Below are 71457 nucleotides of genomic sequence, written 5' to 3' on the forward strand. Positions count from 1 at the left end.
CAGATGACAGTTCCACTCCGTTTCACATTACTCCGGAGAAAAAAGCCGAGATTATCCTGCGTATGTTCCAAGATGACCTGAAGGCAGCTGATTTAAAATGGAGTTTTTTTATTTCGGCTTTGGATAATTATCGCCGAGAAACATGCCTAAAGCCATTTCCACCTAAATATTTCACCAAAGATGACAAAGATTTCGAATCACTGGTAGCTATGCTTTAGGTTCCATTACAAAACTGTTATTTATCCCCGTAAAAAGTTTATGCTAAAATATAATTTTAATATTATTTCATGTTCACATTCATTTGGTTACTTACCATAATTATATTAATTTTAATGATTAGCTGTTAAATTTTTTCAGAAGTAGTTATACATAGTTCATAATTTTTTTGATGAAAAGCTCTTCATGTTAAAAATGCATCTACCCTGTATGCATATATCACCCACACAGTGCGGTCATATATTGTGAAGATGACAGCTTTCAAAGGTTGTAAAAATTGCACAATAATGAATCTGTATTTACCGCAGAATGTATCCCAATCCGAGAAGCGGTTAAGTACACCCCAAGCTCACAATATAGCAAGTTTCTTATCCTGTCTGATTCTCTGAGTGCCCTACAGAAGATCAAATCCCCTCCATCCTCTTATCCTGAGTACGAGCTATGCGTTGAAACCCCTTCCTCCTCTCTATGATTACCAAATGGAGCTTCTCGCTATTATCCGTGGCCCTGTTACAGGTCCTGTTGGATATACAGATTTGGTGGCTTCCAAAAAGAATTTCAAGGCTTTCAAGGTGAAGAATTCACTTCCCTCTTTTCTTAATCCAATAAAGTGCATATGATGTACTCCTGGATTACTTTCTTTCAGCACAAAGATGCTAAGGCTACCAGATTATAGAGAGCTCCTTCGGGAAGCTTTTCTCATTCGGCAACGAGCAAATTTTCGGTGTATGTGGGCACCGCCAAGGAGACTTATGTCCTCGGATGCGGTGTGCGGTATGTGATGGGCAAGCTGTATTTAGAAGAAAACAAAACTTGTATAATTCTAAAAATACCAATAACGGCAAGGGCCCATCGGGTGTGAGACGTCCCGCCGGCACCTCTTACCACGCACGTTACTACTGGGCGTAGAGGGGTATGCGGAGGAAGCGCTAGATGCATGTAATTAATAAAAAACATGTGGTCATTTTTTTATGTAAATATTTCTGTTTTTTAACATTATTTTTTAGTTTTTCTAATCAAATAAACAAATAGATATGTAAAATTAGGTTGCTGAGGGTTGTGGAGCTCCTACCCCAGTTAGAGATAGAGGACACGAGATTGCTATTTAAATTTGTATTTATTACATGGCGAATAAATTATTTCGAGCGAGTGTTACAGCGATGAGGAGTTGAACTGGCCGCACCTGAACTACATGCTGGAACTAAGTGACTGCGTTGGGCTGAGTCTTCGGGCTGGCTGGGCTGACTGGGCGTAACCATGCCCTATGGTCTCTTTATTTATTTAAATCTTAAAGTAGGGCACACATATACATATTGTTATGTGTGTTCTAATAATAACATTGCAAATATATTTAATTTATAAATTGTTTATCACAAATGTCTTGACCATTATTTTAAATTTTGATATGTTTTTTTAATTGCTATAAATAAAATTGAATTTTGTGACTTTGCCTTTTTCCTAAATGGAAGTCTAATTTTGTTTTTTTCTCTAGTATTGTTTATAGGCCATGTTCCTATGTTCTTCATACCTCCATGGGGGAAAGGTGTTGGTGTACTGCAGGATGATGCTCTCGTCGTTATGTGCAATACTGTTAGTCATGCATAATATGTTGTATTGCATTCAATTTGAAATGATGACTTGCTTCATAGGTCGTCGCACTGTATTTCGTGTGAAAGGATTTAGCATGTGTGTGTGTTTCATCGATCAATTGACTATTTCAAGTGATGAAAGAACGATGTTGTACAATTGTCTGATAGTGATTAATCTTCAACAATGTTTGAGTATGTCCAAATGCTTGCAGACTGGCTGGATTTCCTCCCTAGGGAGTTATTCATATTTAAATTTATTTCAACAGAGAGGGAAAACATTTTTGAGAAGGGAATATGAAAGTCTAGGCATTTACAGGGCTTATGACCTGTCATTGGCTGGTTTAAGTGGCCACTTTACACACTGTAACATTCACCATTCTGCCCATGTTTGAACATCCACATTTCCTCAACTCTTCCATCTATTGACTTTTGTGAAGTAAAAGAGCTGAAACCTTTATCACGTGGGTGAGATTCATCCGGCTGAACCAAATCACCTACTAGGCAACGCCTGAAAACAATTTTCCAATTTTTATACTTCTTCTTTTACCAGGTAGTTAATTCAACAATGTTTGAGTATGTCCAAATGCTTGCAGACTGGCTGGATTTAATCCCTAGGGAGTTATTCATATTTAAATTTGTTTTAACAGAGAGGAAAAACATTTTTGAGAAGGGAATATGGAAGTCTAGGTATTTACAGGGCTTATGACCTGTCATTGGCTGGTAGAATGGTGAATGTTACACAGTGTGTAAAGTGGCCACTTAAACCAGCCAATGACAGGTCATAAGCTCTATAAATGCCTAAACTTCCATATTCCCTTTCCATAAATGTTTTCCCTCTGTTGAAATAAATTTAAATATGATTAATCTTTTTTACGGTTTTATTTAAAGCAATTAAGAAATAGTATACCAATAATAAAATTTTATATTTTGACGTCTTGAATAGACTTTTATTTTATTTGCTTTTATTTTATTTTATTTTATTTGAGAAATAAACAGTTCTACATACATATTTATAGTAAACAAACAGATATAGTGTATAAACTCAGAACTAATAACAGATTTCCACAAAGTATACAAAATTAGTAAAGAAAATACATTACACATTAAATAATTACATATAAGTTTGTACATATAAAAATGTTATTTTCATGTACTCGTAAATATTTTTCAATAATCAAAGAATTTTTATATTTTTTTAAGAACAGTAAGTTATTGTAAATTGGGCGGGATTAGGACAAGAATGCTGAAGACAGGAAACCTATCATATTGCGTGGAATGTATCCCCCGTGTGAAACGGGAGTTTGGTGTACTTCAAATTTTGTACATGAACTGTATATTCCTTTGAATACCTCCCTAGCACTTGTATACTGAATTGACCGTAATGTTGGTTGTTACTTATTACAGGTAAAAGTTTTCATTAGAACTCCCGCTTTTAGAATATTAATGGTCCGAATGAAAGATCCATCTTATATAAGCACTCACGCCGATGTCATCGACTTATTCTATTTTGTTCTTGTGGAGCTTAAGGAACCATTCCTTCGAAGTGTTAATCCGGAAGATGTAAGTTGACCTTATTTCTATTGTAAAATAATAAGAAAATTCATAATTTTTTCTTTATCCACACATGATGGGGCGGCACATTGGTGCATCAAATTAATGCAGCATACCTCCATTTGCTTCACTCGCCAGGCTGGGAATTTTTTTATTTTTTAGTTGATGAAATATTTGCGTTCTTATGATTTACCGAAATATTTCATTTTGCTAGCCATTTTCAACGAGTAAATAACTCACTATTAGAAAATGGGAATCAAGTTGGTGTAGAGTGGGATTCGAACCACGGACCTTTGAGCCGTGAGTCCGTGACACTAGCCACCGAGCCATAACGACATAAGGTGGTCACAAATAAAATAATAATTCACCGTAATATTTACGATCTGATTTATTTTTTGCACCACAACATGCCAGAGGCCTTATTACAATGGTGAATTACAGCACTGAACACTCGGGCTTGAGAAAAATCATGTTTATATCGGATGAAAACAAAATGTTGTTTTTCAAAGGTTTTAAACACCTAACCTTCGTCGCATCGACGAATACGCAATAGCAAATACTCTGTATCTTTTTGCCACGCACACCGATGATTGCGTTGTCGCTTGTTAATTCAGTGCTTGCCACGGTCTCTCGAGAGACAGTTATGTTCAGAAACATTTATTCAATATATATGTTTAGTATACAATAAACATATGTTTTTTTATTAGATATATCCCCCACAAAAATCTTTTGTCAAGTCTACGAATGGTTCGGTTTAATGGGGTTTGTATGAACGTTAGGTGTCCAGGGTTTAACTCACTATGTGAAATTTTCCTAAAACCTAATGTTTTTTCTAAAATTTTGTTATTCTATTCGAAGAAATAATTACTCGTGTAATTATTACAGAAATTATAAAAAAATCAGATGAAAACAGTTTTTTTTCAAATGTAAAATTACTTTATATTTATAAAATTGTAGAATTTAGAACAACAGGTATTTTTGTATCTAGTGAAGCTGCTAGAACTATTTCCTTGCAATTCAATTCAATGCCTTTACTTATTTTGTTTTATTTTGTATTACGTGAATATATTCTTTTATTTTTTTGCCAATAAAAGAATATGCCGCTGTATTTCGGCACTGAACCTGAAAATAGTAATATGGTAATTTTCTAATTCTTATTCACAGCTGGTTAAAATGGCCCCCAAAATGAATTGAAATATTTGTGTAAATTATCATCATCATTATTTCCCTTTACACACCTAGTGGTGCATATGGCACCGCATCATTTGTAAACCAAATGCAGCATATTTCGATTGTCTGTTACATGAATATTAGGTGACCACTCCTACGCTTCAGATGCCAGCCCGGGAACTATTAAAGATTTCAGTTTAAACAACCTTTAAAATCAATATTTCACATTCTCCTTGCCAGAAATCGAAGCCAGGACCTCAAGAATAGTAGGCGGCTGTTAATGCGCCAACCACTGCACAACGCTGTGGACTTATCTCCACTTTATTTCTTTATTCGGGACTTTACCCTGAGAGCAGCTATTTCACACACATAAACATATTATTCCTCAGCCTGGACATACAAAATATAAGAACCAAAATATTTATTTTTGATGTGCAATAAAAAAACAATCTGATGATATTTCTTGGTCAAAGATAAATATGTTCCCGAAATCCAATTTTAATAGTGGTTAAGGTCCATGACTTTTGCGATAATATTTTATTCTTATTGAAATACAAATGTTGTTTAGTAAGTTTTAAACTGGCAATAAACCGCAGTTTGTCATATTATACACTGCGTATTGTATGATAATAATTGGGAAATATGCCCTCAAAAAATAAAATAGTTTGTAAATGAATCCGAATGAAATGAGATATAGAAAAACGGAAAATGATCATAAAATATTTTATTCCATTCACCCCTAATATATTCACAAGATACGATGTCTACAATTTTTTTCTGGCCTCTCTAACTCCTGTGCGTCCTCCCTACGTCCGCATCCCATAGTTTAGTCGTGCTGCTGATAAACTGCCAGCTATTCTTAATTCTATGTCGATAACCATATTTGCCGCAGCAAAGCAGTTTCTTAGAACAGGCATTTGCCCATATAGGAACCCATTTCTGGCTTGCCGACCCTTCATATACTGAGCCTACTCCTAGTACAAGCAGAATTTGTCAGAGTTTTTATTGTGCCATTTTGTAAAATATGAAATGTATGTATAAATTAGTAAATAAAAATAATTATATTGATGTTAAGGATGACGAAACTCTTATAAAGTAGATAAGCTTGATTAAGGCTCTAGGGAGGCCTCTGCTGATAGTAGTTACTGCGTTCATTTATCATTTCTACATTACTTACAAAGCCAAATCACCGCACACCCGGAGTACTTCTGGGGCACCTATTTTTATGTCCCAGTGAGGTGCCACGATTCACAAGAGGATAGATGTTGCGTAGGCTGCATTTGGTGTTTACCGAGTAAATTATTCCATACAGGCAATAATTAGACGAGTATATGTAAAGTGATATCGGTAATAATTCATATGATTTTAGTATGATGCAGTGATGAAAAAAGTTGTCTCTAAGACTACGGCTATCTCACCCCAATATATATTTGAAGTTGTGAGCACTCCGCAATCCCAAGCAGAGAAAAAGTGGAGAGGACTTGCTAAAACTACCACCACATTATTTGCATATCACGGAACTAAGCTAGAGAACTTTCACTCTATCATTCATCACGGACTTCATCAGCATTTAAATAAAGTAGGTATATCTATTGTTCTTCAAATATTATTTGTAGATAAATACCGGCTTTTAACTTTAATTCATTTTATATTACAGATAGGACAATAATTGGCTAATTTATAAAGCCCCGTTATTGTGAAAACTCGCTTCTATCCTGTATTTGTGTACTTACTTAGTAACATACTAAACTGACTTATCAGTATCTGGCACTGTTTATTAAAAAATGAGGTTATGATTAACCAATAAAGTGTGATTTGATTTGGGATTATGATAGCAATTGATTCCAGCTCTCAATAAAGCCATATTTTTCTAATAAATAAAAATGAATGTAAGTCTTGCCATTTACAGAGTTCAAGTCCTGTCAGTTCTTGGTTTAAGTGATCACTTTATGTACTGTGCAATGTTCACTACTCTGTCTATGTTTAATTCTCAATATTTCTGAAATTTTTGGAACCTGTATACGCATTGTAAATATTATTATTGATCTGGAAAAATTCATACGTGAGTTTTTGAAAGTCACTACAGCCACTAAAAAGGTTAAAGCTCAAAGGTCAAACAAATATATTGGTGAAGCGTCAGCTGGTTCATGACAGCAGGTATATTAAATTTTGTAAATGTCACAGCACAAATGGATAATAAGGAAATGGAGTGAATGGACTGACCTTTTTGAAGATTTTTCTTATTCCTCTGGAAACTGCGGCAAAACTCCACACTCTAATATCTTAATTTTGTTTAATACAGTAAATTTATTTTTGTTTATTATTAATTATATTTAGCGATGAAATATAAGTATAAATAAAATAAAAATAAAATAAAAAATAAAATAAGTATAAAAAAAATAAAACAAAATATAAGTATAAATAAATTGCAGAATCATCTGCAGGCGATTACTAGTACTTAATTTAACTCGGAAGAGTCTTAAATACATAAAATAAAGTAATATGCTAATTAAAAATACTTAACTTCAATATCAATACATAGATGGTGCTCCAACACGCTAGTGAAAGCTTTCTCATTTAATAAGATATATACAAGAATCAAAATGATACCATTGTCGATATTCGCTAATAAGCGGAATGGGGAATGTTGTACGTAAAGTGGCCACTCAACCCAGCCAATGACAGGTCATAAGCCCTGTAAACGCTCGAATATCGATAATCCTGAATTTGAAAAAAATTCTACCTCATCTCTGTAGGAATATTGATAAAAAAAAAAGAATTTTGTATTGAAAATAAATAAGCGATTAACATGTACTTCTATCGAGTTCAAAGCGGACACTGACACCGGGTGACAAATAATAACTATTAATTAATTTTCAAAATCTTCACATAGGAGCAAAAATGACAGGATTTCATTTGACAAGAGAAAAGGAGGCAGATAAAGGAATTAATTTATGCTGTGACACATTATCAAAAACGGCTATTTCAATTCGAAATACGAATTAAATTATTCAGAAAGTAGACAGTTAGTTATATTTTAAGTATGCGTTTTACAATTTTAAAATACATTTAACAACACTGACCGCATTTTCTAATAGTGAGTTATTTACAACTCGTTGAAAATGGCCTTCAAAATGAAATATTTAGGTAAATCATAAGAACGCAAATATTTATCTTTTTAATAAAAAAATATTTGTACATATAAATATGTGCGTGCATTTTTTATTTCTTTATTTTTGGTTTTATTCTTTTAGATATTAAATGACACTTAAAAAGTACACGTAAAAAGCAAATTGCGTACTTTTAAATAGCTTCTATTTTATATTTTTAAACATGTTTTTATTACCTTACTTTTTAAACCTTTGTATAACTGCTACCTATTATTGTTTATAAACTTAATTATGTATTATATAAGAAAATTTGTATTATTTTATTTTATTTTATAAATTTATTGCATAAAATTAGTATACATATTTAAAGACAGGGAATCTATATAAAACTACTTAATATAAAATGAAAACGGAGTGTTCTCTGTTTATGATAGTCTCCATCTAACATGGCTCAGTCTGTTCTAAGATGGAGATTTTTTATCTTTTAGAGCATAAAATAAAATAAGTAGTCCTATACTAATAAAACAAAAAAAAACTAAAACTACTTAATTATAAATGCCTAGCTAATCAAATGTAAGAAATTAAAAATCGTTATTATACAAATATAAAGTTTGTAAAACATGTGCCAAGAATACATGTTACTTAAACATTAATAATATAGCATAAGATATAATGAAAAACAAATATAAAGCTATGAAATACATTATAAAAGCCCTATGGGCGTTTAGTGTATAAAATTAAAAATAAAATATGATAAATATAGCTTTTGAAATTTTATTGTTTTTATTTGATGTCAATATGTTTATTGCAGAATCAAGCGTTCGGTAGCGGTCTTTATTTCTCATCAGAGTTGTCAGTCAGTCATCATTATAGTCCCATGGGAGCAGGGTGGGGCTTCAGTGGGTTTGGTCCTGAATTGTCATGTATAGCGATGTGTGAAATCATTGACAACGTTGAGGGAATCCTCTACAAAAAAACTGGTGGTAATGCTGTCATTGTTTATCTTGAATTTTAGTTTTAAATTCTAAACTCATAACCAATTAAAAAATGTATTCAATTTTTAAAAAAAGAAACTTCAGTTGTTATAAACATTATGATATTCATAAATGACATTAGCAATGAAATAAAATTTTCCAAATTTTTGTTATTCGATGACGACTTGAAAATTTTCTGTGAACTACTAACTCCTTTGGACTGTTTGAAGCTTCAGTATGACATTCGAAATATTATACAATGGAGTAAATGAAACAAATTGTTCTTCAATGTCTCTAAATGTTTTGTCATGTCGTACACAAGAGCGTCCAAAACAATTTATTTCCGTTATATCATAGATGGAGTAAAGCTTGAATGAGTGTCGACGTCCAGGGATCTTAGGGTGCTATTTGACACTTTTTTTCTATTTCCTATTTAATTAATCTGTTATGTATATTTTGTTCTGTATTGAGAATGAATAGGATACTCTGTAATGCAGGGTCGAACTGTGTATAGAAGCGATTATGCGCAGCTTACCATAATATTTGACTATCCATAATAATGTTTTACAGTAACCTTATTTACAGAAAAACAAACAAATAATTACGATTTCTTATAAATCTTGCATTTTTCTCCAAATATAAATAAAAAAATTAATAAAGCGCGCCCAGCGCCAGCAGTGAGCCAAGGAACTAGCCAATTACTCCAGCTTATTTTTTCATACAAATGAGTGTACCATATTTTGAACATGTAAAACCCAGTAGCGGGATTTTTCTCCTAGAGTAAACTTTCAGATTACACAAATTCTTTGAAGATTCTTGATTTGGAAAACAATATTTCTATCATTATTTCTTAAGGACTATTTTTCTTTGAGATGATACTTTTGACATATGTCTCGCAACACATGTGGCGCTCGACGCGGCCTTTTTTGGCATTATTCATTTCTAAAACAAATCGGCCAGTCGACATTTCAATCGTAATGAGAATACCTAATACCGACTGCTTTGACTGTTACGTGTTAAATTAACAGATAATATAGGTACACAATATATATATCACCAAGTTATGTCGTTTGAGCTGATTTCATAGATGAGAGTTGTTGTATCACACAGAACCACAGAAAAAATAGCAATTTATAGTATACTCGTATATCGCTTACATTATATTATGTACCTACTATGTAGGTACAAATAAATGTTTTTTTTTATAGTTTACCTTTGAATAAAATCACCGTTCGCCACTGCTGTAATGTTCTCAATGTAAATGAAAAACTAAAAGTCCACGCTGGTATGAGTATTCTTGGACACCAGAAATTTTTTTAACTGACTGTTTACTCTAACCACACACTTAGAGCCTACATGTAATAATATAAAATAACTCCTGTAAATGCCTAGACTTCCATATTCACTAATCTAAAATGTTCTCCATTTCACACAATGAGTTTTTTTTTTCCAGCGTTTCGGATCGCATTGCAGCGTCTAAATGTAGGATATATATGTAACTTGTGTAGATATATGTTATGTCATGAATAACAGACATCATAATAGCCCAGGAAAATTAATTGTGCACCTGAACAGCCGTGAAAATCTAAGAAATTTATCTGCATCTCTTTTGTTTTGTTAAACTTGAATTGCAACCATAAAAAAAATGTAAATTTGAACTAGTTTCTAAAATAGTTTAAGATATTACGGTACATATTTACAGTTGATTTATTTTTCAGCTGATTCTGAAACACGAGTTCGATCCAAGGCACCCGACAGTATGGCCGGAGATGTCCCGATTTCATATTTTGTCGTTTCTAACAATGATCTCATCAGACTGAGATACTTGCTTGTATATGCCAAAGAAAGATCCTCATTCAATAATACTGTGAACAACAACAGACGCACAGATGGTAATATATATTATTATTAATTTGTCAGTATCCACTACGCAATAATTTTTTAAATGTGGAAACACTCCCAACAAGTACCACCCCTATTAGTATTACACATTAAATCTTCACTAATCTTATCCATTTTTATCCAATACAAGCATTTTTTTCTAAATATTAGATGTTTCTGGTTTCCTGAGACTTTCTAGCAACTCACTGAATTCTTTTAAGCCTTTATAAAAGAGGTTGTTTTGAGTTCCAGTCAGTCTCATCTTAGAAATCCTAAAATGGTCTCCACTTGTCGTTGAATTTTCCAGAACGTGGCTCGGGTTTATTGATATAGAAAAAGCTTTGTGTCCGAGTCACTCTTGCTCGAAATTGTTAAGTGATTAATTTGTTTAGGTAGCATATTAAGTAATTTAATGATTATTGTTACTTTTACAGGTCCCTTGAGATGGCTTTCTGAGCACAAACTCTTGACTTTGATATTTGGTTACAGTTTTATGTTGGCGACAATTGGGCTTTCCAACAATAACCACATGCAATATTACTACAGATTTCTTATGAACAAAATCGGCAATGCTCTCAAAGGATTAAAAATTTAAATCCAATCAAATTTTAAATCGAATCAAATGGATTATTTATTATTACCAAATTTATTAATTTTTTATTATCATTTATTGTTATTTATTTTATAAATTTATTGTTATTCTTTATTTTTACACATATCATATACATTCCAAAATATTTACCGTAACTAATATTTTGTCCTTGTGAAAAATAAACTAGTTTTCATCAAATCTGCCATGACAATTTGTAACATAAGAAAATATTTTATAAAACTGATTTTATACTACTCTTGGGAATAATGTTTTTTTATTATCCCGCATTTCTCTTTGCCCCTGGATTTCGAAACTGAGACCCAAATGTTTTTCTGCGAATAAATATTAAAATTAAACCCGGAGGCTAAAGGTGAATGTGTTTTGAATATGTTTTAATATTTGTAGACAAGTACATTTATTGATGCATGTGAAATTTGGCCTACGTACTAGAAAATACCTAAAAACTCATTTTAAGTTTTATATTTAGACCAGTTGGCTGTATCAGGACATAATTGAAATATTAGTACACAACGTCTCATGCGAATTTTTACACAGAACATTGTGATATCACCAGGAACCGACATATGTGATGAAAATGTCTTGAACATTCGCTGCTTTCATATTTCTTTTAATAAGTAAGGTGACAGACCCAATACCTGGCAGCTTAAGGAAAAATAATAACCTCATCCGTTGTTGAGCTTTCCATTGTTACTAAAATTAATATTAATTTTGTCCAACACATAAACAATACATTTCTGATGGCCGGGGAAATAAAAAAAATCAAACAAATCATTACATTAATATTTTATTTTTATTAAACAAAAAATATAGTTAACAGTACCAATAGCTGGCATACCCGAATCCACCTTCCTCCAATAACTGGCACATATGAGTATAGGACCAATAACTGACAGTCAGACAATATTTATTACATAAACGAAAAAAAAAGTGAATTGATATTAAATCTGAATGTTTTGCATTCTTATATGAATACTTACATAATAAAGTATATAAATCAATACAACAAATAAAATAATTAATGTACCCTTTCACTAAAATAAAAGTGAAAAAAGACATCAACATTAACTTTGTATCGATTGTTCTCCACAATTACTGGTGGCTTAATTTTACAAATGAATTTTATTATATAAACAAAATAAAATGTAAAGTGATGCTAAATCTGAATATTTTGAGTTCTTACAGAAATATCAACACAAAGTATATAAATCAACACGATAAACAAAAAATACTAAATGTACATTTTCACTCAAATTAAAATTGAAATAAAATACCAAAATCAACTTTGTATCGATCAGCGTCTACGATTTTTTTTTGTTGTTTTTTTTAATATATATTTGGACCCCTGTATTTTAAGCCTTACATGTCATGTACTCGGAAAAAAAATGTTTTTCTTTGTCTTGGAAATGGGATGTTCGATCACTGATTTTGGTTTATTACCTTTATGAGTCCAATCACCATTGTTGCAAAGTTCAAGAACAATGGCGCGTGACAACGACTTTTAACTACAGTGTGGATATCTGTTAAGGATATTCCATCTTTCCTGCATTCTGCTTCAAGATTATGGCGTTGTAAACTGAAAAATGGGCACTGAAATAACAGATGTTCGATACTTTGTGAAGAAATATCATCGCATGGACAATAGTCATCATTCTTTAATTTAAACCTATATAGATAACTTCTCATAGCTCCGTGTCCGGTAAAAATTTGGGTCGTTTCGAAAGTACTTTGGTAATGATGACGGAAGTTTGCTGCATCAGCCAGCGTTGGGAAAAACATTTTAGTGATTTTACCTGAAGAAGAAACGCAGTAATGATTCTCCCAATGCTGCTGCGTATTTTGTTTTATACAGCGTTTAGCAAAGCTAAGAGGAAATTCTGAGAAGAAAGGTGCCATTCTTTTACAAGTTGCGGCTCTTGCTCTACGGCGTTTACGATTACTGGTGGCTTAATTTTACAGATGGTATATTTGTTATAATTATACCAAGATACATCAGGAATCCTGAGCCAATCCCACGAGCCAATACCAATCATGGCCATAGACGACACATGCGCTGCATTAGAATTTACCTCCAAAACTCATCCAGGGAATAATTCTCCTTCATATTTGATGGAGACAAAATCGCCAACTTGGACGGAAGATAGATCATCTATCAGAGAATCATCACCACTTTCAAGTCAGATTCTAAAGTTATCTACACAGAAGAGTTACTAAAAGAGCGTTCTATAAGCACCCTTTTTGTTTTTTTATCCGACTTTATTTGTTTTGCTTTCTTATTTTGTTCACGAATCAGCTTATTTTTTTATACTTTTCTTTATTTTTTCTCTTTCGGATTTGCCTTTATCCTCTTTTTTCTTTAAATGATATTTTTTCCAAGCTTCAGAGCTGATTATTGACGGGACCTTTTCTTTTTTATGCTCACTAACTTGTTTTGGTGGATTAGGCCAGAATAAGCTAATTTTGAAAGGAGAGGATATTTAAAAAGAAAATGTTTTTTCTGCTGATGTGGAAGATAGTGGTGTTAAGAGTGTTCCTTCCTAAATTTTCGACCATCCAGTCAATTAAGCTATTTTTTACCAGGTTGATTATTTTGAAAATTGTTAGGTCTTTTTGTTATTATTATAATGAATTAAACAGAATCAAGAAGTTGACATTTACTAGCAGGAAACCCAGAATCCCCTAAATGAAATAGCCACTGTACAAGTTTATTTTCTTCTTCTGTAGTTAGGTTCGTAGAAGGTCTTTTCTTACATACTTCATTGTATTTGCCTAAAAACGTTTTGAATTGTATAACATGGAATATTAAATATTTTGCTTGCTTTAGATTGGAACATTCCTCTTTTAATAGTTTTTAATGACTTCCTCATGTCTTCTGGATCATATTTCATAGTTTTTTCCTCTAGAGAAGCTATGCTGCAAATAAATTAAAAATAAATGTAAAATGAAATGAATTTCATCATAAGCAATATTGCAAAATCCAATACCCAATAAGGTGACCCAATAAGTGACACCCTATGCCAGTTACTGGTAAATGTGTGTTTGAACTGAACCATGAAATGAAGCAAAAGTAAATCACAATAACTATTTATCGACAAATAACTTGCTACAAAAGTAAAACACCAATACCTGGCGCCCTGCCAAGTATTTGTCTTTTTTTTTCGAGAACCAGTAACTGGCATCTCTAAAACCTCCAAATTAACATGTATATAAAGGTTTTGACATCGAAAAAGTTTCATACGACAAGGGAATAATTCAACAACAAAACATCAATTCATAAACACAGCTAATTAAAAAAAAAAAAAAAAATAATTACATGAAATCCTTAACCTGATTTGTTAAGGTTTGAAAAATATTTGACGCACACACAACCACTTTTTGATAATACTGTCGCCATATTAAATTTACTGCCTGAACTCCGTTAGTAAGGGGACAGATGGCGTTAGTATGTCCATTTTACACACTAGGACAACATATTGTAATAAAGAGGCTTATTAAACGGTTTTGAAATGTACCCTGCTAGTTATTGGAGGCCTGCCAGGAATTGGGTCCTTCACCTTAGGTACTACATAATATTATGTCATCATCATTTTGAGGTTTCTATTGATAAAATTTTAATTGATAAATTGTGACAATTTGAGAGCATCTGAAAATTATTATTTTTAACAGTTTTCTGGTAAAAAATATTAATTAAACATTTTTAGGTAAGATATCAATACATACTAACTCTATTAATGTCAAATCAAATGGATTAAAAATTCAAAGTTATGACATACAACGGAAATGGATAAAATTTTCGAGAAGGGAACATAGAAGTCTGTGCATATACAGAGCTTATGACCTATTGTTGATTAAACCAACTCATCCAAGAGGTTTAAAAATTTAAAAGTATTTTCAGGAGTTACTCAGTGAAATAATCCAGATCAATCTCACTCATATCAATATCAGTAAAGGTAAAGGTTTTCTTGCTTCACAAAAATCAGCAGATGGAATAATTGGAAAAATGTGGATGTTAAAATATGACCAGGATGGTGAACGCCACACAGTGTATAAAGTGATCAGTTAATCTAGTCAATGACCCTGGCTTAATTTCGCATTTCCTTTTCATTAAAATGTTCCCCTTCTCTGTTATAATATATCAATCTCGACAAGTCCCTAAGAGGTAAAATCCAGTCCTTATCTTCGAGCATTTTAACATTAGTACTCAAAATATTAAATGATAATTTATTGAACAATGTTTGAGTATGTCCGAATGCTTGCGACTGGCTGGATTTCCTCCCTCAAACATGGGCAGAATGGTGAATGTTACACAGTGTGTAAAGTGGCCGCTTAAACCAGCCAATGACAGGTCATAAGCCCTGTAAATGCCTAGACTTCCATATTCCCTTCTCAAAAATGTTTTCCCTCTCTGTTGAAATAAATTTAAAAAGATAATTATTGAGTTCGATAAAAGCATAATATAATATTTTATAATATTATGATACTTACAAGCATAGAATAAGGCTTTCATATTATTTTTAAAATATAGAACCTAAAATTGTTTGATGTACAAAGGAATAAAAATGTATGAAGACTTGTCTGGAAGTATGAAGAATGTGAAAGAATTTTAGAAGTGTAATTTTTAGATTAAAAATTGAGATATTTAATTTAGACACATCTCTGCACAGATTGCACGGTAATGTTGATATAAGATTGTATTAATACTAGCAAGTAATATACCTAAACTAGCTTAAGAAACATTATTACATTAATTACAATAACTATAGATAAGAGATAGGTAAGAGAGGTGGGAGAGTCTATAGGTAAGAGAGGCTTAGCGGTATTCCTAGATTTAGGAAAGGCATTTGATACCATCTCATTTAAAATACAAATTAAAAGGTTACAAAATATGGGCATTCTGGGAATGATCCTTGATTGGTTTAGAAGTTATATATCCAATAGATCACAAAAAGTAAAAATTGGCGATGAACTAAGTGATGCTGCTGAATTGGACTATGGTGTTTGCCAAGGAAGTACATTGGGACCGCTGCTGTTCTTAGTATGTATTGATGGACTTTGTAGGAGTTAATCTCTTGGACAAATAATATTTTTCGCTGATGATACAGTATTTATAAATAGTGCCCCAAATTGGACAGAAGTTCATGACAAAGCTAACAAAGATGTGATGAGGGTAAACGATCGATTGAACGACAATTTGCTTATTCTCAATGCAGACAAAATGAAGTTTATCTGTTTCAGCCCATCTTCAGTGGGACAACCAAACTCCGAATATGAATTAAATTCGCATCATTGCGTAAATAATATAAATTGTAAATGTACAATATTGGAAAACGTCACTAGTGTAAAATATTTGGGTTTAAAAATAGATAAATTCATGAGATGGAACCTACAAACTGAAGGAATTTCTAAAAAAATAAAACGTTTGATTAATTTTTTCATACCTTTAAGAAATATATTAAGGATAAAAGAACTAAAACGATTGTATTATGGATTGGGAAATTCAATACTGACGTATGGTCTGATTGGCTGGGGAAACTGCACTAAAACAACTGTGGCTTCAGCAGCTATAGCTCAAAAATCAGTGATTAGAGTTATATTTAAAAAAACCATACCGATACCGGAGTGATTCGCTCTTCAAATAATTTCAAGTGCTGGATATTTGTCAACAGAATATATTGAGGTCAATAGCGGTCACGCATCTCAATAGGGAAAAATACACAACGGTTTGCCATGCTCATAATGCTAGACACTCCAATAAGGATCTGATTCTACAAGGAGGAGTTAATACTTTTTTGGCTCAAAGGCAGCAATACTTTATAGGCCCGAGGATATATAACCTTATCCCAGATTCATGGAAGTGTGGTGGGATTGCCAGGCTGAGGAAGGTGTTGACTGCATTTTCAATCTATATTAGTCGGAGGGAGTCAGAGAAATTGTTGTCCAATGTTGAAAGGCGTAAGCTGATTTCAAGTTTTACTGGTAATGATTTAAGATTTAGAGATTTAGGTATTATTTAAGTGTTCATGGTATGTTTATTATTTAGTTTTAAATCTGGAAGCAAGGCACACATAATAATAAAATTGTAATATTATATTGTAAAATACATTATTTACTGCCTTAGAACGGGGAAGCTATCCTTAGTTAGGCGATTTAGATGAACCACCAGCAAAAATAAAAAAATATGTATGTATACTTTTACCACTCAATTAATCTATTGTATAAATAATTCAATGTAGATTGCTGTAATAAATATGCAAAAAATAAATAGTAAAAAACCTAAATAAATAAATAAAAATATTCAGTATTCCCACTCCACTTATATCCTACGTCACAATATTACTGTAGCATTCATTGACGGCTGTGCGTATGGGATAGGTATATAAATCGATGTTATTGTATTCATGAAAATTGTAGGTACCTATATATTGTTCAGATGTTTTTCACCTCCATCCTACATTAATTTGAAAGGCCTTCGCGCAGATCGATTCCCGCCGAGCTCACTCAACTGACGTCATTCGCTAGTGTTGCCAAGCGCTTGCAAAATCTCGCTAGATTACATATTACGTTTTAACACGTTAACGCCTTTTAAATATTCAAATATTAAAAAAATCAAACATATTTTATTTTCATATAAGGTTTGAGATCAAAAAATGTGAAGTGAAACAAAAACAAATTTATATTTTGGTGGAAAAACGTAAAAATTAAAAAAGATTGAATCATTCTTTCCAACTTCAACTTCGCCAATTTGTGGAGCCAGTAGTGAAACTGTTAAGAGATAATAATAATAATATGTAGCTACCAAAATATTATATTATATCGTCTATGTAAGTTCAATACTGTGTGTGAGCCAAAGAAATCAAAACATGTTTTTTTTCGTTTTTGGTTGAATGGGACAAACCGCATTGATTGGTGTTTTTAAATTTTGAAATTGATCAATAGACTGCTTGCATTCGTTTAAATTCAATACTGAAAATGAATCATCCCCACTAAAGACAATATCGTGTAATATCACGCAATACCGCGTATATCACTAAATCCAAACAGCGGATGAGACGTATTTGATTTGCGTAAAGGCAATACAGCGAATACATCATGCGTCACTGCTAATTTAACTACCATAATTAACTTCATATAAATGCATATGATAGTAAAAGTAGATTTTTTAATATAAATTAACAACAAAATAAACTGAACCTAATTTTTCCAATACCAGAAAAATTCCGATACAGTTAAAACATATCACCCAATCCCCATGCGTTTAAAATCAAAATTAAGGCATTTAAAAAAAAAAAAACTATTAAACCATGATTGAATTTAAAAAATAACCAATAATTAATTATCCGTTTGCCTTAAATGTAATCTTTGTATATAACAGGTAAACTAATTCAACTTCAGCATATAAAACAATTATGGCTAAATATGATATGTTGTTTGAGTTGTTTTTGTTTTCAAAGATTATTGAATAGTTATACTTTAAAGACAAAATGTAACGTGAGTGCATAATAATAAGAATACATTTTAAAACAGGTGTTTCTACTGCGTGATATATAATAAAACATGCCAAAACAAATGAATGTAGATTTTTTTAGTAAAATGTTGCTAATCCCTAACTTACTTTTGCGAGTGTGGCAACACTCTAATGTCACAGGTAAAAATAGTATTCTCGCTACAAACATAAATCGCATGGATCCGTTTCCCCGCCCGCCCCGCATTCCGTTATTCAAGTCAAAAGTGAACGGTAGTTTCTATCAGTGTTTGTGGGCTTTACGCATTTTGTGGTTAATGTTGACGTCTATTTGATTAGAATAGAGCCAATTCAGTCGTTTGTTATAATTTTATAATATTTACTCCACAATTTGTTTGTTTATCATTAACATTTTATGTATGCAATGATGGAGTTTTACCATCTGTTGCTATTATTTTCTGTTCTAACCCTTGTCTGGGCCGCCGAAACTGACAAATTTTCTTTTTTGATGCCGAATGTGACTCCAAATAGGGTAAGAATTAGAAAAACAATTGTTTATAGACATATTTTCTCTCCAGCTTGAAAAAATGCGGGATCCATATGTTAACCGAAGTGGATCCATCAATTCAGAATCTTGTTTGTTTTGTTATTATAACTTAATTCACCCGCCAATAGCTTAGTTTTTACGCTTATTTTATACTTTATTTGAACCACACGAAAAAAATATTTTAAAACTAGAAGTATGGATACAATATGGTAATAGATATTTTAAATAAGGTTCATAAAATTACATTGTTTTCTAATTAATTTGCTGGAATAATCGTTGTAAAATCTTCTCAATTTGATTAATATATTTTCGTATTGGATTCCATTAAGACAATAATGTGCTTAGTATACTTATATATTTTTTCAGTCACATTACGAACCTTTATTAAATGTATTTATTTTGTAAATTTGGATAACTTGTACCTATTTAATAATTCATAAAAAACCGATAGTATTTTCACAGTTTAAAAGGTGATTCTAGATCAGTGATTATTATGATACATATTATGCACGAAAGTATCCATATGGTTGCATTTTTATAATAGCGAGAATCAATAATTCTGTGGCCTGGGTCTAAAAAAGCCTATGTCGTAAATTACATCATGGCAGAGTAATTTTTTTAGCTATTTTGTGACGTTATAATAAGCTGTTTGAGATGTTTGAAACTATTCAATAAAAAAACACTACCACATATGTGTGCGTATATATATAATTTTTATACCTATATTTTTTCATTGGCATCAAGCCTCTACAAAATGTTGGCAAGAAAAAAAACTGACATTGGCCTTTTTAGACTCGAGACTCAGAACTATCGATCAATCAATTGATTGAAAGCTTTTCTTCAGAACACCATACAGTGCCAAGCACCGTCTTCCGTCTTCGTCTCAAAAACCGTACTTATTTCGTTCAAAGAAGTTCATTTTTATTATTTTTTTCTTACATTTTTGAGAGACTGCGCCGTACAATTAAATGCCGAATTTTTACCGCGCCTAAGATTTTTTTTAAAATCCGACCGTAGCACTGAACTTCCTCATTCCTTTTTTTCTAACTCATATACATATATTGTTCATGCGGTTCGCCAGTGTAATCATCTCCCACCCACTGTCAAAGATGTTTCTACAGTATCTCTGTTTAAATCACGCCCGAAGAAACATCTCCTTTCTCTTCCTTTATTTTTCATCTTTTCTTCTCTCTTTATTCCCTTTTCCCCATTGAAAACTATTGCTTCTTCTATTTTTTTTCTCGCAAACGTTTTGAAGCTAAAATAATTTCAATAACGAACGAAAATTATTAAATTCGTTGTTTGGAAGAAATTGTTTATTGACAATAAGCCTGCTAATGTAAAAATGAACAAAAAATTCAATAACCAAATAAAATGTACTGTGTCAGTATTATTTCTTAATTTATTGTACACGTATTTATAAAAAAATAAAAACTTTTAAAATGTATTCCTCGGCACGCGATTTCCCAGTGAGGAATACATTACTACATTAGGATGTTATACAAGCGTAATTGTGACGAGGATATTTCTCAACATTTCCTGCGCCGCGCTTATGAACGTTATCTTCATCGATACATATCTAGACGGTATAAACTAACATCTTTATCTGTAGATAAATTGTAAATTAAAGATAAATTTTATCTACAAAATAAAATTAAGTTTTCTGTATGAAAAATTGAATATGTTTACTTTTTTTTGTTAACATTTTCAATTACAGGTTACCGACGAAGATGTTTTGAATTTTCATACAAATATACACATTTTCGTACATAAATATCGATGTTACTTTATACCGTCTCGATATGTACCGATGAAGAAAGCGTTTGTAATCGGGGTTCTGGCCTTTACTTAAAATATACGGTATTATGCTCAGAGTAATAATGCGCCAAGCTATTGAGGAGCCCAAACGTAGGAAAACCATTCTATGACTATTGGGTATTAAGTTAGCTACAGTTCGCAGCAAAACAATGGGCCGTACTCAGGTTGAGAATATCCAAATGGATATTAATTTGCATTGTAAATACTTTTAAATATGTACCTATGTATTTATTACTGCAGGGTTAATCCAATTTATTTTTATATAATTCGCCTATATTTATTTTATAAAACTGAAAATACATGTGTGTGTTTTTTTTAAATTAATTTTATTCACAATATACTTATGTTACAAATTATTATGAAAATAAAACTTTGTTATCAGTGTTACACAATTTTATTCTTTTACAAGAACACAACTATAGTTTCGGGAGAGCACTCCTCCCATCGACGGGTGATATAAAACTTACATTTCTGAATGATATTTTTATCAGAATTCAAACAAAAGGTTCATAAATATGTGTTAAATAACTTATAAATAAAATATATGTACATTGTTATTATTAGAGCACACATAAGAACATGTTTATGTGCGCCCTATTTCAAGATTCAAAATAAAAAATAAAGCAATGATTATGAAATGTTTTAATGGACTGTACAATTTGATTGGAATTAATCTGAACCAAACCGAATAAATCAGAATAAAGCAAAACAAATGTCTGATAAGCAAAACGTACTGTGATTAAATTTATAATTGACATTTTACATTTATAATTAAGGCATTTTTGCGATTTAAAATATTTCGCCTTCTCGCTTTATTTTATTTTATTTATTTATTAACGGACATTTTCCACGTATACAATTTATAAGGTTTAAATATTACAATAAAAGAATAGTTTAAAACATTTAAAAAAAAAGAAAGAAGCATTGACAAACATAAGGGACATCGAGACAAGATCTGGACTATTTATTTAGTGCTCGTTTAAATCGTTGTAAACTTAAACCAAAAAAGTCCAGATCTTGTCTTGAGTTAACAATACGACAAAGACGGGTCATTGGAGAATTTAGGCCATAGTTTGTTCTATGCTGATCGATGAACAGTACTTCATTGTTTCTCAATCTACGAGTCGGAATATTGAATTTTACTTGTCCCAGTAATGATGGAACATCGATTATACCATTTAGTATGCCGAACATATATATGGAGTCAATATTAGTTCTACGTTTTTGTAGACTAGAAATATTTAACATTGACTCTATTTCAGCATAAGAATAATTATCTCTCTCTAGTCTGAGCATCCACGCTATTTTTCGAAGCAAGCTTTAAAACTGTATAATCTCAAAACTTGCTGATTTTACAGGAGAGCGTTTTAAAGGTTTAACGTGTAATATTTTTAATAATAATGACCTTTTCAACATTTAAAAGAAATGCTAGTTACATTATCTGTCTTTCGAAGTAAGATAAAATTATATATTAATTTTGTTATACAGTAGCCGAAACGTAGGTCAGAAAAATAATCGTTTTTTTTAATTTTTTTATTTATTTACAATTTTAAAAAACCCGTTAGGGTTACATTAGAAATTTAATATTGTCTAGTCATTTTATGTCTCGTCTAGTCTAGTTAGTTCAGTCATCATGTGCTTTTTCAGATTGATTTTAAATTTGTCTCCATTAAAAGTTTTCAAGTAGTAAGGTAGGTCGTTGTAGTGTTTAAGTCCATTATGTAGTATTTTTGACTGTCCTGTGTTTGTCTTTGCTTTTTCAATATGATAGTGTTTTTGTTGTCTGGTGTTATATTTATGTATGTCAGCATTTTTGACTAATATTATGTCATCGTCTTGTATGTTTCCCAGTGTTATTTTGTGCACAATTTTTAAGGTCTCAATTTTAGTCAAGTAGTTTATGTCAAACTGGTGTGTTTTTTTGTACAGTTCAGTCGTAGAGGTCAGGTAGGGTAGGTTGTATGTTAGTTTAAGAATTTTATTTTGTTGTCTTTGTATTCTTGTTATGTCTGTCTTGTTACCAGTTCCCCAGAAGGCGATCATGTAACTCAATTTACTTTTGACATAGGCTTCGTACATTTGAGTTTTGATACTTTTCTAGATAAAATGTTGCTTAATTTTTACGATTTAATTTGAACATGAATATTTAATTTATTAAATACGATTAAGTTTAAGGAAAAAATCATCTTTTTTGCAGTAAAACAATAATATTTTATAAAATATTTATTTCTTTCAGTACAGTTATGAAATTATTACACTAAATATGGATTAAATTTTACTATTAAATTAACTAAAACAAAATTGCTCAAAAAATTAGATAATTATAAAATCAAATTAAGTGGTTGATTAAATCACGTTGATCACTAAGTAACATGGCACTAAATTAGGAACTTGTTAACCAAGGTATTTCAGTCTTACTGATTATGTAATCTAAGTTGAAGATCTAGGTATAAAAGTACTATTTTTCAAACTATTTCTGACGTCAGATTTATGATAGAAATGTGACAATTTCAAATTAAAACATAAGTTTTCATAAAAAAATATCTAAAACCGTATACAATTTAGAAAAAACGTAGTTTTAATGATAAAGATCAGGACAGTAGTATTCATATTTTATCACAAAAACTGTACAATTACTTAATTATACAATTTTGAAGGGAGAATTGATTCAAACTTTGCTACACATTTGCCACATAATTTTGAGATTGTATAATACTAATGAAATAGAATGCATACCTTAGTGTCAAATTTTCGTTTTCGTATACTTTTGAAGAGGCACAATGCGTGCACTGCTCGGTCGCTTGAACGTAACTTAAAATTATATAGTAATCGCGCGATACAAGTTCTCACTTCGGCCAATTTAAAACTTAAAACTAACCAATGCGCTTTCTAGCGAGCGTTTGTTAAACTACGCTCTTTTTAAAAATTAAAGTGAAAGATACTGGTGATATCAATCGTTTCCGCATGTTAACTCAATTTCGAATATTTTTGGAAATTGTACACTTTTAATGCGAAAAGGCGATTTAAGCTTATCTTTCGCCTACTTTGGATACTTTATTTGTGATTTTATTCATAGGAAATAATACAATACAGTATGATGTACATATTTACAGGTATTAATTTAAGATTTTTTCTTAAATATAGGTTATTACGAAAAAATATATTGTGAATTATTATTCTTTATTTTTGTTTACAAGTTTAGTATTGATTGGCAGATTCTATTGATAAAGATGTTGATGTCGTAATCAGTTCTAAACTGTACCTATACCTACACCTGTCGTGTCCTTTGTGCCCCGGAAATCCTGGGCCGCAATTACATCCGCTATCTTTATCGATACATATCGAGACGGTATGCTTAACTTTTCTACTCTATCTACCTCGGTATGGTGAATTTCGATCTATCAGCATGTTGAAACGTGCTTTCATTACGTTATCTCAGACGTCATATGATTAAATTCAACTTATAGGTGGCGCTGAAACTTTACTCCGCGTTCAATGCTTAATAAAACATTAAGTATTTCTCTTTCGTATTTTAAATATTTAAAATTATTTTTTCGTATTGTGAATGATAGAGGAGCAGTGATACACGTTTAGTTTTTTATATGATTAATTTTCTGATGATTGTTGTTTCTCCGTTGGATTATAAAATTAAATCTTTAATAACCCGCGTGATCTCTTAGTTTTTCACTCGACCGTTCGTGTGTTTGTTTGACATACAATTTTCTTCTTCAAAATGTCAATGCGGATGATTATACTATGCAGTTTTGTCGGTATCCGGGCGGATGAAGAATACAGTTCTGTGTATGAAATAGAACCAGAATCCTGGACGAGTGTTTTCGGCTCGATGGCTGCTCTCAGGTAAAATTCTGAAAAAGGAAATCGAGCGAAGAAAAGTCTGCCTTGTAGTGTAGTTGTTGGCGTGTTCGCCTAACCATGCATGAGGTCCTGGTTTCGATTTCTGCGAGGGTCAATGTGAAGTATTTGTTTATATGGTGTTTTTTTTTATTTTCATTTTATGATTACATATTTATTACAGCAATTTACATTTAGTTATGAAATAAACAATAGGTTTAACGAGTAGTAAAAGTATACTTATGTATTTTTTGTTTTTTGCTCGTTAGACACGTGAACTGTCTAACTAGGGACAGCTTCCCCGTTGTAAGACAGTAATACATATTTTTAAAATTCAGTTATTTTTATCACAGATATTATGCACTTCAAAAAACATTTTTATAGTTTTCACATTTTTATAACTATTAATACTTTATATTTTACATCGCAATATTTCACTGTGCCTGGATTGGAACCTGAAACGTAAGACTGATCATCTCACCTTCCTGTAACACATGATCGAAATACACGTAATTTTCCGATGCGTTGCCCTATACACCACTAGGTGCGGATTTGGGATTTGACGATGATGCTGATGATACCATCATATTGATTAAACTGACTGGTATAAGAAGAAGTATAAAAATTTAAAAAATGTTTTCAGGCGTTGCCTAGTAGGTGATTTGGTTCAGCCGGATGAATATCGAGCATATGATAAAGGTTTAAAATCTTTAACTTCACAAAAAAAAAAACAGATGGAAGAGTTGAAGAAATGTGGATGTTTAAACATGGGCGAAATGGTGAATGTTACACAGTGTGTAAAGCGGCCACTTAAGCCAGCCAATGACAGCATATTCCCTTCTCAAAAACGTTTTCCCTCTCTGTTGCAACAATCAATTTCGATCTGATGATACAATGTCAAAATCTTAATCCTTTAATATCCGGATTTACATAAATACTATCATTCAAAATGAATGGGCCACGTCCCTACTGGCTGTTTCTTTAAAACGTGTTGGAATATAAGTTTTATAAACACACGAGATTGAAGTTCTTACTTGGTAATTCTTTATTTTATTAAACTGTTGTGATTTATCACCATTAGATTTATGTAGGAGTAAATCTCCTTTAGAATGTCTTCATTCCTCTTCTGGGACAAGTAAGCGAGGCACAGGGCGCGGTGTAGGGAAGAATACAGAGTGGAACATTAATACGAAGATGGAACAATAGATAGCGGAGAAGAACAGAGCAAACAGCGACGAAAAATAAATAAACTTTCCTAGAATTTATCTCAACGGCACTGTCACGTCCTTTTTAAATACCCGTATATATATGAGGATGTTAAATTTTCTATCCAACTTTCGTTATTCCCGTTTATCCGATATAAATTAAATTTTGTAGAATAGATAGTACAGAACTAACAAAAACTTTTCGATTTTGCGTTGAAATGAATTCGTAATGTAGTATTATTATTCTTTAGTGGGGGGTCAGTGCTACATAAGCTCCTGACATCATCGCGACCTGTGTATATCTGTTGTGACGGGTCCCCGTAAGTTGATTCTCTAGATCTTTAAAGAGCCAGGCTAATTATTGGAGAGCGAGTGCCATCTATTGCTAAATCTTCTCCAAGCCCAAGGCCCCGATTATTCCGTTTATGACCCTCTACCTAATACCCCGGCACTTTAAGAACCTCGGCCCCGATTACAATGGGAGTCGAGAGAGTTATCTTCAATGAGGAAGTTCAGTGTTTTTTTATTCGCCAATAAACCATTAAACCAAGCCAAAAACTAAAAATAAAATATTTATGTATCGCATTATCAGCGCTATGATTTTTTAAAGATTCGTATTTCTGGAATTACTCCGCGTGTGACATCTCAGGTTCTCTTCAGCTTCTTCTCGCTCAGTTCTTTCGATTGGTTCGTTGACGGTAGGTAAACCGGAAATCTTCCACGACTCTCTTATCATTGGTTGATTCATATGAACTAGTGACGTCGTTGAAAGTAGATCGTTTTTATTAAAATATTTTCAAATATTATTTTCCTATATTTTCAGGAAACTTTGAAGTATAATTTAATGCTCTTATTTTTACCGCGCGTAAGAAAACATTTTTTGTATCCAATTTCCCGTAGGGCTAAAGTTTCTTATTAAAGCGCACTAAGTACAACCTTGTAGCCATAATTAGCCTTTTAGGAATCTATATCTTTACTGGAATTTCCCTGTTCATCTTCTTAATGTAGCTAATTCCTCCTCAAAGGCCCCTTTACTTAATGGCAAGGCTAGTGGGTAATTTACTTAAAGAATCTTCCATTAAAACTTGCCATTCGCTTAGAAAGACTTAATGAACATCGTTTATCATCTTCAAGAAAATTGAATGGTAGACAATTAAATACTAAATTCCTTCACCAAAAACATACTTTTCGATTTCTAATAATATCATTTCAGAAGCACCCGTTGAGAACTAATCCATTGGCATTTTTATTTCTTCTTCGTCTTCTCCGTTAAAATCGGCTGATCAATTATCGACTAGAGGGTGATTCCTGAGACGCTAAGTTCCAGCTGTCCTTCCATCTCTATGGTGGTCTTCCGGGCAGACGGCGACCAGCTGTAATTTCGTGTGCCACGGTATAGGGGGTTCTGAAGCTGTCCATTCTATCGACGTGATTTCTCCAGAATCTTCTCCTTGTTCTGCTCCACCGTACTATCTCTTGGGTATCGCAAATCCTTCTAATTTCTTGATTCCGGATTCCGCCCCTTGGGGTTTTTCCTGTAATTGCATTTAGTACTGTCATATCTGACGTTCTGAGCAGATTTTTTCCTTTTACCGTATCTGCTCTCATTTCTACTGCATACGTCATGATTGGTCTGACACACGCTTTGGATATCCGGACCTTGCTTTCAATCCGCATCTGTTAATTGTGCCATGCGATATTTCTTAAGCATCCAGAAGTTCTGAGTATATTTCAGCACCTAAATATTTAAGAGCCATGACCCGATCCACTGTCTTATCATCTATCATCAGTTAGGATCTTTAAGAGTGTTTAGATGTGTTAATTGTTTCTCTTTATATTTGAGATATTTTTAAATTTTAATTTCTATTGAGAATTATCATCTTCTCCAATGATGTATGAAAATTAAATAGACACGCATAGAATTAAGGATAGTCCAGAAACCGCATACGAGCATTAAACAGAAGGTGACTAAACTACTCATAAATAAGTAGTTTTACGTTTGGACCCATTAGTTTCTTTGTAGACGTCGCTCAGTACGCAACTCCTGATTTGAATTCAATCATGCCGTTTTGTGTCCTTTTAAAGTGTAGAAATACTGCTAGGATCTTAAAGAAACTGTATGGGATCACATTTCATGTGTAATTAGCAAATTAATGTGTAAGTAGCAAATACATTACTTAAAAGTTGAATTATTTTTCCATCTGTTAGATTGCCGGAGAAAACAAAATAACCATTTCGTTAGTGTTGCCAGGGTAGTATTTTTTTTACCGTACTTTGCTCATCTAATGAGAGAACTAATGAAAATTGGACCTCGGATTACACAACTCTGTGGTGGACATTTGACCGACATTATATTTATAACATCAAATATTATTTAACATGATATAAAAATATCCGTTTTATGCTAAATAAAATTTGTTTTTAATTAAATAATTTAAAAGTTCATTAATTCAATATAAAAATACTTTTATTATATGACCCTTTACTTATCTACTCTGTTGTGTCAATCAATATTTCCCCGTGCACAATAAAATTTTAGAAAATTAACAGATTGCTTTTTTTTTTAACCTGACATTTGTGTTATGATTATATTTTTTCCCATCGTGCGACATTACGCGGCGAAATCACAAATGCGTGCTGCGAAAGAAAGAAGGGCATAGTGGGGGGATTATTGGTTATTGGACACAGTCCGATGTATTCAAATATGATTCTACGCTCCTTCTGGACTATTCTTAATTCTATGTAGACACGTTACTAGCGTAAACAAAATGGCATTTCAAAACAATTAGGTAGTTACTTCCCGTGTCTTCATTCTCTAACGTCGCGATCAGACGTGATGCTACGAAGAATAATGCCGCCGTGTATGATGAGAAAAATTGTAGAAGTTTTGATGTTTATTTTTTAGAAATTTGTCAATTTTTTATATTGACTGATGTTATGAAAACTTGAATGCTTTTTTTTATTTCAGTGTGTTTTATTATTTTATTTAAAATAACATGCACATTACAAACTAATATTCCAGACGCACATATTATAAAAAGAAAAAAATACATAAATAGACTTTCGTCAAAGTAGTAGGAGGATCCTGCTCCGGAAAACCCTTTCGTATATATGGAACAGATCAACATCCAGAGTGATGATGAACAGGCATAACCGTCAGCAGGTTGGTCCTGTATATTGGAATATGAAACAATCTATCCTGACGCTGTCTTAGGTAATTATCAGGAACAAACAAACCGATGATCATCATAATCTTAGTATCGTCCATACCGCACAACAATCGATAAAAATGTGTAGACAAATACACATTCCTTCTAGTCTCTAAACTGTTGTAGCCAAGCATACCCTGAAGAAACTCGGTCGGCTAGAGCCAAGGGTGATACCCGCACTCTCTCGTGTAGAGATATCTCAGTGTTATTTTAGTGTTAAAAAAAAGTGCATAGTAGAAACTTTAGAGGTGAACGTAATCTATAAAAACAAAAAAAAAAAAAATACAACTTAATCACACATCACGATAGGTACATAGTTAGAGAGTCTAAAACGTGTTCGGTTGAATCGGGTTGTGGTCCCGTGGCTAGTGTTGCGGACTCACGGATCCGAGGTTCGAAGTTCGAACCCCACTCTATTCCCATTTTCTAGTGAGTTAGTGAGAGAACTCTTTGAAAATTGCCCCAAAATCGAAATATTCGAGATTTTCGAAATATTTACATTTTCAAATCATTTCATCTCAGGACCGCGAATAGATCCATTTTATAAAAAAAAACTTGTAGGTAATCTTAGGATGGAAAATATTTGTTTTATTATGTGTGTTTTCCGATTAATAAATATTATACTTACCTTATAAGTAAAAATCAGATCAAAGATTTCACAGATGGTGATAGGTCACAATGAGGAAGTTCGATGCTTTTTTTTGCTAATAGACTATCAAACTAAGCTAAATTGTTTATTTTTACGTATCGTATTATTATCGCTATGATTTTTTTTTAAAGTTTTGTAATTTTGAAATTATTCCCCCCGTGACGTCACGAGTTTCGTCGGCGTGTTGTGCTGACATTCAAAAGTAGAATCCCGTAGCGTCAAAATACACTAAAATTTGAAAAAAGTAGGTACCCGGAAACCGAAAATGTATCACAACACATAGCAACACTGTAATTGATTGGTTGACTCACAAGAACCTGTGACGAAAATCAAAGTAGTTCATTTTTTATTGAAAGCATTTTTTTCATACATTTTCGAGAAATATCGCCGTACAAATCAATGACCTAATTTTTACCGCGCCAATTAAGAAAACCTTTTTTTATATACAATATCCCTCAGCGTTGACCTTCCTATTCTGTCTATGATGTCACGTATACAAAATAGCATTTTATTTTATTGTTCTATTACTAAAAAAGTTTAAAGAAAGAAGAGGAACATCTTGGTACTTGGTAACATATTTATTCATGTGTATTTTGTCCCAGAAGGCACCGTCTGCTACTTGATAGGTTCCTTTCTGAATGTATGCAAGCCTTAGTACTGCGCACGACGTAAAACTATTTAATTTTGCAATCCTCGGCAGACAATTTATTCTTGGACTTCGGCGTGTTACGACAGGAAGTGTAACGAATGGAGTGTTTTCCTTCTAAGTTATGTGGACTTGATATTTTTTGCCGTAAAATGACCTTTTTTATGTGCCTGTGGTCCTGACCCTTTAAAAGGTCTCTCCTTAATTCTTTTCTTGGTCCTAGGTCAGATAGAAAATGTGTGTAGGTGTATATTTTTTTCAATTATTCACGTTGTGTTTTCTTCATCAAAAATTCCTAGTATTGAGTGGAAAAATTTTAATAGAGAAATATCGCATACTACGAATACCGATAAAAATACATATATGAAATGGATTTAGAAAAATTAATTGTATTTTCAAAATCAATATGGATATTAGGAAGAAATTTTTTCATACACAACTTTAAAAAAGAAATTATAAAAAAAATGTCTCTAGAAAACCGCGACATGTTTGGCATTGATAATGAGGAACTTCAGCCCTACGGGAAATTGGATATAAGAAATGCGCGGGGTAAAAATGAAAGCATTTAATTGTACGGCAAAGTTTCTTACAAATGTTCGAAATTTTTTTTGAATATTTTAATAAAAACGCAGTACTTTGAATGACGCCACTGATTCATATGAATCAACCTATGATATGAGAGCTATGGAAGATTTGCGGTCTGCTTGCCGTTTCTGGATCAATGGGAAGAACTGAATGACAATAAGCCCTATTATGCATATATATTGTATATGTATATAAAATGTCAAATAAATAAATAAAAAATTACCTTACTTTCTTATTAAAGGAATTAGGAGTTAATGCTATTTCCCATGTAATAGAGGATGAAAATTTTGATTTCAACAAAGTAAGTAATAACTCAATTTCACCATATTAAGAGTGACCGTAGTTTCAGCATAAAGATTTATTTTAGTTACTTCTTTAATTAGATAAAAAAGATTATGAGACGTACACGTCTTTTCGCCAGGACTCTAATTACACTAACACGAAAATTCCACTATACACCTAAACCATAGATCAGAAAAATGTAAAACCAACGTGCTATTAAACGCCGACACATATCAGATTCTAACAACATGTGTCCTAACGGCACTTTGGTTTTATATTTTTGTGCAACTATTATGGTGAAGGTGCATAGTGGGATTTGCATGTTCGTGTTATTAATGCCCTGAAGAAGAAAATACACTATTTTCTGATAACCGAAGGATTGTATTTGTTTTGAGTGTTAGGAAAGTGTTAGGTACGTCAATACACCAGATTCGCACTTATGCCATCATCACGAATCATGTTTGCGGTACTAACATCTCACTTATCTTCCTACCCAAGTAAATAAATATACGCCAATGTATGATAACATTATAAATACTTAATTTACATTGATAAATCGTGGTTTTCGAATATTTCCATTATAAGAAGGCAAAGACAATTGACCTAGACACGGAAAAATGTTAAAATTGATTAAATAAATTCGATTATTATACACATCTACTTAATTCTAATTAATTACTTGAGATGTTTTTTCGAACTTAAATAAAGTACGCTTCGATGAACATTAATTAATTTTCCAAGTAGTGACTTTTTTCTGAAGCTCATTTCGTATTGATTTTCCGCCTAGGAAACTAATTGCTTAAAGATAAGCCAGTCCTTATCGTCATCTGTTTTCCATTATTAACAATTTGCGTCATTCAATAAGTATTATAATATTTTATATTCCACGAATAACTCAAATAAACAGGGTATAACGGAATAAAGCTTATTCATTGCACCCAAAATTTACATTGATCTCCCGCTGGATATAATACGTAGTATCAATACTTATCCCCCATAGAATTAAGAATAGTATAGAATGAGCGTAGAATCATATTTGAATACATCGGACTGTGTCCATAAATCCCCCCCACTATGCCCCACTTTCGCCGCGCGCATTCGTGATGTCGCCGCGTAATGTTGCACGATGGGAAAAAATATAATCATAACACAAATGTACACAACGGAGTTGTGTAATCCGAGGTCCAATTTTCATTAGTTCTCTCATTAGATGAGCAAAGTACGGTAAACAAATTTACTACCCTGGCAACACTAACGAAATGTCCATTTTGATTTCTTCGACAATCTGACAGATGGAAAAATAATTCAATTTTTAAGCAATGTATTTGCCACGTACACATTCATTTGCTAATTACACATGAAATGTGATCCCATCCTGTTTATTCTTGAGCGACGTCTGCAAAGAAACTAATGGGTCAAAACGTAAAACTACTCATTTATGAGTAGTTTAGTCGCCTTCTGTTTGATGCTCGTATGCGGTTTCTGGACTAGTCTTAATTCTATGCGTGTCTATTTTACAAAAACATTACGCGATGGCTAACGACTCAAGAAGTCAGAGTAGAAAACGGTTAGAAGGCCGACTACTGTAACATGATGAGATGGACCCTTTTATCTAATATTCTTCTTCTTCTTGCGGTGCCTTGTCAGGTCCCCTCGACGTTGGTGATCACTACAGCAAAAGCGTCTCGGTCCTGCGCTATTCTTAGATTCCGCAGCCAGAACAGCTACTTATTGGATGAAAACATGACCAGAGTGGTTCCCCATTGCCTTCTCTGGTGGATTCTTCTGTCGGGGTTACCTTTTCTTAGCTGGTTGGCTTTGGTTTAGAGGCGCCAGTACCCCGCCCTTCATCCTCTAATAACTATTTTTATTTTATATATTTCAATATACATATACACACACATTAATATATTTAGATTTTCTTAGAACGAGGTAACTAACCGTAGCCAAAGCAACTTTGTATAAATGTATAATTTGAAGTTGACAATTGTACTTTTATAACAATATCAATAAAATGCATAATTAAAAAAATATCTGAAGAATAATAATTGCTAGTTATCTCAGAACAGGTAACAATAACAGATCCAGAACAGGTATAACCTAGTGAGATAGATAGCAACCATACTTAACATTTATATTATGTAACTTTTTTACTTCATTATTTGTTTTATGTAATAGAATAAAGCTGTACTCGATGAAAATAAATGCCGATTCTGTCGGCACTGAATCTGGAAAAATCTAGATCTGAAAAGTCGAAATTTATAAATTGATATGGTCCACAGAACCGATGGTAGAAGTAAATATTAAAAAAATACTTATTTTTTCAGAGATTACATCCGAGATTATAGATTTATATCGATTTATGTGTTTCACTTTTTGTATAAATGTGTTTCTTGTACATCGTTAATTGGGTTTATCGTCATTTAGAAATGTTTACCAACTAACGAATAAATTTTATTAAAAAATAATCTTGTCTATCAAGTTTCAATTATCAACTAATCATACGGTAATAATAAAAATAAAATAATTGAAAATTAATTATTTGCAATTCACAAAATTAGGTGATTCTATTTAGTTTATATTCTTGACATATTCCCTTCTCTAAAAAGCTCTCCATTTCTGTCGTAATATTTATGTTAATTTTAATAAATTTCTAGGGAGTTAAGTCCAGTCGTTGTCTGCAAATATTTCGACAAACTGAAAATATTGTTGATTCTAGAATCAACTGGCCTTTTTAGGCCACAAATTATGCCAATTTTATCGAAGACTCCGAATTCTGAGAAGCAATAATTTTAAATGTAAATACCTTACAGCCTTTAAAAAGGCTCAAAGTAAAAAAATCAGAGAGAAATTCAATTTTCCCAATCGAACTGAGATAGAGTCGAAATTAAATTGATTGAATTTTCGGTTGAAACCTTTTTTATTATTTATTTATGACATTTATTTGACCTTTTACAAGAAGCTGGTATAGAATATTTTTTATGTTTCGTGGATACAGTTATTGATTTTATTATTTTTTTAAAACATTTTTTTTTTATACATAGGTACTCGTATATTATATAATAGCCTTTACCCGCGGTATTAGGGAGGGATTCGATAATTAATTCGTTTTGTCGTTTGACAATAAAAGAAGTTTCCGATGGAATGATATATTTTTTCGGGATAACAAGTAGCCTGTATCTAGCCCTCCGACTTCGCTTTGCAAAAAAACGATAATCCGTTAGTCTATGGCGACGCGGCATCGTTATTCTGTTTTAACGCTAATTCGTTTTTGCACCAAGAATTCTCTTTTCCACCAAGAATTTGCCACGTAAATGGCGAGGCCATGATTGGCTATTTTTCGCCGCACTTTTTACGCTGCATCCGGCTCGTTTTGTCTGTCATCTTTTCTTTCACCACTTCCTTCTTCCTGTTTTCCCTGAAGCCTCAGTGTCGGCGTCGGCCATAAATCATAAATCACGACAGCATTACCAAACTTCATAAAAATTAAGTTCCAGAGACATTTTCGTAATTACAAAATTGGCTTTGATTACGAACTTCTTTTGTGTGGTTGGATACAAAAGCGCGGAAAACATTTGTTATTTTTACTATTGAACAATAAAATTGTTGCTATATTTATGTATAAATTATTTTTTAATGTGATATTCACCTTGTCTGAAACATAACCATTTCTATTTGAACACTTAATTAATCCAATAATAGAAGTATGGTTGTACCCGCAATAATTGGACAGTTCAACTAAAACAAATTTGAAAGTAATTAATTTTTAAATTAATCAATTCTAAATGTTTAGTGTGTAGGTACTAATTGAAATTAATGGATATAAAAATTACAAGTTAGTATTAATAGGTGATGGTAATTACATAATTAAAAATACTATTATTGTTATTTAAAAATGTTTTTATCATTTATTCGATTCATAGTGTTGCTCAAAATTACTGCTGATTTTTGAATACTGTAAATTAATTTACAGTTTTTTTTTTCTTAAAAAAAAGGAATAACCCGCTAAACCTCATTTTAGAGGCTTGTTACCAGCTGAGAAACATAGGATATGGAAGAAGGTTGTGAAAAATACACCAAGACTAATTAAGTAAAAATCTTTCTTGGATTTTTTCTCGCAACTGGCGGGAATCAAACCCGCGACGCTGTTGGCCGTTTAAACAACTGCGCCACGGCGTAAATTCATTTTTGTCATCAATTATATTATTGATGCAAAAAATGTATTAATATTTTTTTGTTTCATTCACAGTTTTGTTTTTTCTATAAATTGTAAATTCATACTTTTTTTTTTTAAAAAAGGTAAATATTTGCGTTCTTATGATTTATCCAAATATTTAATTTTGATGACCTTTTTTAATTAGTTGTAAATAACTCACTAGTAGAAAATAGGAATCAGGTTGAGGTAAAGTGGGATTCGAATCACGGACCTTTAAGCCGTTAGTCCGAGACACTAGCCACGGGACCACAACCCGATTAAATTTTAATAAAAAATACTTAATGTCTTTTTGTCTGTGTATTAGTACTTAAAGATATTTTTTCATTTAAGATATACGAGTATGTATATTTTTATTATTCTTTCTTAGGTGGCTCAACGCAATAATTTTGACCTAAAAAGCTGAAATGCACTCAACCCAATAAAAAAATGTTTTCTATGTTGAAAATAAATAAATAATGAGTTAAATGCACATAAACTTTATTATCAGTTAGCTCCTGGGATTTCCTTTTATCTAGTCAACCGATGTTTTATAGCATCATAATATTATTATTGTTTTATTTCCAGATGTAGAAAAATTTAATTTATTAATAAATAATTAAGAAAATTTTCATATCTATTTTGTTCGCACCTAAATAGCCCCATTTCGCATTTGCATATGATAAGTTTAATAAATTCACCAGTGCTTTAATGTTTGGTATAGTTATTGTTAGTTGGATACAATGACATGTTAAGTTGTCTATCCAGCTGAGCAAATAGATGAGGAAGTAGACACTTTTTTATTGTAAATTAATTTGCCGTAAAAATCCTCTCAATAGAGACACTTTCAAGTTAGTTTGCTGTACAAACATTGTTGAATGTATAATAAAGAAATATAGACGAAAATATTTATAATGTGTGTACATTGGATGTCATGTGCCAAATTATATATACACTAAGTGTCTACTTATATATTTATCTAGTTTTATTAAAAAAAATTGTACATATCATATACGATACGAGTATTATATCGAGGCTTTACTGACCGATTTTTTAAATTTTTTTAATTTACATTTATATATTTTTTAGAATAACTAAATTCCCACCAAGCCACTTTCTGTGGCTTGTCGGTGGAGTGGTGCATTATGTTATTAAATCAAGTTCCGGGATAATCTCATTTAAAGTTTTTTTATTCTTTCAACGCATTATTTCTCCTACTTTTTTTAAAGCTTTAAAAGAGTTAATATTCTAGCCATAGCGTAATATTTCAAATTAACATCTTGCAATATTAAAAAATATTTGAAATATATAAAGACTGTTGACTTAGTGCATTCTGCCAGTATAGCCTCGATATATTTCAAATATTTTTGAATATAGGTGCAAGATGTTGATTTCATAATATGACTAGAATAAAGATTACTATTTTAAAGTTTAAAAAAAATATTGTGGGGGAAATAATGCGTTGAAAGAATAAAAAAAGCGGTAAATGCGATTATCCCGGAACACGTTTTAATGACTTAATGCATTCTGTCAGTAAAGCCTCGATATTATGAAGAGATTGATCCTAATGACCTCAAAAGTCATTCCTCTGTTGGGTCATAACCAAATTATCGGAATATATTCAGAACCTTAGCTTCACATTTATTTTTACTGTCAACATAATATACATTATTTAAATAATGATAATTTAGGCAAGATTTTGGAATAATCTTTCAAAAAATATGCTTACAAATAAAATATAATTTTGCAGTACAAATTTTCATTGCACTTGAGATAAAAAAGACAAGACTACCGACGCGACGGAATAGGATTTAAAAGAGTACAATTTATAAATAAACCAATAATATTAACCGATCGAAACAAGATTTTTAGCCGAAACCAAACTGAATTTCAGCTTGTTTTAGTTTCGGCTGAAACCGAAACTTATTTAAATAAGTTAAAAGTCACATCAAAACACAAAAATAGGCGTTTTTATTGTTACGACTTACGAGTTCATTAATATAAGTGTTAAAAATAAATACGCAATGATTTTTTTTATTTATTGTTTTTTTTAGCACTTTTTGGTTTAAACAGTTGAACAGTTCTTCAATGGACGGTATAGGAACTTCAACTTAATAATTAAAAATATAAATATGAAAGTTCTCAGAACCATTAACTATAGTCAACAAATCCCAAAGGTTTTTTTTTTACATTAGACAATGGCAATACTATAACTAATTATTTGAATGGACAACAATCCAATATCTCTAATTACACCCGAGAACAGCCATGTGATATGAGATATGACACATCCCGACGGCAGGTTTCGGCTAACCCGAAGTTTCTGCGTATTTTTGGCCTTAACCGAAACCGCGGCTGAAACTCGTTTTATTGGCCGAAACTTCGGTGGTTTATAACAATAAGTCACCTGAAGAAATAAGTATGTCCAATCAATTAAAATATTTTCTTTTAAGATATTTTAAACTAAATAAATTAATTATAAAATCCGAAATAAATATTATTCAAACATTCATGTCAAATTGACCAAAAGCACCAAGGTACACAAACGATTAAATAAAAACGATAAAAATAAGAATTTAATTTAACACAATTTGCTTATTAAAAGTGAATGAATTTAGCAAATTCCATATTTTAGTAATATCTGTAAAAAATATAAATAAATTTGTATTTTCCGTTTGTTTACAGGATGAACTCTATTTGTGCACTCCCATTAAAGTGGACCCTCGGACAAGCTACTTTATAGGTAATTTATTTATATATGCATATGCATTTTTTGTAAATGATGTATTTCCTTTTTATGATTTACTCAAAAATTCAATTTGGGGGCGTTTTCTTTTTAAACAAGTGGCGGCAAGGCTGGATTCGAACCGTTTGACCTTCTGATCTGGAGTCGGTGGCACTGCCCACGGGACCACAACCCGTTTATTATTTTTCTTTCTTCATTGGGACACATGTCCCAACTCCATGGGACTAAAAGTCTTGTGTTTTGTTGGGATGAAAAATGTACTTCAGTAAAGCACAATTGAAACACAACACATTGCACATTAATATAGAAAAAAAGTAAATGACGACTAAAATTTGATTTACATTTAATAAAATAATTCAAATCCTCCCAAAAGGAGTTTCCGACTCAAATTCTTATTAATGCAAAATATTGCTCGTAATAATAATTATTGAATATTATTTTTATCGAGAAATTAAAATATTTGTCACTGTATTTTCCCAGGAGAAAATAAAATATGACACTTATCACTCAAAATTTATTATATTATTTATTTTTGAAATACCTTTTTGTTAGACTTTACGATCAAGGTTTTTTTACAGCCTCGCTCAGTTTTTACATCTAGCAAAATTTACTTGGCATTTTATTTTTCTCGTACATTTGCTAAATCAATCCCACAGTTTTATAATTAACAATCCCCCCCCTCTAACCTATAATTAATCTCTATATTATTAATGACATTCACATGCAAATCCTTTCCGATTTTCCTAAACTTTGGGTCTTCAAACTTCCATGATAATTCCTACACATTCGTCTGTGATTTGTAAAAAGTCTTCACAATTATTTCGCCGAAAGAAAATTGAGCAGTATCTCTCTTCAATCCGTACCTCATGTCTGAGGATGGTGAATACGCCTGACTCCAGGCATGCCTCATCTGTGGACAGTCTCCCTCCATCTCGAATGGTGTTGTGCTCTTCTGTAGGAATTCGTCAGTGATAATTCTGATATTTCAGTTATTATTTTGTTTTCTCCAAACTGTCAGAGTTAACCCTGGAAATATGTCCAAAGAACTGCAGGATCCTTTTCTCGCACATGGATGTAAGTTTTTCTCCTACGAGCAGTATACTACATTGCAAATTAAGTTTGATAATATTTATTTATTTATCATATCATTTACGTAAAATTATACATTAATATATTTCAGATTAGAGGTCTAAAGTTTCATTATAAGACACAGCATTCTAAGAATGATATGCTTACAATTAATTGAAAAGAAGTTTACGATTCGTTTTTGCAAATATGTTTTTATTATTAAAGTACGTTGTTTCTTTTAGGTGGCTATTCTATAATAACCACGCATTTATCTAAAGCAACACAATGTGTTATATTAATTGTGGACATTACACGGGGTAGTGAGTTTGTGTACTTGCCAATATTAACAATGGATTACACTTATCGTGCAGCTTGTAATTAAAATGTAAATGTTTATTTCCAGTGGGATTCGAGCCTAACGCAACAATGAACACTGCACATCACATGCTTCTGTATGGCTGTACCACTCCGGGCTCAGAAAAACCAGTATGGTGAGTATTTATATATTATTATTATAGCGCTCAATGATTTTATAGTAAATTACTGGCAAAATTATTAGTGTTACTAATAACCACCATCATACTCAATCAACGACACTTTAATAACTACTGTCCCAGAAATCAGAGATCTCGGGGTAACTTTTGATGAAAAGCTAACCTTTACCTACTATAGAATGACAATTGCCAATAAGGCTATGTAGATGCAGGGCTTCATCATCCGGAACACAACAAATTTCAGTAGCATCGTTTCAATAAAATCTTTGTATTGTGGTCTGGTCCGATCACAACTGGAATATGCATTGTCAGTCTAGAGCCCTTTGTACAACTGCAACTCTTTTAACCTCGAAATAGTTCAGCGGAATTTTTTACGCTACATACAGTTCAAAAAGAGTATTCCTGTAAATGAATATTGCTATTCAACTTTGATGTCTGAGTTGAGGTTACCTTTTCTCTCCACCAGAAGGACAATTGCTGACTTCACTCTAATGCACAAAGTGATATGCACCCCAATAGATTGCCCAAAATTACTGTCCCTAATAAACTTTCGTGTACCCACGAGGACCATCAGACTGACACATGTTCCAGTGTGAGTACAATAGGACAAACTTCACCCACCATTCTCCCCTGGCACTTGGACTGAGCTGTTGGACTTGCTCCACACCACTCCTGCTGCAGTCAAATCAGCTATCCCATCCATCGAATGGCCATTCCCTCAATTCTCTACTCGTCTTACTTTACATTATTTCCTTTTTCTCTTTTTAGAATTAATTACACGTTTAGTGTAATAGTTGTGATTTTATTTTTGTTAGTTTTTGTAGTGATGATTTACCGAAATTGGGATTAAAAAAAAGAGGTAAAACTTTCCGAAAATTGAACAATTTTTACAAACCAGTTGTAGTCATATTATTTATGTTGTCTGTCCCTTAATAAATTACTTATGTGATCTTCTTATATCTAAATCTTGTAACAAATATTATAAAACTTCAAAATGTTGTAAACAATTTACCAGTCCTGAAGATACCTTCTTAGGCGAAAGCGCTCGTTGGTCAAAATTAAATAAAAGTGAAACTAAACCAAGAAGTTTTATTGATATTTTTTTCTGATAGTTTTATTGATAATTCCATTTCGGCCAACCAGTTAAAAAACCGTTTGGATGCTTTTTTGAAAGGAAGAAGAACGCAGACAAAAAGCAGTACGCGAGACATAGGCGCATCAGCAAAGTCTAATAATAATTTAAAAAAATATTAGTATCTACAAACGTATATTTTTTGAACAAAATAAACTCTTTAGACGGTTTTTTTTTTTGTGCCACAGTCTGCCAGGAAGCCCAATTACAGTGGTGAATTATAACACAACACTCAAGATTGAGAAAAAAAAATGTGTTCTCACCGGGAATCGAACCCGGAACCTCCCGTGCTCAAGTCAAGTGTCTTAACCATTACACCATGAAAGCCGCCAATGTGTTGTGTATATTTATTTTTCTTTTAAAATTTATTTTGCAATAAATCCTTAATTATGCAATAGCAGATATAGTGGAGTGGCATCACAAACCCTGAACTACATATTTTATGATTGTAATAAAATTTTGATCATAACTTTTAGATCTTTTTGTCTGCCTTATGGAATAGTGATAAAATCATTTCGCTACCATACAATGAAATCCTGGATTTTATTCGCACAACCCAGACAAGATTTATGGTGTTTGTGTCTTTACATCGTTTATATTATTATTCTAAAAATGATTGATTGTGTCTGTCATGTACGGGCCCGTTTCACACGTAACGCGCCAATCCACTCGGTCCGGTAAAATTAGGGTAGGTGGATACTTATTTATTATTTTCATTTTTGGTTTTATTTATTCAGTTTCTACTCACGGGTGAAAATTTTGCCGTTGCCGTTGTGTTTACCTGCTGATTGATAAATGAAATAATTAAAAAAGTCATTATTCATAAATCCGTCGTATGTTCTTTTATGGTGCCGTTGCCGTGCTATGTTGAACAATCGACTTCATTAGATAGAGAAATTTGAGCTTTATTCTCTAAGTAAATCAGATTAATTTTCGTCAGCTAAAATTCGTCGTTTAAAACTTGGGTCGAAATCATTCATCTGCCAAAATTATTCGGTATGGCACCGTCTCTCTTAGTCTTACAGAAACGCTTTGATTGAGGGTGAAATGATTTAAATATTTTAGCTTATAACTTCAATGAAATCGAAATGTCAAATAACTTTAACTAATTAAATAAAACTTGTCGACAATTTTGGCAAAGAGGGTCTATTGCGGGGTTAGCACATTTTTTGCAATATTGTTATGTTAGCCATATTGGTTTTAATTCGCAACAATGCTTTAAGCATCTTAAAGCAGTGTTACATTTTTTTAAGTCTAGTTCCGTGGTTGTTGGTTAAAACATCGAGGTATTGCAGATAATTCGTAATTTTAAACTCATTAAACTATTTTTAAAAAATAAGAATAGCACTGTTAGATCATGATTCTGACACTAATGCATTTTTTGGTTTTGTGGCTTGTGGCTATTAGCTGAAATGCCCCTATCTTGTTTTTCTGCTAAGTTTTATACATGTCTAATTTAAGTAAAAAAAAGTTAGAAGGTGAATAAAATATTTTAACGAAAGCTCTATAAGGAAAAGGATAGAAAAAGAAATATATTTTCAATAGAATAGCTTCCGTATCGAATATGATAAGGACAAAAGATAATTTTAACGGGAAAGCTTGCTCGTCGTATGTACAGAATGTTATGGATAAATTCGTTTTTGATATGTCCACATAAATTAGAGATCTTCTGAAATCAGGAAAGGACCAGGACGTCCAGAACCCTCTCGAAACCGATAGTATAGCTGTAAACACTCCCTCATAGGGCAAACTTCCAGAAAAATACAACGGAGCACATGAGTGCATGCGGGCTCGGCTACCCCGAATCATTGGCTTTGGCCGAACACCACATAGAAACGGGGCATAAGTTTTCCTTCAAACCGATAATCTTAGGGAGGTCGAACAGTCACTAAAATCGTTTGGTAAAAGAAGCGATCGGAGAGATGATTTTTATTTATTTAACTTTTTGTACATAATGTTAATTGTACATTGGCCGGCATATTGCCTGCGGGTGCGATTAAAATCATTCTGATACTCGGTTATAATAAAATCACATAAAAGTGTAAACTGTGAAATTACACAGATTCCAAATTAACAAGCTGCATGCAGTAACGACTGCGACACGGTACAAATCCTAAGTACATAACATTACATATACAGGGTGTTCTTTAAACCCCGTCACATCCGAAACCACGATGATCAGTATGAGCAAGAAGACATATTGGCACATAAATTATTTTTTTTAGAACGATTTAAATTTCAAAAAATAAAATATAGAAAAAAAACAAATGGCAGCTTACTTCTGCAGGGGAGAAACGAAGAGGGGGGAGTCTGAACCGCACGGCCGCGCCCCTTTCGCTTCTCCCCCGCAGAAGTAAGCAACCATTTGTTTTTTTTCTATATGGTATTTTTAAGATTTTAGTCGTTCTAAAAAAATATTTTAATGCGCCAATATGTCTTCTTTCTCATACTGATCATCGTGGTTTCGGATGTGACATGGTTTAAAGAACACCCTGTATATACGCTACACAAATAACATCAACCCCGATGATTGACGCTGTTAAGGGATGCAAAACGTTAGAAAAGAGTACGAACGCATTGTGCATCTGAACGGCCGTGGAAATGTAGGAAATTTTAACTCCATTCGACTTCCACAAGCACAATGATGGAGGCAATATTTGATTCTGTGCATACCACATATTATCATGAACATGTCTATACTTATAAAATTGTGTACTCAGAATATATAGTTCTAGAACAATATAGACTTAGTGGTCAGTAAATCTTGTCTCGACTGTTTTTTGACATTGCAAATATATTCTCTATTTGTTTTCTGTAGAATTTTATTTACTCACATGTGTCAAAAGTTACATCTTCATTATATTATTTTTTTTGCACGATCTTTTAAATTGACCACTTGTAATTTGAAAAAAAGCATGTCTCGAAATTGAAGGTTAATATCAACAAAAAAAATTGAATTAACTTCAGGTGATCACTCAGTATTAGGATTTTGGGCAATTTCTGATAAGGATAACATAATGTGTGTTTTTATCACCACCCGGGTGCTATTATGAACAACAACAACTAAAAACAGTTTTTCTCGTGTATTTTGTATGTAAATACACGAGATAATACGGCCACGAGAGCGTTTGGAATACCAGCCCTGGTAAGGAAGCGAAAGTATATATATATTATTTTAATGTAAGCAACCTAAAATTGGTACTGTTATTTTCCTTAATTGTAACTCAAATTTACCAGCAGAAAAAGATGAAGGATAGTAAATTCGAAACAAGAGAGTGATTATTTTGCCATTGTAAATTTACGACCGAAAATTTATATTTCCGGTTCAGTATCATATATCGTCGGGCGGCGTGCAGTATCTACAATTTTGTCAAAAATTAGATTAGTTTTTTTAAAAACTATTATTGGATGTTCGCTAATCATATGATACGCGTGGAACCAATAGTAGGCGAGCTTCCTGAAGAAGAACAGTACTGCGGATCGGAGTAAATAATGTGTTAGATATGTGTTAGATATGATTTAAAAGCAGTTTTTAGTGTCTCCTGGAAAAAGTTGATTTTGTAGATTGGCGGAAATGCACGCCGACCGATGGTATGCAGGTGGCCCGGAAAAGTGACGTTCAAAGATAAAATGAAGGTGCCTCATTTTTAGGGGTAACCCAATCACCTCCATATATGTTCCGCGATTTCGCGTAATTTTAGAGTTATGATTTTTTAATGAGTTTTTGAAAATTTTCGACCGGATTGGTTTTTTTTTTAAATTTCTAGAAGGTTTTTTTTTTAATCTTTTTTTTTGGAACTCATTTTTTTTTCATTGTACTTTCACGCATAAAATAATCAGCTTCGTAACATTAATAGAAGCTACTAAAGTTTTGACCTAAAATGCAGAATTTAAGTTCGAGCGAGTCAGATTTGAACTTTCGACATAAAATTAAAAATCTAAAAAAGCAATTCCTTAGTTTCTAAGTAACTTTAAACACTGCGCTAGGCTCTAAGCTTTTGTAATAATTCAAAAAAGTAGTACTTAATTTTATTCGCTGAAATCAGCCTTAAAATATAATGAGGTGGAAAATTCCTGCCATTCTCACCTTCTGTTTACTGCTACTCATGTCGCCATTTTATCTCTAACAGTTATTATTTGTTAGTTTACACACTTTCTATCATAATTATACTTAGGAATTTTCCACCTCAGTATCTTTAAAGGCTGATTTCAACGAATAATAGCCTATTAAGTACTACTTTTCTTGTATTATTTCAAAAGCTCTGAGCTTAGCGCAGTTTTAAAAGTTAATCAGAAACTAAACAATGGCTTTTTTAGATTTTTAATTTTAAGCTGAAAGTTCAAGTCTGACTCGCTCGAACTTAAATTCAGCATTTAGGTCAAAAATTTTGTAGCTTTCATTACGAGTTACGAAGCTTATTATTTTTTGCGTGAAAGTACAATAAAAAAAAAGAGTTTCAAAAAAAAAATCCTAAAAAAACCTTTCAGAAATGAAAAAAATTTAATTAAAAACCGATCAGGTCGAAAATTTTCAAAAACCCATTAAAAAAATCATAATTCGAAAATTAAGCGAAATCGCGGAACATACATGGGGGCGATTCGGATACCCCTCAATATGAGGTACTTATATTTTACCTTTGTATGTCACTTTTCCGGCCACCCTGTATATAGCAGCTTGTATTCATAATAATAGTTTTGGACAAAATCATGGTCATTATTATATTACAATTTAATAGTGTATTTCTATGGTTGTAACTTCAATTATAGTAATGAGTTGTACATAATTATTATTAAAAAAGTTAAAAAAATATTATATATAATATTGTAGCATATTACATTACAATAAACGCTACAATATACTTATTTATATTTTGAAAACTAAGGGTCAGTGTAATATAAGGTTCTTATGTCACTATGACCTGTGTAAATCTATTGGGAAGGGTCCCCGTATATTGGTTGTTGCCATCCAAGCCTATGCAAGTCTTAAAAGCCTGGCTGCTGAGTGGAGAGTGAGTGTTCTCATATGGCTAAATTTCCCCCTCCATGCCCAGGTCCATAAAGTAGCGAGCTATTGGGTAGAAGGCGAACGCTCTAACATCCTCAGGTTTAACCAGTGATCTCCCGAGGATGCAGCTTCTTTTGTGATATAAAGTGTCACATTAATTAGAATATATTACTTTATATCGCAAAATGTACTATGTTACCAATGCTAATTATTTCCCTAAGTAGCGAATTGAAGGCAATTATAATTATTGTTCTTCACAAATATGTTTTCATAGGTGCCGAAATAACATATTAATGTTTGTTTTTTCTTGTTACTTCAGGAACTGTGGGGAAATGCAGAAGTCCGAGGTAGCTTCGGATTACTCCACTCAAGCCAGTCCATGCGGTGAAGGTTCTCAGGTACAAAAATAATCAAATATATCTGAGAGCAACAGTAGAAGATTTTCTATATTCATCTGGTAATATGTACATTTTTTAGGGAAGTATCAATATGCGCTTCTGCGGGGATATTAATGCCGCTACCCATATGGATAGTAAATTTAATGAAAGGTTTTAACTGTAAATAAGACACGAACAAAATTGCTTAAATAAATTTAATTGACTAAAAAGATAAACAGAAAGAAAATTCATTAACAGAATTAACAGAATTGAACCTTCAGAAGTTAAAAAATGATTTTTATTAGATTTTTATTTACAAATCACAGCATTCAAGTTATGTGGGGAAAGGGGATTTCGCAAGTCTGTTTGAATGAGACTGCTGCTGTTGAAAATAGTATCTCGAATATGTAAAACTCGTTTGGAACTAAAGTACTTTTGTGCCAATTAAAAAAAAAAGGATTTGAAATCTCACTGCGCTAGAAAACGAGAAAATCTGCCATTCTCACTATATTAGGATATCTCTTAACCTCTTCTTTGAAAGAATTGGTATTCAAAGAGGATAGGGGCTCATTTTCCTCGGAACTCTTTAATAATGTTTTTGCAAAGGCTTCACACCCCACATCTTGTAGATGGATATTGTGGTATCGCGGTTTCTGAAATAGTTTCAGATTATAAAGAGGTGCGTTAATTATGATTTATTTTCCAAAAAATCAAATCTTTCATTAGGAGTATAGTTCTCTAAATAAATTCTCCCTTTCTATCGGCCGACCTTCTTTATCTTTGATGTTGTCGAGCACTTTTCTTTATTTTTTCTTCTTTTTCCACTTTTGCTCCTAAGTGGAGCATATGGACATCACCAGACGCCTCCAGGAGACCCTATCGCTAGCCAGCACTTTCGCCTCCTCCCATATCAATCCCGCGTCCCTCAGTTCCGCCGAATAAAGTTGAAAGATCGTCATTGACAGCCTTCCAGGATGGCGTGAGCCCGCAGGTTCAAAGAACAGGCAACTTGGGTTCAGGTTCTCCTGAGGCATGCGTAACACGTGTCCAAGCCAGGCCCACCGTCGCACCATCCAAACACCCGTTATAGGAGGCTGCTGCGTCCATTTTCAGACTTCAATGTTAGTTATAAAATCGAACCATATTAAACCTAATATTCTTCTCTAGTGCTTACTTTCGAAACTCTGAAGTTTGGTGCTTTGAGCACTTTTTAATGACTATTAATTATTACAATTGTGTCCGCTGATACTGCAGTGGTTTTACTTATTGATTTTGTAAACACTTCAAAGTTACGCAAAATGTTGACATCATTATCTAATCGTAGTAACTTAGCATTTTATACGAGGCAAATAACATGAATTATAATTTTCTAAAATGCGACATTTATAATGTATCCATGAATCGGTAAATAAATAACGCCAATTCTGATATGTCAGAAACATTAAAACATCAGTATTGGTATCGGATAACCCTAATATTTTTCCATTTAGGAGAGAAAATTACAGCAAGTCATCAAGCAAGAAAGTTAGTTATAAATATTAAATAACTTTATTTCCAAACCAAAAATATATATCATAGACCTCCTACGAATTATATAGACCAGTTTGAGAGAAATAAAAATTAGCATATAATTTTTTTTTAAATGTAATAATAGTAATAATTTGGATTCCCACTTACATCATCTTATAATCTTTAAAAAAATCGTTTTTTTTTTTCTAGATTATATATGCTTGGGCACGAGATGCACCAACCTTGACACTTCCTGATGATGTTGGATTTCAAGTTGGAGGAGACTCTCCCATACAATATCTGGTTCTCCAAGTCCACTACATGCACCGGTTCCCTGGTAAGATATTGTATTTTCCATGTATATCTCCGGAAGAGAAAAGGGACTGAAGTGTCACATAGAAAAATATTTGATGCAGAAAACAGTTCCAATCAAAATTATCGCACATTATTATTTCTTCAAGTTTTGTGTATAGATTGTTGAATTTAAGGCTCAAAATCAGTTTCTTTTTTACAATTATACGCGTTCCGTTATTTTATATACTCGTTCCAAAAAAATATCATTATTTCCTTACAACACGAATAAAGTAATTTCACCACACAATTACCAAATCAAAGATCTCAGTATTCTTTTTGAAGCACATTTCACATTTAAGTTCCATATTACTAGTGCTATAGATAAAATCTAGTAAGATGCTTGGGTTTGTACTTCGAAATTCTAGATCTTTCAATTATACAACTGCAATACACACTTTGTATGGATACACTTGTACGCAGCATACTAGAATACTGTTCCATAATTTGGGACCCCTCAAAAGCGATTTTTGCGATATGCATATCATAAATAATGTAATTACTATCGATTCTCGTATCCGTTATTATTTCTATTAGGAATGCTTGATTACAATACCCTCGAATCTCTTCATTATATTTTTCTCGGGAAACAATTTATAAGCTAATATCTGGAAGTATTATATAATAATTGACATATATCGAAAGAGGTCAGTTTGTATGTTCCCAATAACTATACTAGAGCGAGATCTCATGCACAATTTTGATTATGAGAATGCAAGTCAGAATTCACCTTCACTTGGCGAATACGGCTTCTGCGCATAATATGGACATATTTTTCTGTACATATCGGCAGATTAGCAGCTATTGTATTCATCGTCATCATCATTCCATGTCCGCTCCCTAGTTGCAAATGGTGTCCACGAAGATCCTCCAGACATCTCTGTCGGCTGCCAGCTCCTGTGTATCCTCCCAAGTCAGATTCGCGTCCTGTAGTTCTGACATGAACTGCCGACGAACAGTCAGCAGTGGACATCCAGGACGTCGAGAACCTGATGCCTTGTAAAGTAGGCAAGCGTGGTTAAGGTTTTCAGGAGGCATTCGTAGTACATGGCTAAGCCAACCGTATCGCCTCCGCTTGATGACAGTTGTCACCGGAGTTTGCTGCGTCCATTCTCTTATTACTTCATTCCGCACAAAGTCAAACCACCGCACACCCAAGATTCTTCTGAGATACCTATTCTCAAAACTCAGTATTTTGCTGTTTTGGGCCCTAGTGAGGTGCCACGATTGGCATCCGTAGAGGAGAATAGGTGCTGTGCAGGCGTTATAAAGGCGGCATTTGGTTTTCATTGAGTAAATATCCGGTCTCTCGACAGCCCTTATACTGTTGAATATGGCGCCTGATATTCCTAGCTGCACTCCCAACTCCTTTGGAATCTGCCATTTTCCGTAGAATATGTTCCCAGGTATTTGAAACTCTCGACCCTTTCGATGATTTGGTTTGACAGAGCCAGGGGATTTTGGGCATCGAGGCATGAAGTGTTACACAGTACATGGGTTTTCGCAATATTGATTTTTAACCCATGCATGCAGAGTACCTATTTAGGCTTCCTTCAGTGGCCCGGAGACCCGTGAATGAATCGTCAATTATAACCGCATCATCGGAGGAGATGGATATTCCTCGATCTAGTGGAATTGACTTCCTTAGGATGAAGTCCATGAGGATTATAAAAAGGAACGGTGCAAGGACGCAACCTTGACGAACTCCTGTGGTGACCTCAAACCAATCTGTGACAACATTGTTGATTCTGATTCGGCATTCGCTACTTCAGTAACTTTTAATTCGTCATATTATTCTAACTTTGCTGTCAAAATTACGTAATGGGTTAAATAACCCGTTCTGATTGCAAGTTTTAAATAAAAAAATTACACCGCAGCGTGTTTAATGTTTTCTTCAATATTCTCGCTTGTTCCGTTTGGTGTTTAATGGCTGTAATACGGAGTTGTATAAACACTAAACTAAGCAAATTAGCGATTTTCATTTCAAGATTAACATGTGTCGATCTAAAAATAAGTCGCACTAAGAATACATGACTTTCATTAAAGTTTTATTTCAAAGACTGGTTCAGAAACCATAAACAGGTGTAGTTATGATCAAATAATATTATCCTTTGCAATATTAATTTTTTTACTAATTTTCGTGACGAAAAACAAGTTTATGTAATCACAAAACATACTTACAATTGATTTAATTCAGGCATTATGCAAGATGCTTGACTTGCATTTTGTAGCTAAACACATTGCGTTAATTTGTAACAATAATTGGAAGCTTTACTCGATGAAGGACTCATGTCAGACGCAGAATCATCATTAGGAGTTGATCACATAACAGTTACTAAACGTTTAAAAGCATCAGGAATGATTGGAAAGCGAGGAAATTGGGAACTATTCGAATTGAAGCCATGAGACATTAAAGGGAGAACTTATTCCCCCATTAAGTCCCCAACATGTTATGGTTTCTTAAATATTGTGTTTAGTAAACAATTACAAATATATAGTAAACAATTTCAAATATACATATATTTGAAAACTTGAAGGTTGGATTGAATTTTAAAATGTAATTCAGATTCACTGTCATTTAAAAAAAGTTATTTTTATAAAGAACTATGTTAATAATATATTTGATTATTACATTTTACTGTTAATTCTTTTACCATCAAATGATTTGATTGGATTACAATACATTTACAATTTTTTAGATTTAAGCATCACTATTCTATTATTTCTATAATAAATTACAGCACATTTCAGTTAAAATTTACCAGCTTTTAAGACATTCAACAAGAACACTTAAAAAAAAAAAACATTTAGGTTTAAATCACCAATAAAGATTTTAAGCACTTAAATATCTGTTGTGTTTGAACTGACTATTGTATCAGTTGCTACAATATATTATAACAATGTTTTTGCATATTTGCCTTGTCAAATAAAATATGAATTAAAAAAGATGTGTTTTTCTTTAATTTATGCGACAAATTCATTACCTTAATGTGTTCTGATCACACAACAAACGTGTGGTCTGGAAAAACTGTTTAGCCTTTAAATAAATAATAAAATAAAAAGGAAATTATTTAAAAAATAAAATAATAGGGACTTGAATAAGTTCTCGCTGCTTCCCGACAGATGATGTTATCTTAGCCCTTTTACATAGCGCAACAGTACAGCCAACTTCATCGCGAAGCTCTATCATTAGGCTTGAAATGACCGTATATATTATTCCACCGAAGCGTAAAGAACATATTTTTAATAGCATTAAACATGTCAAATTTCGTGCCACAAAAGAGGTTTTTGTTTTTTTTTTAATCTGCAGCTGTTGCTCATAGAATTCTTGTGGAGACTTACAGTGACTATGCTCTGTCGGAAACAATATGCTGATATTGGTTTTGACGCTTAACAAATAACGATTTTGATATTGAAGATAAAGAACACTCTGGCGCACCGAAAAAGTTTGAAGACGAATAATTGGAAGCTTTGCTCTATGAAGGACTCATGTCAGACTCAAAATTAACTTGCAGAATCATTGGAAGTTGATCACATAACAGTTACTAAAGGTTTAAAAGCATCAGGAATGATTTGAAAGCGAGGAAATTGGGTGCCATTCGAATTGAAGCCAAGAGACATCGAACAAAAACAGTGAAAACTTATTCAAGTCCCCAATATGTTAAGATTTCTTAAATATTGTGTTAAGTAAATAATTACAAACATGCAGAGTTGCACTTACTAAAAGTTCAGTTGGCACAAAGAACCAGACACTTGCTTAGGAAGGGAGAATAACATGCACATATTCATTTACAAATGTGTATATTCCCGTCCCTTTTCAGTAGGTGACGGGGCGCTAGATCCCGTTAGATCTGGCGCTGCATACATGCACATACGAGGGCGGATTGAAAATGAAGCTACCTAAGTAGGAAAAAAACATTTTTTTTTTCAAAAACCATTTATTTCTGAACATAGTCTCCTTTTACTTTGACACACTTAGTAAGACGATATTCCACCTTTTTTTTACCATCTGAATAATACGATTTCGGGAACCTCTCAAAATACATGTTAGTTTCGGTAATAACTTCATCATTTCAGCTAATTCTTTTTCCTGCGAGCCATTTGCGAGACAGTGGTGCACCTACGTGTCATCAACAGTTATTAATCGACTCCAAAAACCAACAGGATTACGCTTTATCATGTCCAAACACTGCTGTGAAGTGGTCTCTCGAACTCGTTTTCGTTCGACACTGAGCAAACGCGGCACCCATCTTGCCGATAGCTTTTCCGTATGCAAATGTTCATGCAAAATGTTGAACACACGTTCATATGAGATGTTTACCATTTTAACAATCTCACGCAACTTCACTCGGCGATCATTCATGACTATATCGAGAATTTTCTTGATATTTTCTTCAGTAACCACCTTTTTTGGCCTTCCTGTTGATGGTACTGTTGCAGTGCTTGTTCGGCCGTGTTTAAATTCAGCGATCCATTATTTTTCCATGTAATCTGACAGAGCGGTCTCACCGTAATGTTTATCGAGCTTTTCTTTTGTCTTTTTCGCCGTTTTCCCTTTCAAATAATAGTGTTTAATCACTGCACGAAATTTGCTTTTTTCCACTTTTCAAGAAACACAAAAATTGTTTACTTCAAACGACTACAACAAACAAACTAATCTATGAATTTGGATGACATTATAACAGCTGCCGTTTGACAGATCGCAATTTGGAAAAAAGAAATCTTTTTTGTGTTTGTGCTGTCATCTAGCGCTAGGTAGCTTCATTATCAATCTGCCCTCGTTGTTTTAAAATCGTAGGTGGATTTATGCTGTGGTTAAAATTGTCTTTTTTTTATCCTGTAGTGGAATAAATGAGATAAATATTTCTATTTATCATGTATAATTGATGTTTAGTTCCCTTTGTATTTTTGTAATAAATGATTGTTTCATGTTTATATAATATAATATAAATTAAATACAAAACTTTGTGTTAACAGCTGGCGTGACTGACAATTCAGGCGTTTTCCTTCATTATACAGAAAAACCGTAAGTAAATAAAATATTGTATTTCATTTCCATAATGCATATTAAATATGCATGTAATGTTACTAGCCTCTAATTTGAAAATTATGAATTTCAATGTTATCTCTCGTAGAAAGTAATTAACAATATGTATTATTTAATTATTGACGAGAATAATGATCTATTACACAATATTGATAATGAAAAGATAATGTAATAATTATAAATTCATATATATCATCATCGTATTGGTACACTAAATGCAGAATATATTGATAATTTGTTGCATGAAGACAAGGTGATCAGTCTTACACTTTAGTTGCCAGTCCAGGGATAGTGAAATATTGCAGTGTAGAATGTAGAACCACCTTATAAATAAATATTTCATGACGACCCTCCCAGGAATCGTACCCAGGACCTAAAGCATGGTAGGTGAAAGTGCACAATTAACAGCTCCCCAGGGAGTTGAATCCAGTCCTTGTCTACAAAAATTTGGACAAACTCAAAATATTGTTGATAAATCCACCTGGTCCATGAAGAAGTATAGAAATAGAAAAAAATTCAGGCGTTGCCTCGTATGTAGGTGAAATAATTTAATTAGATGAATCTCACCCGCATAAATAAAGGTTTCAGCTCTTTAACTTCACAAACAGCAACAGATGAAAGAATTAAAGGAATAGGGATGTTCAAATATGGGCGGAATAGTGAATGTTACACAGTGTGTAAAGTGGCCACTTAAACCAGCCAATGACAGGTCGTAAGCCCTGTAGATGCCTAGACTTCTATATTACCTTCTTTAAAATGTTCTTCATCTCTGTTGTAATATGTTAGAAGTCATCAAATTGAAAACACCCATCCAGGAGTCCGGTTCTATTGCACACACACAACTGTATTCCCAACCTACTCTGACACAGGCAATATATAATATATATATATATATATATATACATATACCCGGTTTTTAGGGCCGGACTGCTTTTAATAAGTTTAATTATTCTATGGATTAATTCATATGTTTTGTAGTATTTTGCGTAGGGGTAAAATAATGTCCAATCGGATATGTGTTCCATCTATAAGTTTCTTACAGTATATTTGGGAAGTATAAAAATTCTTGAAAATTTTCTTTACAATATAAATAAAATATACATGATCACATTCCTATAGGTGCAATAAATACGTACAGTATTAGCGCCTAGTGAGGAACTTCAGCCCTACAGGAAATCGAATACAATAAATGTTTTCTTGGGCGCAGTAAAAATCGGCGCATTAAATTGTACGGCTAAGTTTCCTGAAAATGCAGGAAGAAAATATATTAATAAAAACGAACTACTTTGAACGACGTCACTAATTCATATGAATCAAACAATGATAAGAGAGTTATGGGAAATTGCACTTGCTTGCTCAATGTAAGGTTTAAAAAATACCTCCTATTTTCTATGTACGTCATATGATATTGATTATGTGTGTGCGATTTTGTGCAACTTAAAAATAAATAATTCCATCGTGTTGGTTTCATTGAAATATTTGAATTGATTATTAAACATGAACTTATGTATAAATATTAAGTTTTATGCTCTGAGATAATATTGAGTCAAAGTCAATAACATGTTGTATCACCTGGAGACAACATGTTATTGACTTTGAAGATTGTGGCGAGCTTACGTCAACACTTATTGTTAGACGTCAATTGTTTTTGTTTTAATTCAATGTTACGATGCAATATTCGATTCATTTGTCAAAGAATATTTGTGGCGACATTGAATCTAGTCTAATCGACATTAAATAGATGGTACAGATATTCCATTCATGACCTCAGTCAAAAACTTAGGTATTATCATTCATAAGCATTTAGGGTGGCACGATCAGGTTAACGAAGTTAGTCGTAAACTTTATTGCAGTTTGCACTCACTTAAAAGATTATAGAATTTCTTGCCAATTAATGTTAAGCAAACATTAGTCCAGAGCTTACTTCTTCCACTCCTTGACTACGCGGATGTATGTTATCCAGATGCTAACTCTGAATTGCTTGATAAGTTAGAACGATTGCAGAATATTTGTATTCGTTATATCTTTAATCTTCGCAAATTTGACCACATAACCGAGTATCGCACGCAACTACACTGGCTCAGTATCAGGCATAGAAGAAACATTCACATTCTATCACTTCTTCACAATATTTTAAATAATCCCGCTTCGCCTGTTTATCTGAGAGAGCTCATCAAACCTCTTTCACAACACGGACTATCTCTTCATTCTAGTAAAGAGAGAACCCTTTTAATACCCTGTCATCGCTATAATTTTCTTGCCTCCTCTTTCACAGTAGTAGCCCCTCGATTGTGGAATAATCTATCCACTAATGTTAGAGACGCCCCTTCTTTATTTACATTTAAGTCAAGATTGAAATGTCACTATCTAAATGTTTAAATTGTTCCCTTATCTTTCTTCTTTCAATCCCATCCCCTCTCCTCTCTTCATAGTAGTGTTAATTTTTTTTTTGTTAATCTTTGCTTTTAATTTTTGTATAAAATTGTAAGATTCAATATGTTCATGTATTTATAATTTTCTCAAACTGAACGGTTTGGGTAGGTAGGAAGAAATTGCCTTAAGGCAATATACCCGCCCTTATATGGATAAATAATATATATGTATATAAAGTGTCAAATAAATAAATCTGTGTCGGTTTGAAAATATATTACGCACTGATTAATTGATTAATGTCACTGTTTTTCTACTCCCAACAAACATTTTCATTTCACTGTTTCTATAATCATATCTAAGGTAAAAAAAAAAATACATCTAAATCAAAGTTATATTACTATCTACAATGTATTTTATTTTATATTTAAAGTAAATAAATAAAAGCTTTAGCTCATTTTTTTTTAATAATTATATTTCAATTAAATATATATCAGGGGAAGATTATCCCGATTTGATATTAATTAATTACAGTCATTTATAATTATGTACGTCTAAATTATTAAATGATATGTGATGTAAATTACGGGACCTCTTGCATGGTAGGCAAAAGCGCTGACCATTACAGCACGGGGCCGACAGTATTAATAAAAATATGAGGAGTAAATAAAAACAAAAGCAAACTTGGAAATCTCCACCAAAAATGGAAAATTAGTTATTGATGCCAAAATAAAGTATACATAAAAACCTATCTACCTAAATAATAGCGTAATTCAAAATCGTCTCTAAATCTTGCAAAAACTGATTTCAATTAATACTACTTGACACCGTAAACTTGGCATTCTCCATTGAGTTGGTAAAGCATAATTAGAAATCTCACAATTCTTTTTTCAAAGTTTTTTGCAAATATCTCAGTAATTCCTTCAATGGAGATTTATAAGATTGCTTTTAATACCCTCAAATACTTATTGCTTACCAAAATTTCACCAAACCAGTATAGCAAGATTTATTTTATTATGGATATCTATAAATTATTCTCGGAAGTATTTTATTTGTTTCTGGTTAAATATATTATGTTGTTTTTTATTTAAGTTTGTATTGGTTTCCAGGCTTAGCAAGTTGGCTGGAGTGCTTTTACTAGGAAGTAGCGGCGCTATCGCTCCCATGAAATTGGAACACATGGAAACATCCTGTAAAGTCAATGAAAACAAAGTCATACATCCCTTCGCTTACAGGACACATACACACAATCTGGGTGAGAAAATACTCCTGATAATATTTTAGTTAAAATTATTAATAAAAATACAGATAATCTAGACAGTTAAAATAAATGGTTTAAAAATTTACGAGTATGTAAAATAAATAAAAAGTGATTACACAGTGTGTAAAGTGGCCACTTAAACCAGCCAATGACAGGTCATAAGCCCTGTAAATGCCTAGACTTCCATTTTCTCTAAAATGATCTCCATCTCTGTTGTAATTTGTTAATCTTAATGACTCCCTATGGGGTGAAATCCAGTCTTTTGTCTACAAACGTTTGGACAAACTCAAAATATTGTAATTTTTTTTTTGGTGAAACTGCATTCATTACAATGGCCTAATTTAGACTTACTGCAGTGTACTTCTCGGGATGAAAATTTATGATTAAAGTAAAGCATTATATATTAACAAAAACAGAAAGTAATAAACAATTCATGCTACTTAGAGAAAAAAAAATAGTACTATTGTTTTCTCTATCAAATTCACCTTCAAAAAAAAAATTTAAAGATAGAAATATTAGCGTTCTTATTATTTACTCAAATATTTCAATTTTGTAAATAACTCACTATTAGAAAATGGAAATCAAGTTGGGGTAGAGTGGGGTTTGAATCTCGGACCTCTGATCCGCGAGTCCGCAACACTAGCCACGGGACCACAACCCGATTCAATATCGAGACTTCCATATTTTATATCTCGATTGTACATAATTCCATTTCTCAATTTGCAGGAAAAGTGGTATCAGGATACAGGGTTCGTATAAACGAGAAGGGTGAAGATGTCTGGTCTCTATTGGGAAAGAGGAATCCCCTAACTCCGCAGATGTTCTATCCTGTGTTGGACGACAGTCCCATCCGCTATGGGGACATTCTGGCCGCCCGCTGCACGATGCAGAGTACCAGGAATAGGTGGACTCTGATCGGGTAAGAGAATCCAACTACATATACAAAACCAAAAATGTGGAGAAGTTGTTAAATAAGGCCACCGCCACTAACCCGCCAATTCTTACTCGGTAGTTTTAGTAGAGTAGGTGTATTTATTGCAGTATATCATTATAAGCTTTGCACATAAAGAATAAGGCAAAAAACAAAGCAGCTTTCATTTAAAAAAATCAAAGTGTTAATAATATTCTTAAAAATATTTGTACTTATAGTAGGGCCAATTTAATAGGTCACATTTGACATTTCATTAAAATTCAACAACATAACCTTGTAAGGGCGATAATAAAAGAATATTTATTTTTTCGACTTTAGAACTGCACTATCGCTTAACTTTTTTCAATTGCGATTACATATTTATTGTAATAACGACAAAAGAAGGTAATTTTACGATTTACTTTCACTAATAAACCATTCTAAACATAATAAACTTTTTCTGTTCTAAACGTCGTTACAATGTTGCATCAGTGAACCCTTTTTCTTTTTAAACACTAGGGATGTTACCCAGAAAAATCGAATGTTGATAATTTTGTTAAATTATGTACTTATCTTATTTTGTTCCTTAAATTTACGATAGAAAGTAATAATGGGACAGGGATTTGACTTATGGTTTTAAAAATAAAATTACAGTACCTATAAGTACTTTTTCATAGTAACTGAATTCAATTCACATATATTATGTTTGAAGTCCGAATCGATTCATTAACTTTAATCGATGTTTTTAAGCAGGTCACCTCAATATGAAGCTAAAAACCGACAAATGTCAAATGTGACCTATTAAATTGGCCCTACTATATGTGGTTTCGTCTGAGTCTTATACCCGTATGCAGAGACAAACCTTACGGTGAGGAAGGTACATTCTATTGTCTTCACCTTCGGGTTATTCTCTGTATTTGAAATTAAAATGTACTTTCCTCACCTTAAGTTTTGTCTCTGCATACGGGTATTAGTATTGTGGACAAGGGTTCAAATTTCGAACTTTGCTAGACCACAATTTATTTGAAAATGGAAGACATGTTTAGCTTAAGATGACACTTTTCAGCAAATGTGTTGCAAATTTGATTCGTGGAAAACGCAGCAAATAGTACTAATATGTACCACCCCACTTTGCCTTTACTATGCAGTTATTTTTTTAAGTTTTGCATGTTCTAAAACTATTTGATTATAATAAAAATAATGATATACTTATTGTACTTAAAACATTCAAACCACTATGGTATTTTTATAACATATTACCTAGGATTTTTATAATTAGGATTTTAAACATCAGAATAATATTACAAAATAAAATAATAACGTACGATATAATTATATTACTAAAATGTGTGTACTTTCAATAGTTCATTATTCAACTGTCAACTGTCGTGCAACTCAATGGTGCATAGGGCACTGCATTGGTATCGCAGCGTATCTTGATCGCTTTGGGTGCCAGTCCAGGGTCTATGAAATATTCCAGAGTAAAAACACCCTTTCAAATAAATATTTTATGTCAAACATTTCGGGAATTGAACCCTAGACCTCTTGCACTCTCGTTCTCTAGGTAATCGGGCTAAACATTTGACTAAAATTTACTTTTATGCGAATATGAACGTTATTTCAGAAATAACTCATCTAAGTAAAACTGTCTGCGTAATCTGGAAGTGCCTTATTTAGAAAATGACAATTATAGCTGTCAAAATCCTGTTTACCATTTAGGAAAAGACGGCTGTAGCCTACATGAAACTAAAGTAATCATACTGTAGGAGGAGATATTGTGTCCCTATATAAGTCAGCAACAACAGTATCCCAGTATATTAGTCAAACAAGATTAACTTCAAACCGTCAACTATGGTCCAATCGGATGTGAAATAAATATTGAAAAAAAGAAATTTATGGGATATATATTTTGATCTCTTTTCTTTCCTTGGTTCCTCTTTCTCTCTCCTTCCAAACTCATTATCTGATTCCACATTTCCCATCCTTTAATAAGTATGACAAAATGTACTTTTTAAACTTAATATGTGCAAGCCTCATCTCCCAATTGAAAAACCGCTGCTATTTTTAATCAATTAGGTTTTTTAAAATATTTTTTATGTATGTATCTTTTTAAAGTATATTTTCGTTTTTTAGTACACATTTTTGACCAACTCTTCTTTTGACCAGTCTGTTTTTTGGTTGGCTGGAAGATATTGCTTTTAGTAATAAGTCTGCCAAAGTACAAATTCGATTTTTAAAACATTTTTTACGTATGTATCTTTTTGATATATATTTTCGTTTTTTAGTACACATTTATGACCAGTGTGTTTTTTGGTTGGCTGGAAGACATCATTTTTAGCAATCATTCCGCCAAAATACTTATTCTTGGTACTTGAAGTTTTAAACAAATAAATACATATCTAGGTGAATGGAGTGTCCGCGAATGTGTTATCAATAAAAATTAAAACACATTTCAGGGCTACCAATAATGATGAAATGTGCAACTTCTACCTGATGTATTGGGTGGAGAACGACCAACCGTTAACCACCAAATACTGCTTCAGCGTCGGACCTCCAAACTACTACTGGAAGTCGGATGAGCCCAATCTCAAGCACATTCCCGAATATGACGCCAGCACCTTGTGAATGAAACAACTCCCCGAATTACGCATGAAACGTTAACTTGAAGATTACAGATTATTTATTAATTCCTGTACTTAACCTCTTACCTCGTGTCAACATTCCGTATTTAAAATACATTTATGTTTGTTCCGACCAAATCATAAATTAGCAAATCACTTGTTTTATATTTATTTTATAGGTTGTAATTTTTGTCACTTCTGATTTTTAAAATATATATTTTTATTATTTAATGTTGTAAATAGTTGTTCATTAACCCTTTCTCATCGGAATTTTTTTTTATTCAAAAAAATATTACTTGACTTGATTATGCGTACTGGCATTATTTAACTTAATAATATTTGTTGCGTGTGTGCTGTGGATGTGAGGGGTAAAAAACATTTGGAAAAAATGAGTATGAACATGAATTAAACATTTTTGTAACCTTATATATATATTTTATATTTACATGATAGTTACATAAAAAAAAGATATATTTTTTTTAATGATTAATGCATTTATGTATTCTAACCAAAAATATAAAGAAATAAAAAAATGTTTACAGTTGAGTGAAATCAGTTCCTTTGGATGATGGAATTTCGAAAGACGCGAACATGCAGTTTGTTATCGTTATACAGTTTGCTGTTCATATCCTCTCTTTCTCACTAAATTCTAAAAAAGCCACAAGTAAATAGGGCAGTACCTACTATGCAATTTTTTTTTAAAAGGTTTATGTTGTTTTAAATAAATTCTGGTTGAGAAAGGGCTAATATTATGTTTTTCTACTTTTATGCCTTTGTAAAAGATACATGTCATGTTTAAGTTATTTTTTTGTTGTTATTATAAAAATAATTTTACTTGGTAAATCTTATCTTCCATCATCTTATTGAAACAACAGATATATAATGTTCTTTAAATTAATTTGATACCCATTGTTACTTATCTAAACTATGTATTGTATGCCAACTTTATTTTCTTAAAATGCATTGATGCTTTCTCACTAAACCTATCTATGCAGTATCATAAATATTATATTACAATGTATAATATCTGCCGTAAAATTGTAAAAGTAATTTGCAATGAGGAAATCAAGTGGTGACCATTAAACTAGCTAAAAAATGTTATGTATCGTATTATCAGCGCCATGATTTTATAATGTTTTGTATTTCTGAAATTACTCCGCGTGTGACATCTCAAGTTCTCTTCCGTTTCTTCACGGTCAGTTCTGCCGATTGGTCCGTTGACGGTGAGTAAACCGGAAATCTTCCACAACTCTCATATCATTGGTTGATTCATATGAACTAGTGACGTTGTTCAAAGTAGTTCTTTTTAATTGAAATATTTTTTTCATACCTTTTCATGAAACTTTGTCTTATAATTTAATGCTCTAATTTTTACCGCGCGTAAGATAACTTTTTTGTATTCAATTTCCAAAAGGGCTGAAGTTTCTTATTACTAGATTATTAATGCATGTATATTGATAAATACTTTTGTCTATAGTGAATTCAATCTGATTTGATTCTTTATTTACATGACAGATTGATAGAAATTTTATTTTTGAGAAAGAGCATTTGCATGAAAATGAATCAGATACAGTATTTACAAAAATATTTTTACAGTATGTACCCTCAACACGTGCTAAAATAAATATATATAATTTTATAGTACTTATCAACTAATCTTATAACAGAGTAATTTATTATAACTGGTTATATGAATTATAATTTATCAGTGTTTTCCGTAATTTCTGATCTATTTTATAAATATATATTTTATATATGTGTATGCTATACTATCACTTAAGATCCTGACATTAATTTAAGAAGTCTTTGTGTTAAAAACACAAACCTCGAGTGTAAGTAGTTAATATCTAGATGTAAAAAAATTAGAATAAGGGACATTTTTGTCAAAAATGAGTCACTATTACCTATGAAATTGGTTTTCCAAGCATCGCACAATTTGCTGATTCTGGGGAAGTAAAATCTTGAATGGTGTAAGCAAATTGATAAAATTAAGAAATCTAATGTAAAATCTCTCATTCATATACTTTATTTCACTTTATTAGGAACTATTCTCTTCGAATAGATAAATGTTTAGTAGAGTTCTGTTTTTCAAATTGCATTTTCCATACTTGGTCTCTTATGTTTCCTTATATCCTTATAATTCTAGTCATTTTATAACCTAAGGTAGGCATATTTAGGGAAGTAAGTTAGACGTAAGTATGGTTAAGGAGTGGAATCGCGTCAACTATTTGGGTAAGAGAAATTCTGGAATGTCAGGGATCAATATTAATGAAAGTTTATTTTTTCTTTGAAAAAAGATTAAAATATGATTGCAATTGTAGAATTATATTTAAAAAAAAAAATTATTGGAAAGATATTTTTTTTTGACAAATGGTTGACAATAACATTTTTGTGTTTTTTGCAAATCATGCACTGAAACTAAACACCATATTTATAACTTTATTTTTGATGATTTTATTCCGTTTTTTTAATTAGCCTAAAACCATTGCAACGCTCAATGAAGATCAATTAACAATTATCTCTTTATTTCAATATAGATCAGGTTTCCAGTTTAAGGATCAATAAAAATCACAATTAATCATAATAATATGTACGGTAAAAAACACACAATTTGAATATGAGGATCATATGCCTAGCACGATACCTGTTTGCACAGTGCAATTATTATTGTAAGCTTTGCTCCTAAAGTTGAACATAGACTATGATTTCTCTGCATTATCTATGGACAACTTTTTCTTTATAACATGAATTATGTTTTTTTAGGAACATTTTTTTGCTGCAACAGTTTTATACTTATGTGCAATTTATTAATAAAGAAGGGTTAAAAGTCAATAAATTAAAAAACTGTATTCAAAATCAAATGTTTGGCAGTGGTACCGGTTCAAATTATATAATTTGTCAACACTAGCTCAAAATATGAAAGAACTTTCTATTCATTTTTAGTTCATAAAAGAACTTTTAATTTAAATAGCCGTGCTCAATATCATTATCTTGCTAACTTTATTTCATATCGATGTAAGCTACATAAAGTGCTCTTTCTGCAAATCTAGTTATACTTTGCAAGAGAGAGTTAAGCATATTTTTTAATCATTTTTTTATTATTAATTAACTTTTGTATTTGAATTGTATACATCTTTAAACTATGTGTTTTTATACATATTTTTTGATTTTTTATGTTTCTATATAAAGATCATATATATATATAATAACATAAAAATCTCAGATTCTCAACAATGCAGTTAGATACATAGGGCACGTCGATATGTTACTATGTTTTTAAAATGAAATATATTTATAAAACCAAATAATGTAATTAATGTATATAAAAAGCATTTAATATTTATTTTTTCATGACTATTGTGGGATTTGTCAATTGACTAAAAAAACAAGATATCTTAACTGAACATGTAAATAAAAATAATGTTTTTAAAGATATTTAAATTAACAACTGTTTGTTTAATACAGGTGGTCCGGTCCTATTAAGTAAATTAAAAAAATATATTTTTAAAAAATAGTGTAATCAAAAGTATTGCACAAATATATTACAAAACTGTATGCAGTCAAATAAATAAACATCTTAAAAAATTAATGCAAAAATATGGGGGAGATAAGCTTCGAATCACCTATGTATGTATATCTACGAGATGACTAAACCCCTTTTGATAGATAAAAATGTATACCGTAAAATCAAAATGAGATGTTTTTTTATTTATATTGTGATCTTGTCATACACATAGATTATATTTTCCGAAATATCCCAATTTATTTTTTGTAATTCATATGAATTAATAATTCATCTCGAGTTAATTATCTACAAAACTTCAGTTTGTTTCTCACACCTAACAATATTTTTTCAGATATTTATAAAAAAAAAAACATATTATCAAAAGATTCTAAAGCTACGAAAGGCAAACATATTTTTTTTCATAATTTTCCTTAATAAATAAAAATAAAATAAAAAAAAATAAAATATCCATCTGTAAAATCGCTTTAACTAAAGACACGTTATTAAATATTATATTTTACCACAGGATCCAGCGTTTGAAAATAGACAGAAGAATTATTATAAACTATTACACTTAAAAAAAACGCTGAAAAAATAAATACTTCTTTACTAAACGTATAAAAAATACAAAATTAGATACCTGCACAATTATTGGTGTTGTTAATGCATAAAAAAATACAATTTAAAACTATATTACCATTTGCAATTTATTTATTCCATAATATTTTGAATATTTTTTCAGTTATTTTATTCTGTTTTTTCTATGTAACTATAAACAAACGAGATAATATTGTAAATATTTTTATATCCGAAGGAATCATATTTCAACATCCAGAGAAAGAATATGGGTGTGAAGATATCAGTATTTAATCTAACAATAAGAATTTTAAAAGTATACAAATAAATAAGGTAAATCAGAATTAAATAAATATATTGCATATAATATACTTTAAGTAATCAACAATGGAATCATATAAATGTAACAGTAATTTATAATATTACAGAAGATTTATATTTACAAAAACTCCCCTTACAAACTTTACTTAATTCTGCCAAATAAACATATATATATATCATGATATCGGAAAATGTATTCATTCATAAATGTGTAATATAATAATTATATGCTTGTAATGAAATAAATGTGATTTAATAAAAAAAAAATGCTTTTTTTGAGCCAACCAATGCAATATGTGCAATAAAATTTTTAAAATCTCATGGCGATGAACAATGGATGACTAAGTAAGTAGAGGTCCATCACTGTAATAAAATTAGGCTGATGAATGACATTTTTGTGAAAAATCACCTCAAGGGTGTTTTACAATTCTGTACTTAAACTTAATTTCTAACTAAGCTAACACTACATATTAAACTTTCTGATATTGAAATTGAGGGTATAATAAACTAAAAAAAGTGGGATTTCATTTGAGATCTGAACTGAATGAGACTGTCAAATGATTTGCAAGTGTGAAGGCTGTTTGTTACAGGCACAATCTCTGAACCTGGTATTTGGGCAGCGTCAGAGCTCGACCAGTTTTCGTCTGCCTGAATCGAATGCTGACCTAAAAGTAGATTTTCTTCGAGATGTATTCTCTCTAATATAGCGTACAAAGATTTTCATAAGCATCATATGAGCCATATCCATGGAATAAGCTGCTTTAGGTTTTTATTTACTAAACTTGTAAAATACTTAACAAAAATGAGATTATTACCAATATTCATCATCATCATCATTCTCTTTCCGCACCTAATGGTGTATAGGGACTGCATTGGTTCACCAACCGTAGCTTATCTCAATCATTTTTGTTACACGAAGGTAAGATGATCAGACTTACGCTGCTGGTGCCAGTCCAGGGACCATGAAATGTTCTAGTGTAAAAACACCTTTTTGAATAAATATTTTATGCCTTCCATGTCGGGAATCGAACCTGAGACCTCAGAACCAGAACAAGTAGAGATAAACCCGACTCATCGTGTAGTAGTTGGTGTGTTCACCCACCATGTTTGTGGTCCTGGGTTTGATTCCTGGCAGGGTTAACATGAAATATTAATTTAAAAGGTGGTTTTACACTGCAATACTTCAATGATCCAAAATGGGGCCCAAAGCATAAGATTACTTACCTTATCTTTATGTAACAAATGATTGAGATATGTGCATCAATGCAGTGATGCTGCGAATTGATGATATTATTGCCGATTTTTATATGAAAACCGCCGACCATTGTCATCCCTATCCTCGCCTGCGGGGCGCTGCATTGGAAAACTAAATACAGCATATTTTTATCGTCCATTATTTTTTTAAAAATTATCCGATACAAAGAATAAGTAATTTGGCGGACTTATTCCTTTAGGGAATATCTTCCAGCTAACCAAAAAACAGACACGTCCAAATAAGAATTTGGTCAAAGTTTGTACTAAAAAAAAATGTATATAAAAAACCTAATTGAAAATAACGACAGTTTTTTTTAATGGGGACATAAGGCTCGCACATATAAACTTATTACAGGTACATTATGTTATACACATTAAATGATGAGGATTGTGGGATCAGGTTGGGTTTGGAAGGAGACAGGAAAAGGAACCAGGGCCCCGATTACAATGGGAAGTTAACATTTATCTTTAATTTTATCTACAAAGTAAAATTAAGTTTTCTGTGTGAAAAGCAGAATATGCATACATTTTTTTTCTTCTAAACAATGTTAAATTGTAGTTTCCGACGAAGATACTTTGATGTTCATGCAAATATATTCATTTTCGTATGCAAATATCTTTTTTTTTTAAATATACACTCTAAGATAACTCTGTTAACTTCCCACTGTAATCGGGGCCCACGAAAACGAAGGAATATTTTTTTTGTTTTTTAAATAAAAAACATAGGGAGGTTAGGGGTCTTAAATGAAGTTAACTTGATCAGCCTTATGCTTCATGTGAAGGTCAAGGAACAATGGAATATTGCAGTTTAAACAACCTTTATAATCTATATTATGTCCACCCTGTCAGGAATCAAACCCAGGACCTTGAACTGGTAGGTGAATGCTCCAACCACTTTACAACGAGGGGGACTTATCTCCACTCGATTTCCTTATTCAGAATTTTTACCCGAGAGAAGCCATCAAGCTGACAATTTGGCTTTATTTCACACCCAAATATATGTTCTTCATCCATGAGTATTTTTACTATTTTTTTTTGTAAATAGATGGCTAAAAACGAAATTGTATCAGATTAATTATGAGTAACTAAATTTAAAGTAAACTGAAATAAAGACGACTTAAACTACTCAGACCAAATACAAGAATGAAAAAGGGTTACAAAAGTATTTTTGTATGAATATTTCAAGTATTTTAGCACATTACGAAGAATTGGAAGAATTGTTGAATAAGTATAAAACATATGTACGCTGATGCTTAGTGAAACATATGTAACTAAAGAAATAATGAATTAATGTTTCCGGGACACATGACTCTCAGATGTGATTAGTTTAGTTAGCATACAGGAGGCGCAATGATCGTAATCCAAAGTGAAATTTCTTTTAAGATAATTTTAAATGAGGTTTAGCAAGAAAAAAAACTCAAGATGCTCGATATACAAGTTAAGAATAAATTTATAGCAGGAACATATGCAGTGGTGTCATTCTCCAAATTAATCAAGACTAAAACTTTTTATTGGATTTCTTTAAAGATTTGTGTAAAAAAACATGCAATAAAAGAGGCAAAAACAAAATTAAAGCAATGAAAAAATACATATGGCATCAAAAAGAAAATAGGAGTAATGGAACATCATCAATACCGCGAAACCGTCCAATTTTGCCCGCTTTTTTACAATTATGTTGATTTTCACAAAAAATGTAAGTTATGCTTTACTTTTTAATGACTAAGAATGACCTTGGTAGTCATTGAATTGGGTTTCAATATTGTGAATTCAGTCATATTTAAATGCAAAAAAAAAAAATGATGGCGGGCAAAATTACCTTCATGTTCGTCCATGTTTGCCCGCAACCATTATTTGTTGAACTGTAGCTCATATGGCGTTCTTAGCGTTGTAGCTCATATGGCTATGAAAGTGAAAAAATATCGTTTGAGGGTGGATAATAACTAGTTAATTCCAGATATAATGAAAATGATCTAATATAGAAACAAATTGTTTATCATGCAAACAATGAGAAATGCTTCAGAAAGTATTAAAAAGCAATATAAGGAATATAAAAACACTTTATCAAATGAATTAAGAAAGGCAAAGTACAATTAAATTAAATTATACACAATAATACAAAGTTGCTCAAAAGAATGGGAAATACGAAAAAATTAGGAAACATAATGTTAAATATGGTAACTGAAATTATTTTTCGTATTTTACATATTGATTATAATGTAAGTTATATATTAGTTTACGTTTTTTATCAACTGTTTAAATAAACAAATTTCATTACAAGTTAAAATGATTATTTATTTATTGAATTATCAATGTCAAGGTTATCTCTCCGCGCCTAAATGTCTAAAAACACGATAATTTATTTTAAAATTTGAATCCCTGCACACAAAATATTGAGATTAGAGACATCTATCGACTTGATTTTACTTTGATGACGCAGTAAAAGTAGTTCCTGAAAGCTTAAAATTCGCACCGTACACAAAAAGGAGGATTTAAATAATAGTTTATTTTTGTTTGTATGGACACATTTGTATGTAAGTCTCTATCGAATAAATTAATGGTTTAAATTTTAAAAAAATGATAAAACTGTCATGAGATGACAGATATCTTAATCTATGACGGATATGAATAAAACAATAAACAACGAAGAATGTTTAACATTTAGAATAGTTCCTAGTAGGTACCTACAACTTTTTTCAAAATCAAGTACTTACTGACAAGAGGATATCGGGGATATGCAAATACATAATTAGCCAATAATATATTTTATTGAACGTTTATTTCGAGATGTAATTATTTTAGTTTTAAAAATATGAACATTATACTATAAATAAAAAATGATCCACGTTCCTACAAAAAATATTTTGGAGGAAGATGTTATGTAGGTATTGTTAGTTCTGTACGAGTGTAATGTTTTGTGTAATAACAACGACGCTAGACTTATCAAGGTTCTCGTTTTGTATTTGCCGCCGTGTAGAGCTGTAAAACGGAGAAGTCGAGCATTATTACACGATGCGCAATTTAAACTTGTTGCTTGAAACATTCACAGATGGAAGCACTTATCGGTTTTTGATTTTTGCACAACAGATGTTGCTCTGATAAAGAATACATCTTTGGCCGCGCAGTGAATTATTGTGAATTGATTAATAACACAATTGTACGATAATGTCGCATATTTTTCGTATCAACTCTTAAATTGACCGTCATATTAGCTTTTAGTGCAATAATTCTGAAATTTCAGTTAACAGGTAAATACAAAGTTAATTTTCCACGCGTGATCGTGTTTACTGCCTGACAATTCTAGTGTCAACATGGATTGATTTAAGAATAACGATTAGTTCTTGCAAATTTTATCAGTGCGCGTGTTCATCTCCAATTTCAAGATGTTTGAAACATATCTTCAGGGGAAAGGTAAGTTATTAATCTTTACGTTTATCTCGATGGAATCATCTTGTAATATTGTGTTATCGGGTTGGGGAACGAGGGGCAAGGATATTTGCATACTTGTTGCTTGGCGAACCTGGATTTCAAGGTCACAGGAGATCTGGCCAATACGGGAGGACTGGTTAATTAGTGATGTCATCATGACATCACTGTCGGCGGGTAAAATTTTGTCCACACTTTTGTTATTGGATCGTCCTTATCTTCAAGCGGCTATAGATTTGTGACCATGTGATTATAGGACCAGTAGGAGTATTGGGTACCTAATTGACTGATGCGCGGTAATCAACATCTGTTCTTTGCGCTTTGCGCAGTGTTATTCTATGACGTCATGGCGCCGTGCTGAGTACTCAGCGCCTACATACCTATTTAATATTTTCGGGTATAGGTTTATTTATTTCATGTATCGTACTGACCACTGCCAACGATATGCTATTGGCTAATAGGTCTCGCCTAGTGCTTATATTGCATTAGCCGAAGATGTTATCTCCCATGTACCTGCGCCTATGTCACACTTGTAAACTAGTTGTGGCATTAATTAAAATAAATAGTCACTCATTGCTGAACTGAACTGAACAGTCCAACGAACAAAGTACCTTTATTCTTTACAGGATAAGTAATTCAATATAATAAACGTATAAAGTTTGAGCGAGCCGTATTTAAGTTTTTTCTTGATTGCATAAAAATCACATTCAATGTATACCTTTTATCACATATTTATATTTTTTCAATATAAAAGGGACAAATATGTTGATTTGTTTACATTTCGCACGATCATAAGTCAACAACATTCACATTAAATTCTTATACGATTCTCTTACGAATTTAATAAAGGAATTTTTCGGTCCCTATTGGAATGTCTTTTATATATATATCGAATACCTCGAGGGCTGACTCCAGTTTAGAGATAGTATCAGTCAACAAAAAAAAAACGAATTTGTCACTTGAAAAGCCGAAATGCAATTTAAGTAAAAAATACTGTTTTTTAGTATTCAGCTTTCTCAAAATAATTATACCAAAATGTGTTCTTCCATAAAAACTTATCCGTCTCTGTTAAGATATCTTATTATTTTTGACGTGTTCATTTTTAATATTTTAAATAAAATAGTTATAGTGAATCTCCAGTGGGAACGGCGAAAAAGTTAAACATAAAACAAGAGGAAACGCGGTCTCACTTTTCTTCATCCAGACATATTTCCGTATTTTCTCCCTGGTTTATTGAACTAGAGTAGTGATTTTTTTGTACACTATAGGTATCTATTATTGCTGTGTCCCTGTTGTTTTGCCTTTCTGATAAATTGTTTCTTATGGGAGCTAGGACCATCCAAAAACTAAGCGCCCAGTTTTATCTGCCGTCTTCAGACGTAGAGTGTCAAAAATAATAAATATTTTTTAAAAATCTTAAATTTCACCCAGATTGAAAGGGTTAAATTTATAACAGTTATTACAATGTATTAATTAAAGATTACAATTCATATTAATACCTCGGTATTTTAAATAGTGTTTTTTAATCACGATTTTCAACGGTGTATTAAATGGCTAGATATGAAAAGTAGAATTCCGAAATAATTAATCCATAGGTCAGATTTTAGCATGTTTAATACCGACCGTACCTAATAAGAGTATCATTATCGTGACACGAACTCGATTAAAAAAAACTAACTCAAACCACATTGATACATTTACCTTCATAATTGTTATATTAAATGACGTTATGTACCTAATTTATTGAATATCTATAGGTAAATGATTGTGTATTAATGAGGTATCCGTTAATTTAGTATTTTGTGTACCTACACATATTTTTGGCAAATTAAAAAAATATATATATTTGCGTTCTTAGTTTATATTTCTTATATGGGAAATTATACACAAATATTTAAATTTTGAAGCCATTTCTGTTAGTCGTAAATGACCGTGCTAA

The 71457-nt window shown here is 32.0% G+C and overlaps 2 protein-coding genes across 2 annotated transcripts in view; both read left to right on the forward strand.

Moving 5' to 3' along the window:
• Positions 1–11337, forward strand: part of Parp16 (Poly(ADP-ribose) polymerase 16) — an 11550-nt gene extending 213 nt beyond the window's left edge. Inside the window, exons 1-6 of the mRNA XM_088240602.1 lie at positions 1–203; positions 3210–3365; positions 5896–6105; positions 8448–8619; positions 10329–10502; positions 10926–11337. The exon at positions 1–203 is cut by the window's left edge and continues 213 nt beyond it. Of these exons, the coding sequence (XP_088096728.1) occupies positions 1–203; positions 3210–3365; positions 5896–6105; positions 8448–8619; positions 10329–10502; positions 10926–11086 (1076 nt within the window). The 3' untranslated portion in view covers positions 11087–11337. The remainder of the gene's footprint in view (positions 204–3209; positions 3366–5895; positions 6106–8447; positions 8620–10328; positions 10503–10925) is intronic.
• A 7460-nt stretch (positions 11338–18797) lies between these two features.
• On the forward strand, positions 18798–60585 carry Phm (Peptidylglycine-alpha-hydroxylating monooxygenase). The gene is made up of 9 exons (XM_088240601.1): positions 18798–19095; positions 38234–38291; positions 39766–39853; positions 46313–46391; positions 48090–48216; positions 53208–53256; positions 56757–56902; positions 57635–57827; positions 60275–60585. Exons 1-9 carry the CDS (start codon positions 18979–18981, stop codon positions 60441–60443), a joined length of 1026 nt encoding a protein of 341 aa, XP_088096727.1. The 5' UTR covers positions 18798–18978; the 3' UTR covers positions 60444–60585.
• Positions 60586–71457: the final 10872 nt, after the last annotated feature.

Source organism: Micrasema longulum, unplaced genomic scaffold (genome assembly GCF_059751315.1).
Source record: "Micrasema longulum isolate JH-2025_06_02 unplaced genomic scaffold, ASM5975131v1 h1tg002521l, whole genome shotgun sequence".
Taxonomy (NCBI): domain Eukaryota; kingdom Metazoa; phylum Arthropoda; class Insecta; order Trichoptera; family Brachycentridae; genus Micrasema; species Micrasema longulum.

Excerpts from the sequence above, each read along its gene's own strand:
- Phm (XM_088240601.1), top strand. The coding sequence starts at position 18,979 with ATGTATGCAATGATGGAGTTTTACCATCTGTTGCTATTATTTTCTGTT. Across the intron at positions 53,257-56,756 it reads CTTCATTATACAGAAAAACC|GCTTAGCAAGTTGGCTGGAG; the intron begins GTAAGTAAATAA and ends ATTGGTTTCCAG. Across the intron at positions 57,828-60,274 it reads AATAGGTGGACTCTGATCGG|GGCTACCAATAATGATGAAA; the intron begins GTAAGAGAATCC and ends AACACATTTCAG.